Source organism: Marmota monax, unplaced genomic scaffold, assembly GCF_021218885.2.
Source record: "Marmota monax isolate L192 unplaced genomic scaffold, Marmota_monax_Labrador192_F-V1.1 WCK01_AAM20220418_F8-fsc00021, whole genome shotgun sequence".
Classification (NCBI taxonomy): Eukaryota; Metazoa; Chordata; class Mammalia; order Rodentia; family Sciuridae; genus Marmota; species Marmota monax.
In genome coordinates, this window is record NW_026695228.1 from 15,213,197 (window position 1) to 15,268,452 (window position 55,256).

Here is a 55,256-nt window from a genome sequence, read left to right on the forward strand (position 1 = left end):
GATGAAGCCCTGGCATATAGCCCCATGGTAAAACTCTCAAGGTTGAGCCAGAAGCAGTGGCGCACACCTGTAATCTCAGTGATTCAGGAAGTTGAGGCAGGAGGATCACAAGTTCAAGTCTAGCCTCAGCAACTTAGCAAGACTCTCAAAAAAAATAAAAGGGCTGGGGATGTAGCTCAGTGGTAGAGCACTCCTGGGGTCAATCCTCGTCCAAAAACAACAACAACAACAACAACAAAATGCTCAAGGTTGCCTATAGAACTTGAAGATTGTATAAACTAGATTTTATATCCATAGGTGACCTAAGTAAGGACTGAACTATGTGCAGACTGACACGGAAGGATGCCAACTCATCAGTTTATCTACAAATGTGTAAACAAGATCACTGTGTCTGGCTAGTAGTAGCTTTTCTCCCCACTCTTTTATTATAAATCCTATTTTTATTGTAGTGGAATGAAATCAATCTATAGATACATGTATGTTCCTTGTATCACAGTAAACAGCAAGGCAATAATTAGCCTTTTGGGGTATTCTTTGACACCTATTAACAGCCCTTAAGGGAGGTTTTTAATTATTGTCCCCATTTTATAGATGACATGGAGTCTCAGGGAGGTTGCATGATTTGCCCAAGGCCACACAGCTGGCAAGTGGAGAGAGAGATTCACAGCCTTTGATGGGATGCTCCTTTCTCTCTCAGCCCAGCCCCAATCCAAGAAGGACAGCAGAGGTGGGTGTGGATCACAACTTGCCTGCTCTTCTCCAATGTGATCCTAAGGGAGGATGGTTGGTTCTATGCCTCCTTCTGTCCCAGGGACTCGCTGAGGACTGGAGCCTGGGTCCCCACATGCTCAGATCACCCTCAGGAGGCTCCCCACGGCCTGAAGAAAGTGCCAGTTACTTGACCTGGTGTCCACACTCTGCATTTGGCCCACTCCTCACTGTCCTTCACTGTCCCCTCCCAGCACAGGCCCTCTTGCTCTTCTCTGGCTCTCCGCTTGGCCATTGCCCTTCACAAGGAACCAGGAAGAAAGTCTGCCTTCCCAGAAGCCCTTAGAGCCCATCAGAATTGCCACTTCATTCCAATGGGCTCTGTGCCACCTTACTGTGGGAGCTCTAGACTGTGCTGCCCTTGGAAGGCAGAGGCTCCCTCAGGGGGGTGAGGGCAGTGGGGCCAGCTCTGATCCCCTCCATTCCCATCTCTGAGGGATGGCCTGAGCAGATATAGTCTCAGGACCTCCAGGTGGAGGAAGGAGACGAATTGTCATAGTATGTGTTCCTGCATTTGTGTCACTGTACAAGCTACACACATAACTGTGTCTCACGTGGGGACTGTCTGCATCCACATACACATGTGCTCACTTGTGCTTGCATGCGTGTCTACCTGTGTGTACACAGCTACATGCTCCTGCACCTAGGTGTCTGTGTGTGTCTGCCTCTGTGTGTGCCTATGCACCTGTGTGGCCAGTGGTGTGTGTAGCTATAGGCTACTCACCCTCCCTGGAGCCAGCCTTCCCTGTGGCTGTAATTACAGCCAAGAGGATGATGCTGTGACAGTCACACAGAAGATGGGGGCTCCCAGGGTCACCTCCCCAGCAGCCTTCCCAGCTCACCATGGGGAGGGAGGTGCACCACACCCATGTCTTCACACACTTCCTCAAAACCCTTCTGCCCAAAGCTCCAGCCCAGCCCCACTTCTGCTCTCTGCCACCAGCGCCCACCCGCACAGCCTTTTGGGAGCAGCAGGAGGTGCCCTCTGGAGCAACCAGTGAGGTGCAGAGCTGTTCAGAAGTGAGAGGGGCATCCCTGCCCTGGGGAGCTGCTCAACTGGGGACTCTTCAGTCCTGCGAGCCCCATTTTCCCCATCTGTGAAATAGGGCGGCAATCCCCTGTATTATTAGAGGACGGGTGGGGTCAGGTTTCTATGGGAGATGACTACTCACTGGGAGATGCGGCAATTATGAAAATAACAATTATTATTACAAGTCCAAGCTTGGCATTTGAGCAGCAGCCTGACAAAGAGGCCGGGAGCGTGCTGCCCTACTCTGTGGATGGGGAGGGCCACAGATGGAGCCAGGGCAGGGCAGGGGGATGCCTAGTGAGGAGGGCCAGGTAGGTGGGGGAGGCTGTTCAATGTGCCCAACCCAGGGCACCAGGGGTTCTGCTGTGCGTATGGAGCCTGTGGGCATGCAGGGGTTCCCCAGGCAGGCTCTAAGACAGGGGCCATGAGCACCTGCGTGGGGGACTGCATCTGTCCATTCACAGCTGGCTGGTCCCAGAGCTCTGGCTGAGGCTGGTGGGCTGCTGGGCCTCCTCCCGTCACAGCCACATCTGCCCAGTGTTCCTGCATGGTTCTGCCATGGCTTCTCCTCTGGCTTGAAGTGTGGGCTGTGGTCACTCTGAAGGAGCTGCTTTCGAGGGCAGAGCTGAGCTGGGGCCCGGATGGCTTCCTGAGTCGGACGCAGTCCTCAGACAGCCTCATCCTCTCAAGGCCTGAGCTGCCCCACTGGCCTGGCTGACACAGGGCTGCATCCTAGTGCCTGTCTGCTTTCTGCTGCCGCAGGGCCTGCAGGAAGACCCCTTTCACCTGGCTAAGGGTCTCATGGTACAGGCGGAAGTCCTCCTCTTTTCCCCGCAGGGCATTGCCCAGGGCGGCTTTCAGCACTTTGTTCTCCTCCACCTGGATGGCCAGCCTGGACCACAGGGAGACAGGGTTGAGTGTGGCCTGAGTAGCACATGGGTGGTGGTGTCCAGGGGGCCCTGGATTGCAGCTCCAGCATGACTGCTGTTCAGCTCAGGGCTTTCTCTGACCCACCCCCTCCCCTGCCCTACCCCTCCCCAGGAGGAATACCATGCTGGAGTCCTCCCTGGGCCCGCCCACAGCTTTGGGTCTGGTGCCCAGTAGCCCCAGCATTATCAGCCATCCCAAGCAGGAGCCTCATTTGTAGAGGTGCTTTCTCCCCTTTCCCTTTGCATTGTCTTATAAGGCCCAACTGAGGGAGAAAGTGGGTCCAGCAAACCCCGCTTAATGAAACTTCTCTTGGGACTCTAGGGTCATCAGGGAGTGCCTGGGCCCCTTGGCCACTGCAGGGAGATCTCTGAATTGGAAGCCTAGAATCTAGGACCCAGCAGAACCAGCCCTCTGGGCAAACAGAAGTCAAAAGTGCGAACAGGGAGGGACAGTCCCTCTGCCCTTCGTAGCACCTCTACCTAGACTACTACCCTTTTAGGAAGAGGGGGCAGGAAGCACCTGGTGGTCAGCTCCTCCATCTGCAATTCCACAGGTACACTGGAGAGTTGGGCAGAGGATGGGTCCTTTTTCTCACTTCCTGTTGGGTTGGGCCTGGTGTTAGAGGCTGGCAGACCTGCAGGGCAGTCTTCTGGCTCTGCCATCCTGACCCCTAGCTCACCCCAGCCCACACCATGCTGACGTGGCTGGTCTGGGACTACCCTTGAGAAGCAGCGTTACAGCGATTGGCCTTTCACTTAAAGACAACTTCCCCCAGCTTCAGCACAAGCCTGGAGTGTGTTCTTCTGTCTAGGGTCTGGGTGTGACCACAGCATAAGTGACGCAGGCCACCTTACAAGGTGAGAGGCAGGTCGTCCCCTTCCTTCCTCCCCTTCCTGCTGCTGGCAGGGAAGCTCCAGTGGCCACCTTGGACCAGGAGTTGGAGCTGTGCGTTGAGGATGGTGGAGCCACAAGACAGAAGAGCTTGGGTCTCCCAGCCTGTGGAGAGGCCACGAGAGCCCTCATACACCTATGTGGAGGCAAAAAGGGTCTCCTCTGCTGTTTCAGCCACTACTACTTTTGGCTGGCCCAGCAGAGCAACTGTGAACAAGGTTCACTGGGGACAGAAGGTAGAGGGCTGCTGGGGAGGCAGGAGGTAGTGGCTGAGGACATTCAGCAGAGGTACTGCCCCCTCATGCTAAGGGCTAACACGAGGCTGGGCCAGGTCCAAGTGGGCCCGTGGGTCACTGGGGCTCCTGCTTCTGGCTGGGAGCTGGGAGAGGCTGCACAGTAACAGAGGCAGGCAGAGCTCTGCCCTCATACAAACTCCACTTCCCACACTCCCTGATGAAGGCCAAAGAGCAGAGTTAACTGCTTCCTCCCTCAGCAGCGAGGCTGCCCCTACTCCCCACATCAGGACCCTTCCTTGGTCCCTACCTGGTTTATTTTTGGGGGCTGCTTTCTGTGAGGCGGATGCCTTGCCAGGCTCCAAGCGCATCTTCTCCAGATGTTGCTCCAGCACCACAGTGTGGTGCCGCTCCCCCTGCAGCCTCCTTTCCGCCTCCAGGAGCTTGCTGTTGCTCTCCTCCAACCTGGTCATTATAGAGGGGCTGCACACGCCCTGGCAGGCAGGGGCAGCCCCTGGCCCACCTACTGAGGCTCCGAGAGAGGTGGGCATATCTTACACTGGGTGGTGGAAATTGTTCTGGATTTTCATTGCAGTAACACAGAAATGTGCACTGAAAAACCACATAGTTCTCTTCAAGGCTTAAAATGAAAAAAATTGGCAGCCCATCCCTACGCCCTTCACTCCGGATTCTTGTTTCCCAGAAGCAACCACTTTTAGCATTTTAAGCTGCTTCTTTGAGTGTTTACTGCCACATTTCTACAGATGCTTGTGCTGCTTTTTTTTAAAAGGTTTAAATATAATCTTTTGACTTCCTGTCATGCAGAATCAGAATTTGGTTTTATTTTAGCACTCTCCCCCTACCCAACAGAACCTACTTTCCTCTTTTTGACTGAATTGATATTAGGTGGTGTGTTAGTTTTCTGTTGCTACTATAACAAATTACCACAAAATAGGCAGCTTGAAATCACACAAACGCATTGTCTCACAGTTCTGTATATCAGAGAAAGGGAGCCGGTTCTTTTGGGTTCTCTGCTCCAGGTATCACAAGCCAAAAACAAGGTGTCAGCTAACCTGGGCTGTTATCTGGAGGTTCTAGGGGAGAATCTGTTTCTAAATCCATTCAGGGTGTTGGAAGAATCCAGTTGTAGGTAGCTGAAGGACTGTTATGGATTTCAGTAACAGTTTCCTTTTGTTTAACTTTGTATCCCATCTGCGGTTGGCTAGGGGTCATTTTTAGCTTCTAAAGGGCACTTTGCCCCCTCTGCTTCATAATCAGCTCTGAATCTTTCATGTGTGATGCCTTCTGCAGCATAACTCTTGAATGACCCTAGATGGAAAAATGTCTCTGCTTTTATGGGCTCAAGTGATTAGATTTGGCCCACCTGATAATCCAGGATAATCTTCCTATCGTAGAGGCCATCATGATCATTACATCCACAAAACCCTTCACAGGCATAACAGCAAAGGACACAGGCATCAAAATCCTGTCTACCACAGGGGATATATTGGACAATTATGCAGAGCTGACATGTAGTTCACTAATGATTACATTTCCTGGAGTTAATGTTTGTCTTATGTTTATTATTTTGTTTTCTATATGCCTGTCATAAATCCATGGGCCTTGAAGACCTTGTTGTATGGTTATTTCACCTGTGAAAATTTTGTTTAATCTTTTTTTAATATTGTTTTTAGTTGTAGTTGGACACAATACCTTCATTTTATTTATTTTTATGTGGCGCTGAGGATCGAACCCAGCACCTCACACATGCTAGGCGAGTGCTCCATCGCCAAGCTCCAGCCCCAGCCCCAAGATTTGTTTAATCTTTAAGTCCCACTAACAGGGAAAAGATAAATGGTGACATATTCATACTATGAAACATGATAGAATATGACAGAACCATTATACTATTCAACACAGTGGCCTTTCATCCACATGAAGCTGTTAAAATTAAAGTTATGATAATTAAATAAAATTTAAAATTCAGTTCTTCAGTCATACTAGGCACATTTCAAGTTCTTAAAAACCACGTGTGGCTAATGGCTACTGCATTGGTCAGTGCAGATCTAGAACAAATCCATCATCTCAGAAACTTCTATCGGACAGCACTGGTCTAGCAACGACAAAGAACAAGGTAGAGCTATACATACAAACGTGGCTAATCTCCAAGTCATAGAAAAAGAGCAATTGCCACAAGAATACATATTATACCATTTATATAAAAAAGCTCACTAAATAATGACATGTGCAAGCCTACATATTCAGGTCTGTAACTTCAAGAACAAGGGTCAGGAGATAACAGGGTGGAGTGGGATGACATAAGGAGCAAGACTTGGAAGTGACATACACATGAACCTGACCTGTTGTCTACAGTGGTAACAAGGAGACTCTGGGACTGAGGTGCTTTCCCCTGTGAGTGGTCAACTGGAGACCCACCAGTGGCAAGAGGTGGGTCTGCTTCTCCCACCTGCCTGGGCTTCTTGAAGAAAAATGCTGCAGTCATTGAAGGTGACTGAGCAAGTGATGGCCCTTGGGTCTGATATCCTGGGCTGCAGAGGTCAGCCTGAAATCAAGGTGTCAGAAGGGCTGCTACGCTAGCTCATCTTGGGGTCTTCTTCTAAGCTCATTCCATTTGTTAGCATAATTGAGTTCTCTTGTGGCTGTAGAACCTCATTTTCTTGCTGGATATTGACTAGGGGTGGTTGCTAGCTCCTAGAGTGCACCCACCATTCCTGCCACGTGATCTCCACAGCAGGGCAGTCTGCAGGAGAATGTCTTCAAGGTCAGCAGGAGACTAACTCTGCTGCTTCAACTCTCTGGCTTCCTCTGTCTCTGAACTCTAGACTCATGCAATGAAGTCTGCCCTCTCTCTCACTTTGATCAACTCAGTCACCTGACTAGTAAACTTAATTATGTCTGCAAACTCCCCTTTGCCATGTAAGTTAACATAATCATGGCAACAATATCCCACCATATTCATGGGTTCTGACCACACTGATGGGGATGGAAGTATAAAAGGCCTGTATACAAGGGGGCAGGAATTTGGGGGATAATATTAGATAATGTTCTGCCTTCCACAGTGAAAACACAAATTTTCTTTTTTAAGAAAGAAACTAAAGCCTAGTGGTATTGTTAGAGAATAATACAACATTGTTCCAGGCACACTAGAGTCAACATCAGAATTAGGGTTAAAGGAGAAAAATCACATGGTCCTTCAACAGATGCTGAAGATGCTCAAATTCCTTATTTCTGATTTTAAAAACTCAAAGTGACTGGAAATATAGCCAAGTGGTAGCCTGCTTGTCTAGCATGTATAAGGCCATGGGTTTGATTCCCAGCACTGCAAAAACAAACCAAATCAAACAAAATGCTTCAAGTAAAAAAGGAGAACAGAAGGAAACATCTTAACACAATAAAATATTTTAAATTTAGAAACCAATAACTCGTGAATAGAGGAATGGTAAATCAATCAGTGGATTTACATGATAAAATACTCTGTAACCATAAAAAGAATATGTACTGACATGAAGAGAAGTTCTGCAATATGTTACTAAATGAAATAAGTAGCTGAAGATTATGCATAATATATGATCCAATTTAAACATTTATAACAAATTAAAAATTTAAAAACAAATAAATATAAGGCTAATATAATTCAGTGGATGAACTGAAAACAAAGAGGAACAAGAAGAAGCTACTGAAGCACTGTCTGTGGGGTGGGGCTTTCATTTTTCTGTTATGGATTTCAGTAACAGTTTCCTTTTGTTTAACTTTGTATTCCATTCATACTAGGCAAAACAAACAGCAGCAAGTGCCATATTAAAATGGTAAAAGCATGTTATCAGTTTCCTCAAAAACTTAGGAGCAATCAAACTCTGGATTTCTTCCCCAAATTGTGTCTTCACCATCTTGATACACATCACCATCACTCATGTAATTGCTCAGCCCCCAAAGCTGAGAGTCATGCTTGCTTTCTTCCTCACCTTCGGCTTCCACTCTTTCAATAAGTGCTACAGCTTTCACACAAAGACACACCAGAGCCAGCTCCCTCGCACTCCTCCACGTGTGGCCTGGTCTGAGGCTGCTCCTCAGGCCTGGATCCATAGTCTTTGCTCTCAAGATTCTCAGATCCTTCGGATCTCCTATTATTCTCTTTGGGCCAGTCTTTGTCCTCACCACTGTTCTCTTCCTCACTTGTTAACTGGTCTAAGTCAGTCAGATCCTCATTTGTCAATGGCTTGGAGTATGATTCTAACAGTCCTCTGACATCAGGTGTGTCAACCTCATGAGATTCCAAATATTTTGAAAGACTTGTCTTGTTATTTCAAAATCGATTCTCATTGTATTTCAAGAGTCTGACCAGATTGGCCCAATGCCAGTGTAAAATGAAGAATATTAAGTGGTCAAATTATTAGTAAATATTTTGACATTAAAATTTTTGCTTTCGGGGCTAAGGTTGTGGCTCAGTGGTAGAGCATTTGCCTAGCATGTGTGAGGTGCTGGATTCGATTCTCAGCATTATATATATATATATATAATAAAGTCTATTAACAACTAAAAAATATTTAAAAAATTTTACTTTCATGTGTGCTGTAATTGTGAGGATTTGATAAACAATATTCAGGAGATTCCCCAACCCAACAATTAATTTAACATAAATAATACAAGATCTTTATGAAGGTAAACATGCATAACATTATATACATAATATTTATATGTGTAATATGTAAATTGATCTTCTATAAATTAAGAAAAAATATAAACAATTTCAAAAAATGTGCAATGGCACAAATAAGTAGTTAACAGAAAAGAACACATACTGGGTTGTGTGAAAAACATGCTCATCTTCAATGTTTTTGTTTTTTTAAGTTTTTTTTTTTGTGGTACTGAGGATTGAACCCAGGGATGCTTAATCACTGAGCCACGTCCTCAGCCCTTTCTGTTTGAGAAAGAATCCCACTGTTGCTTAGGGACTCACTAAGTTGCTAAGGGTGGCTTTGAACTTGCAATCCTACTGCCTCAGCCTCCTGAGCTACTGGGATTACAGGCGTGCACCACTGTACCCAGTTCCTCATTTTTGGTCACAGCAAAACAGATGAAGATAATAATGAGATATTAGTGTTCCTTTATGAGTTTGAAAAAAATGTTAATGACTGATAAAACTTACTATAGGAGAGGCTATGGGGAAAGGATCAAGAGTTCACATGATTGGTAGGAATGCGAATTTGACTCATTTTAAAGGGCAATTTGCCATTATTTGTAGATATGTTTAGTGTGAAGCTAGTTTTTGATAATATACGTAATACATGTGTTGTCCATATGGCTAAATACACACATATACATATACACATGTATGTACATATGCATGTATATATTATTGGGTGTGGAAAGAAAAAAATTAGTAGTTTTAATTGTTCTTATTTATGAAGAATGTGGAATTGGGTGTTGGAGAAACAGAGACTTTTTGCAATAAGTAAATATACATTTCTAGTAGAAAACCTAGCAAAACTTCCAATAGTGTAAGGCAGGGGTTTTAATGCCAACATGAGGGCAGCTGATATAAACTTGTACATCTATAAGGCAGCAAGTTACTTACAAGTGAGTTAATATAATTCTAGACACTTCAACAGAATACCTTGGTTGTGATAATCAGAGTTAAGATAATCTCCATCAACAAGTGCAGGGAAGTGGTGAGGAAGCTGTAGTCCACTGGGGCCTGGGGCAGGGCAGGGTGGAGGCTCATCAGTCGTGAGAAACTGAACACAGGCAGCACTCCTGTGTTCCGGAAACCCTAAGCCAATAAATTAGCATAAAGCACTGATCAGAAACCACTGAAACCCCAAGGGCTCCATAGAAACAACCATAGACCCACTCTCTAGGAGCGCTTTCATAGCCTAAGAACTGCCACAAGAAAATCCCCACTGAAGAGGAGCTCACACCACCAGAAATACAAGCCACATGGGGAGAACATTCATCCCAAGTGAAGAGTCAATCAACAGACGCTATTTACATCCCTAGGTAATAAAGGTGATATAACTATTTGAAAGGACTAAGTTAAGTTTAAAATTATTGAAAAGAGAAAGAAAATAAATCTTTGTTTGTTTGGTTGGTTATCATGCTGGGGATCAAACACAGGGCCTTGCACATGATAGTCAAGCTTTCTGCCACTAAGCTACACCCCTACTCTGGAAAGGCAAGAAATCTTAATGAAAGGACAAATGCTGTAAGCAAGAGAACAGGAGGTTTTACACACAACAGTTATTAAAATAGGTTTCAGGGTAGACGAAGTGCAACTCAAGAGATTTAGTGAACTGGAAGATAGATTTGGAGAAATCACTTGGAATTCAGCCTAAAATATTAAGTAGAGTTAAAAATTATGTAAGAAAGCAAGGAATTCTAATGTATGTGGCTGAACATTTTAGTAAAAAGAACAGGGAGAATCAAGAAGCAACAAATAAAGAAAAGTCCTTGGCAAAACATAGATTGAAGTCCTTGAATTAAAAAAGTACACTAATTCCTGAACATAAAAATAGAATAATAATAATAATAATAATATAGGAAAATAATATATATAGGAAAAATGTAGAGAAAATACATACAGGAAAATATCATAGAAAAATATATATATAGGAAAATATATATGTATCTATAATTGGGAAAATAAATTTGTCAGAAAATATATATAGGAATATATGTGTATATATATGTGTGTGTATGTGTGTGTATGTGTGTGTATGCATCATATATTTAGAGACATCACAGTGAAACCTTACAATATCAAAGACAAAGAGAATAAATGAAAAAGTATCCAGAGAGAAAGGATATCTACACAGAGATGACAAACTGCTAGCAGATTCCTTTTTAGTAACAGTGGATGCTAAAAGATGAAATAATGGCCACAAAGTACTGAGAAAAAATACCCATCTACTCAGAATTCTATGCCAAAGTTTCTCCTAAATTCTCATTTAAGAGAATGGCACAATAGAAACACTTAAAAATAAATTATTCATGGAGTTGACCATTTTTATGGCCCCAATGAACTAACACATGTACCTCAGTAGGGAAACTGAACCCAGAAGGAAGACTGAGGTACAAGAAGCACCAAGAGGAAAGACATCTGTAAGCATGCTGCCAAAGAGAAAGGAATACCAATCAGCCGCAGTGGTGCGCCCTCTTATCCCAGCAATCTGGGAGGCTGAGGTAGGAGGACCTCAGGTTTGAGACTAGCCTGGGCAACATAGTGAAACTCTGTCTCAAAAATTTAAAAACATGAAAAAAGGTCTGGGGATATTGGTGAGTGGTAGAAAGCTGTCGGGTTTAACCCCAAGTATCACAACAAAGGAAAGAAATACAATTTACTTAATATTTTCATGGTGTTTAAAGAAAGAATGTGGACAAGACTGTTAAAAAACAGTCACATGGGGGCTGGGGTTGTGGCTCAGTGGTACAGCGCTCGCCTAGCATGCGCGAGGCCCTGGTTCAATCCGCAGCACCACATAAAAATAAATAAATAAAATAAAGGTATTGTGTGTAACCAAAAAAAAGAAAAAAAGAAAAAGAAAACAGTTACATGAAAGACACAAGTGGAAAAATTAAAGCATTCACACACACACACACACACACACACACACACTTGGGATTGAACTTAGGGGTGCTTAACTACTGAGCCACATCCCCAGCCCTTTTTAATTTTTTATTTTGAGGCAGGGTCTTGCTAAATTGCTGAGGCAGGCTTTGAACTTGCAATTCTCCTGCCTCAACCTCCTGAGTTCCTGGGATTTATAGGCATGTGCCACTGCACCTAGCTAAAACATTCTTAATTTATTCTATTGCTCACAATGATGTAAAGAAACCTATTGATTTTTAAATCTCCTGAGCTGTGTTTTATGTTAAAAGTTAAGGATCACACTCAAAGAATACAGATAAAATGTATAACTTCCAAACTTGTATAGAAGAAAGGGAAATAAAACCTGGTCAGTCTAGTATCAGGGAAAAGAAAGGAGAAAAAGGAACAAAAATCATTGCAAGTAGAAAATCTTACTTAAGATGATTAAATACTATAAAAATGAAAATAGGTTAGACTCTTCTATTTAAAACACAGAAATTTTCACGTTGAATTTAAAAACAAAGCCAACTGCATGCTTTTTTTTTTTAAAGAGACGTATTTAGTAACTTTTGCTGTGGTAAACTAACCATACCAGCCCTCCTATTGTAGACAATTAGAGAAATGAACGCAATCTAAGAAATAACTTGTTTTCAGACAATAGGTAACAGGACAACAGGCACGGAACTCAATACTTAAGAGAAAGGAAACAATGACTTGAGTTCTACTGTCCTGGATTTTGCCTGAGGTCTTTTCTCAGCATGAGGGAGAGGGAATCCCAGCAGAGCCCAGTAGTCTTACTGGGATAAGGACGGAGACTGGTTAACAGGACAGAGGAGGGGGACTAAGGCCCCTGGAATTTGTAGGGCAGAGTACAGGAGGGGGAAGCTACATAAAGACCACTCCTGTGTAAGCTTGTGACACACTCTAAGGATCAAGAAAGGAATGAACATTGAGGATCTCTGAGAAAGGAAGTCCAGTGCTTTGGGATCAGAAGTCCAAACAGATTAGGAAGTTTGGAGTGTGGAATGAGCTCCATTTTCTTGCTAAAAGCCCAGGGAGAGGGCAAGGCTCTAGAGTAAGGAAAGTGATGTGTCTTGGTTGATGGGCCTGGGCCAGCCTCACAGAGTTTCCTGGCACCCTCCAATGACACAGGGGAGCAGAATGACTCTGAGGACTCCAGAAGGTGTGAGCTGACAGTGTTGTATGTGCATGACTCTTAGAGTGACAGCCTCCTTATATCTGTGTCATGGGTGCCTTGGTTGTGGATACTCTAATCCCAGCACTGCATGGAGAGGCCCCAGAAGATGAGCTCTCTTAGGGAGAGATTGCATGTAGAAGAACCAAGGTGGCCCTGCTGGGCTTCCAGCTGAACGAGGCCATCTAAGTGACCCAGCAAATTCCCAGTGAACCCACAGAATCAAGAAAAAGAACCACTAAATTGTTTTATGCCACTAAATTGTGGGCAGCTTGTTAAGCAGCAACAGATGACTGAGTCACCTCCCAATTGCAGGTGTAACTTAAGGGAAGTGGGAAAGAAAGCTGGTGTTGAGTATGTGTCTGCACCTGGAGGTGCTTTAGTCATCATGCCCCCTCATGAGGGGCAGACATGGGGGCTGTTCAGGCCAGCTAGACCTTGTTCCCCAGAAACCACTGGCACAAGAATTAAAAGTCATTCCCATGCCCCAGAAAAGACTGCCCAAAGATTCTTGCTACCAAGATCCCTGTATCTTCTTGGGCTCCCTGCTCTTCATCTTGGAGTTTTCCAGTACCTTCCAAAAATTTAATTCAGCCAGAATTGGTTTCTATTGTCTGTCATCAAAGAAACTTGACTGATACATGATACAGCCTGTTAGGACAGAAACTCAATGGTGTCTTTTGTATTTTTCAGTGTGGAGGTCACATGGCTGGCCATGTGTTGGCCTGGGCATCTGCAGTTCTTGCCAAAATGGTCACTTGAGCAAGAAGCACTGATTTATTTGAGTGGAAATCTGTCAACAACCCTTTGGAGGCCACTGTACCTCCTGGTCCACTGCCTCCCCAGAGAAGTCTCAGCCCCTCATCTCTCTTGCTCTTGGTAATTCTAGACATCAGCCCAGCCTGCGTCTTTCTCCCCTCCAACCTCCAACACCACCAGGTACAATGCTGGTCCTGCCACAGATTTTAATTTATTGCTGGATTGATTTGACCCTGAGTGTCCCTCTCCTGAGAATCCCACCTCCAGTCCACATGCCATGATGCGGTCCTACTGGGTGCACATAGGATAGGGTTGTGGGAAAACCACAGCGTGATGGCAGGGCCCCAAAGTCATGGGGCATTTGGGTGGGCACATGAGTGGCATAGCCTGGACCGACACCACAGGAGCCAAGCTCTCACATGAGGTAGATCCAGTTCCTACCACATGTGGGTCTAAGGGAGAATCCCTGGGTGACAAGTATTACCGTTTCTGCAGGACAGTAACAAACTCAGTGAGCCGGTCTCGCTCCACCTCGGTGGCCTGCCAGAGGGCCTTGATCTCTGTCACTTGTGCTTGCCAGCCTTTTTGTTCTGGGGAGTCCAAGCACCTGGGATTAGGGAGGAGGGCAGAGGGCAGAGGTCATCTGAAGCCTGAAGACACACACTTACCCCTGTGATGGTGGGAGGGAGTGGAAGGACAGTCAGAGGTTCTCAGAGACAGCCAGAGAAGGAACCCAACCCAACCCCTCCTGGTCCATCATTCCTAGCCTTATTTAGCTGCTAGAGTTATACTGGTACCTCTGTCCATCCCATTACTGTGGGGGGCTGAGATTAGTTGGGCTGCTATGAAAGCTGCCCAGGGTACCCATACCTGTGTGGTCTCTGGGGTTTGGCTGCTGTGCCCAATGTCAGGAGGCCCTAATCTGTGGTCCTGCCAGCTTGTCCCAGACTTTCTGCATCTCCTGGTTTGGCCCTGAATCCAGTCCACTCTCCTGGAGCCTGGACATTGGGCTTTGTGTCTTGGCCAATGTTCTCCAGTCCATCACTGCTTTGCTCCTTACCATTGGTCCTGCCTACTGGTTCCTTACCTGTTGGCTGGGGCCAGGTCAGAAGGTGGACTCTATGCTCCAAACCCCCAGAGCCCACGAGTAAGTTCCCTGTTGTTCTCTTGTGCCCTCACACTTCCTAGTGTGACATTGGATGACCCTGGACTCGCCCTTCAGCAATGTTGGATATAGGGAGGTTACAGAAATGGGCAGCATCTTGAAGCTGGTCTGGCATGTGAGCCTGAGGGCCAACTCTCTCTGGGGTGTTGGGAAGGCCTCTTACCCTCTCTTGGCCCCAGTTTTCCTCTGAATATTGAGGGGGTTGGTTGAGATGGGTTCTGAGGACTGCAGACCCCTCTGTGTTCTGAGTCCTAAAATGCTTTAGGGCATTGCTACTCAAATCAATAGCTAAAACTACTCTGCATCAGTGACTTTAGCATGGCCTAGAAGCTTGTTAGAAATGTAGAACCCTAGTCTCCATCCCAGACCTGCAGCCTCAGAACCTATATTCAACCTAGTAGATCCCTAGTGACCTATGTGCATGGCACAGCTTGGAAGGCCCTATCTGGACACCTCCATGATTCTCGAATGGAGCAGAGGAGATGCAAGAAGATGGGGCTGACCCCCAGCTCTGTCCTATTCCCAGGCATCCCATTAGATTCGCCTGAAGAGAGTGGGTCAAACCATGGCAGCTCTTTCAGATATACTCTCTGCCCCATGAACTCCTATCCCATCACTGATGGGAAGGAACTGTAAGCTCCATGAAGGCAAAGCCTATCTGTGTATTATAGAAGAAACAGGCTTGAGAACCAGCAGTCTGGGCAGCCAATCCTGTGTCCCTGTGGAGTTCAGAGGTCATAGCCACATAAGTTTGGAATGGTCATTTTGCTCATATCCCTGCTTTCAGAACTGTGATTGAAACCTCACAGAAAGAGTCTGCCCATCCTCCTTTTGCTGTGATGAGGCCTCCCCACCCTCAGTAGTGGCATGTGCCCTGTGGCTCTGTGTCAGTCTACTTGCCTCTAAGTGCTCTTGTGACCACAACCTGATGGGTGGGACAACTGCAGGTCTGACCTTGGTCCAGACATCAGGCCAGAAGTGTCTCAGGTACTTTAGGGGAGATGATAGACCAGAGAGAGGTCCAACTTGCCGAGAGCCACACAGTGAGTCAGAAGTAGGACGGAGCCCACTTGGGGACCTCGCCTGGAACCTGAGCTGACCTGCCTGAGGGGCGGGGGTGTACTGACAAGCAGGAGCATGGCTCCAGTGGACAGTGGGCAGGGCTCGGGACAGGACTTAGAGGTAGGACAAAACCATCCTTTGTCTATGAGCTGGCAGTAAGAACAAAAGGCCCATTTAAGCCCTTAGGCTTGATTCTATCAACAAAGAGAGGCCAGAGAGCTGAGGGGATATCAGTGACTTAAAGTGGGAACCCATATGAGGTGAAATTCTCCCTCTAGAGACTGATTTTCCATGAGGAAGAGAAGGCCAGTGAAGGTACTGGGAGCCAGGCCCAGGAAGATAAGGAACACAGTCTGGCATCAAGAGGCCAAGGTTCCAGTTCTCTACCAACTGGGACCTCAAATTCCTTGACCCTCCACATCCTTACTTAATTGAGGAAGAGTGCCTAGCTTTTGCCTGGCCTCACTTTCCCCTCCTTTGAATGGGCTCATACCTGGGTGAGGTCCTGTGGGGGCTGGACAGGGAAGGCCTGGTGAGAGCAGATTCCACCAGCGTGTGACCCAGGCTGCTCACAGAGCTGTGCAAAGGCAGAAGGGACCCATCAGCAGGGAAAGGCAGACTGGGCATGGCTGGGCCTCACCTCTGTGTGTGAGGTAGAATGGGAGCCAGCAGGGCTCCAGGAAGCCTGTGGAGGTGACCAGTGTGGGCCTTACAGCCCCCTGGGCTGGGTGGCCCTGTAGATTTGCTGCTCTTCTTTGCAGAATTCTTGTTTGCTCAAAATGAAACAGAACCTGGTGATATCAGAACTTTGAGCAACCATCCCAAGTTTGTTTGGGGGTCCTAGAAGCAGATGCATTCTGAGGCCAGCTCAGAGAGGCCATTATAGGGAGCTGCAACCAGTAATAAACCTGGACTTAATTGGTTCGTTCCTGCAGATGCAGAGCAAAAATACTGGGAGAGGCCCACGTATTGGAAGAACAACAGCCCGGTCATATTAAACTTGTTCCTATGGTTTCCCATCAGGGGCAGCAGGAAGCAACTTTTCTTCTGAATAATTAATAATTCGCTCTCCAACCCCTCTCTTACATTTTTTTTTCTTACCGAGAAGATCCCAGCCTGCCGATGTGGTTGCTTGCTGAGGCTGGAGGCTTGGCCAGACCCTGGTCCTCCAGGAGTCTGGTGTGGGCTGGGTGGACCTCAGGCCCGCTGGACTCCTCACCCACTACTTTATTCTGAAGATACTGTAGGGGACAGATGTGGGTTCAATTCTCAGAGCTTTGGCACAGTGGCCTGGAAAAGGCAGGAGGGGGCCTTGGCTCCCTTTCGGGGTTTTCAGGGGAAGTGAAAGAGTCTTCTTTTCAGAAGTGAAAAGCCAGGCCTGTGTGGTGAAGGCACTACTTGCATGATAATGACATCTAATAATGCCTCTCTTCAGAAAGGGAGCTACATGGTATGAGCTTGGTAGCTGGGCCAGGAAGTTGTCCCAAAGGGAGGTGTGCAGCCTTATAATTGGGGCAGATTGGAGATTGATAGCTGTAAGCAGGCCCCCTTCTCAGGGCAGCTGCACATAAATGCCAGGTATGACTGAGGCCAGCCCCCTTTGGCAGTTGGAATACCTAGACCTTTCATATATACCTGGAGCCAGAGAGTTTGGCAGGGTCTCGGCAAGGACTAGAAGCCTTGGGTGAAGGCTGGGCTTCCAGGTCCCCTCCCCTCCCACCACCCCTTCCTCTCCTGGATACTTGGAGGGGCCAAGCTGAAGAAAGAACATTAGAGGACTCTCCACAGGAGGTCAGGCTGTCATTAAGGAGTGGACAGTTGGTGTGAGTTCCTAACAACTGGCAAGACCCCACTCCCAGCCATTCTGAGAAATCTTGCAATAGGTGCCATCTTGTCTATGGGTAATGCTTGGCCCCCTACTGGCTGGTGACATCTGATACAGGATCTGTCCTCTCTTGTATGCCTGGAGCAAGGACAGTGATGTGAAGATTCTGGAATGTTCCTACGTGCCCTTTCAGAAGTCCCTCCCTAGTGAGCTGGGGATGGAAAGCGGGGTGAGGGCTACAAAGCAATGTCACACCGATTCTGTTCCAGCTTTCCTCCTGCTCCAGGCTTTCCCTCAGCCCTAAGGGCTTCAGCATTCTTTACCACAGCCAGTCCTATGGTCCCAGGCTATTGTGGCCCTGGAGATGGACTGCTATGTAGGACAAATCAGGCTGGTCACCTGGCAGCAGCCTAAGGCTGGACCAAGCTCTCACACCTCTGACTGGACCATGAATCCCTAGAAATAAAGGCAGGGCTGCTCTGTGACACACCTGTGGCTTTGCCAGTCAACCTCTCAGTGGACCAGAAGCTATAAGTCTTCTTTGTCATTGGGGGACCTTCATGCCTGTCACAGAATCTTTGTCCCCAGAGGCCAGTGATTCCTCTCCCCACACCTCAAGCTGGAGGTGCCTGACTCCTAGCAGCCTCAGCTGTGCCCTAGGCACCTGCCATGGAGCATCCATCGTGTGCTCGATTCAGGGGCAGGCACCAAGGCATGATGGGCTATGCCCCCTTGAAAAGGTTTAGCTTAGGGCTGCAGAGGGAGTTGGAAAGTGCCTGGGAGGGCCACACAACACATTCTGGGGGTCTGGCACTTCCTGGAGGTGTTCAGGACTAAGTAAGACCTAACAGCTGGGGGGTAGCTGGCCAGACAGAGGCAGCTAGGGAGGAAGTAGAGGTGCGCTTCAGGCTTGGAACAGCCCTGGAGTGAGGAGAAAGCAGAGTCATGTGAGGAGCGAAGTGGCATCTGTGTGCCATAATGTAGGAGGAAGGGGAAAGCTGATGAGAAGATGCAGAAGGAATGGCAGCAAGAACAGGTCACTCAGCATCCTGGAATCTGGATGAAGTGGTGTGGTCTTCTGGGGTTGGGGTTGTAGCTCAGTGGTGGAGCACTTGCCTAGCTTGTGTGGGGTACTAGGTTTAATCCTCAGCACCATGTAATAATAAATAAATAAAACAAAGGTATCATATCCATCTACAACTAAAAAAAATATTTAAAAAAAGAAGTGTGCCTTTCTTTCTGCTGTCCTGCTGACTGCAACATGAACATAATGGCTGGAGCTAGAGTCGCCATATTGGATTAGGAGAATGAGAGCCAGAGCTGGGAATGGGCGACCTGGATCCTTGAGGACTGAATAAAGCTGAGGTGAAGGGAAGCCATGGGCAGATTTTAAATAGAGCGGGTACACAACCAGATTTCTTTAGAAAGGAAAGGTGTGTGTGGAATGAGACAGGGAGCCAGATGGAAGCAGGTGGCTGAAGTAGAGCCAGGAAGGATGTGGTGTGGCTTGGCTAAGGCAAGTGGAAAGAAATGGAAGGAGCTGAGATTTCTCTGGATGTGGGATGGATTTACCAGGGCTTGGAAATGGATGTTGGGGCAGTGCCAGCACGCTACTCACCTGCACACCAAGTTGCCCGATCTCTAATTCCAGCTGCCGCACCTTGGCCTCACGCTTGGCCACCATGGCCTGCAGCTGGGCCACAAGGCTGCTGCTCTGTTGGGCCTGGCTGTTGAGATTCTGGTCCATTTGATGCTGGGATGTGCGCATCTTTTCCTCCTGTAGATTCAAGCTGCCCAGAATGTCCTGTAGCTGTTTCAGTTGGTCCTGGTGGGTGGGCAAGCAGGAGGACAGATGGGGTCAGTGGAGGGCTGCTCTGGGCAGGGAAGGATAAGAGGAGACTGCTTCCCCACCTGGAGCAACCCACCCCTCCCCCTAGTCACTGGGAACCTAGTGGTGGGATACTAACTGTTTTACTGAGAAGGAAGAACATATTCTTTGCCTGCCCTGGGTGGGGCTAAAAACAGACAAGTGGGAAATGTACCCTTCTTCTGTCCTTAAATTCCTTCTTCCTAAGATGAGGACTGAGAAAGATATCAAAAGAGCTCTTGAGGACTAGAGAAAGTTGCTCAGAAGGTGGCTCCTCAGCTGGTAGGACAAATATTTGGGTAAAAGAAAGCCTGATCCCACTGGGTTGGGAAAGTACCTTTGGAGGCAAGACCTAGACTCTCCCAGAGATTCTTTAGCATCTGGCTGAGGCCCCCATACCTGAAAAGGGAGACTGGGGTGGAAGCAGGAGCCTCCTGCCTGGGGGCCAACAGGAAGGACAATGTCAGTGATTGGGAACAGGTTGGGGGCTGTCGTCCTCACCTCCTAGTGAAGGAAACTGAGGCTCAGAGAACCCAAGGACACATTTCTGGTGAGTGGATGGAACTGATTTATAGCTCTTATTATGCCATCTTCAGTGACAAAGGATGGTGGCATGCATGGACTTCAGGGGACATCCGCTCTGTATCTTATTTTAAAAACGGTTGCTGAGACTCAGAAAGGAGAGCACTGGGCCCCAGGACATCCAGCAAGGTACCAATGGAGGCAGGCCTATCTTACTGTTCTACAGCAAGCCAGGCATAACATGCCTGGGGTGTGTGGGCACAACTTAGAATTGAGACATCAAACTCTGGGGATACTTCAGGTCCCACAGAGAAAAGCCCAGGCTGTAGGAAAGCAGTATGGCCTTGCTCATCGAGGACAGTTTTGTAGTCAGGAAAACCTGGTTTGAGCTGAGCTGTGTATTTTGGATGAGTTATATGACCTTTTGGAATTTTGGTTTCCCCGTCTGTGGAAAGGGATTACACTACGTGGCTCTAGGATCAACCATTATCAAGTGCTCATGACATCACACAGGCAAGGGTCTGCGCCGGCCCCTCAGTTGTCCCTTCATTCCTTGTTGAAAAATAACCCATGGTGTGATCTGTCTCTTCCTTCTTCCCCCCATCCTTTTCTTTATCCTTTGAGGTCCATACAGCCAAGGCCTGAGCTGGGTACTGCTGTCCCAGCCCTCTTCATGCCTCAGGCAACCCCTCTAAGCTGCTTCCTGTCCCAGGGGTAAGGCCCTGGTGGTGCGGCCCATCTGAAGTCAACGCCATCTGGGTTAAGCAGGTGGCCTTTTGTGGGAGTGAGGGCTCACTCGGGCTGCTGGGGCTGGGTCTCAGGGGTCTGGGAGGCTGGTGGCCCATCCTTTGGGAATCAGGCCCTGGCTCTTGCCCTGCCCGAGTGGCTGGGCCATACCATGAGGGCATCAATGAGCTCGTCATCATGTCTGCCCTTCTCCACCAGGGTCCCCATCTGGCTCCTGAGGGTCTTCACTTCGTTCGATAGCACCTTGTTTCGAGACTTCACTCCCTCAGACTTCTTTCTCAGCTCTTCTAGCTCTTTTTGGAGGGTATCCCGCTCCCCAGCAAGTTTCTGTAATTAGAAATTGAGAACAGGGCAGTAGGGCTGGGTGGGGCCTTGGCACATCTGGTCCCTGGCTCCCACTCACTGGGAAGGCAGGGGCTGAGGCTAGGGGCACTGTTGAAGGCTGTAGAGCAAATCAGTGGAGCCGGCTCTGACTCCCACCCTCACTCCTCAGGAGTGTCAGGCGGGACTGTGCCTCCCAGCTTGCCCTAGCACTTGACAGACAGCACTCATGGATGACAGTGCTCCTGCCCTCAGCCTGAGAACTCCACCTTCCAGGCACATGGGAGAAAACCCACAGGCAAATCTTGGTGTGACCTCCAGAAAGCTGTCCCACCTCTCAACCCCCTTTCCAGCTAGAGAAAAGAGAAAAACCACACTTTAGGGAAGAGCACTAAGTCTAGGGTTCAAATGGAAGTTCTTAGCCCCTCAGAGCTTGAATGAGAAGTTGCCCTGCCTCCCCATCCTCTCACTTCCTCCACCAGCACCCAGCACAGCACCCCAGACTGTGCCTTGCTTGGTCAGTGATAAACTGGAGACTCGCATGCTACACACATCTCTGAGGCTCTCATTCCTTCATTCTCAAGTGTTTCCTGAGGACCCACTATATGCTTGGCATTGCAATAGGTGCTGACAAATGCCAACTGAAGAGTGAGGGAAAGGGGTGGGAAGATGGAATATGGTTAAGCAAGGGCTTCCTCGAAAGGTTATAGCTGCAGAGAGACTGAAGACCAAAGCAAAGATCTGGGGTGGAGCATGTGTGGGTGGAGCACCATGAGTGAGGGGGCAGCTCAGGGGCAAGGGCAGAGGGGCAGAGGCCAGAGGAAGTATTACCTCCCGGCCTTTCGAAGTTAGCTCTGAGACACTGAGGGAGATTTTGGGATAGTGGGTGACATAATCTGACCTGGTGCTGAGGCTCACTTAATGCTGGAAACATGTCTTCAGATCCTCAATGGGGTAAATTATGGAAACGCAAAACGAGTAAAACAATATAAACCCACAGGACCATGAGCCCTGTGTGGGGAGGCAGTCATTGTTTACTTGTGCTCTGATGTCACGCTCTGGGCTCTATGGGACAGCTGGCCATTTCCTCCCACTAGTATTGTAGCTTATTGCTGGTCAGCCATTCAAGATGCTCTCTGGATTGTGAATGTGCAAGCCCAAGCTGTGTGCATTTCAAATCTAACATTTCCAATCCTCACCTCCCCTTTGCCCCTTGAACCTACTTCTATTTCCCCTAACCACATGTGACACTCTCTGAAAGTCCTTTATGATTCTACCTACTCCTTTTCCTTCCATGTTCAGTCACTCACAGAGTCCTGGAGTCCACTGTTAATGTCCAGATATCCAGCCCTTCCACTACAGTCCTATTATCTTGTTGTAGGTCATGTCTTGAGCAGATTATGCTCTGCTTCCAATATCTCCTCCACCTCCCAACTATGTGACATTTTCAAAAAGCACAGTTAGCCATGTTCATTCACAGCTTGAAACCCTTTGGAGATGCTCCACCATCTTCAGGATAAAAGCCCTCCCTCCTGGCTGCCATTCAAGGTCCAGCAGGTCCTGGCCCTACCTACATCTCCAATCTCACTGTTCCCCTCATCAAAACTGATGGTCTAGAATGCTGGGAGGAATATGTGATGATGGTCACCAGGTTCCCAGCACAGGGTCCAGCCTGGAGTTGACACAAATGGAAGCCTCCCAGTGAAAAGTTTAAGGCTTCACTATTAGGAAGGACATTGTCTCAGGGTCACTGAAGTGGGCCAATTGTTTGGCCTTCTAGCACCTCCTCCTGCTTCCTCAGCTACTTTCTTTGAAGTAGACCCTACTTGCTACTCTCAGTCCAAATCTGGGGAAACTGACTCAATACCCAAACTTGGTGAGAGAGAGAGAGAGAGAGAGAGAGAGAGAGAGAGAGAGAGAGAGAGAGAGAGAGAGAATTTTATTATTTATTTCTTAGTTTTCGGTGGACACAGCATCTTTATTTGTATGTGGTGCTGAGGATCGAACCTGGACCACACGCATGCCAGGCAAGCACCCTACCACTTGAGCCACATCTCCAGCCCCCAACCCCTTGCATTCTTGGCCACAAGGATTGGCTCAGGGATGGGCACCTGACCCAAGCTAGGCCAAACTTTGTTGGAACTACTGGGATAGGCCCTTTGTCTGTGGGGGCTGGGTTAGAATAGAGAACTCAGGACTGCCAGGGATTCCCATGGGAGCAAGTGAAGTCAATCCAGGAGAGAGTGTACTAAGACAAGATCTAAAAGTCCCTGGATCCATCCATACCTGAAGCTAGGGCACTTCTAGACTAGTCATTTACACGGGCTAACAATTTCTCTTTGTTGTTTAAACCTGGTAGAGTTAAGATTTTCAACACCCTCAAGCTGCAGACTCTGCTGCTGATTCCAACTTGCCCATCTCTTTTATTAGCCTGGAACTCTCTATCCTCCTTTAAGACCCATCTAATCTTATTCCACTTTTGGAGCTATGACTCTCCTCCTTGCTCCCTTTCACAATCAGGGTTACTCAAAATTCATTGAATGGTCCCAGAGTGAAGCCCCATCAGGCAGCTAGAGCTGGGTTGATACAAAGCAAGGAACATGCACAGAGGTGACCCAAGGCCCCAGGCATCTCCTGCCTGTGGGGAAAGCCTCAGACCCTCATGGGAACTCTGATGATCTTCCCCTTGTCCACCTCACCTCCTTACTGGGCATGCATTACCTCCCAGCCTTCCTGTTTTTCCCTTTCCAGGCTGCGGATCCTCAGTAGGTTTTTCTCCTGTGCCGACAGCTTCTTTGGGTCTGGGTAGATAGGGAGCTCATCATTGGCTGTTCCTGCAGACCTACTCCGGGTCTGTCCCAGCTGCTTCTCAAGCTCTCGAACCTGAGGGTGGGAAAACTTGTTCTACCATGTGTCTGCAGTCAGACCAGCACTCTGAGGTGCCATGGATCCTGAAGACAGAACCACTGTTCCAGATGGCTGTGGGAGCCCCAGACAAGGGGGCCTGGAGTGAAAGATCTGAGTTGGTATTTTGAGCAAAGCAGGAAGACACTCAAGAGGTTTAGCTTAGAAAAGACACACTTCAAAGTGAGAAAATCACCCCACTTCTGAGGGGCTGTTTGAGGGCAAGAAGCAGATGTATGGCCCCAGCAACCTGGAGGGATAGGAAGGCAAGCCTCAGTACCAGGAAGAACTCTAACAGACAGTGTGGAGGGGGAACGTTCTTGGGAGATGGTGGGCCATAGGCAGGAGAAACAGCAGAAGGAGGGTGGGGTTTGGAAGTGAAGAACCTGGCTCAAATCCTCACTGGCTGTGTGATTTATGCACACCTTAACTTCTCTACATCAGATCTCCAGGGCAAGGGTATGGGAATCTGCATCTTAAACCAAGGCTATGGGTGACTTTTAAGATTAGGCAATGTAGAGAAACCCCAAGATGGCCCCGGTGAAGCACTCAGCACAGAGCTCAGCACACATGGGCTCTCACAGTTTGCAGGTAGATGTCATCCCACAGAACAACACCTTTATCACACTGGAATTTAATCAGAGAACTCCCAGGGTCCTTCTTATACTGGTTTCCATGTCAACGCAACCAAATGATGGAAGGAAGTTGGTGAACTCGAGCCAGGAGAGGAGGCAAGATTCACTAGGATCACTGGTAAAGGGCAGGAGCATTGCTTTGAAAGCACAAATTAGTGCCCTCCTGTGGCACTGTATGGTAGCTCCAGTTAAACCTTAAAGAGCACAGTGTTAGCTGAAATTATTTAATATATTACTTGAGTGCTGACTGTGGCAGGCACTACACCCAGTGCTTTACAAATATCATTTTTATTATCATTATTGGTACTGAGAATTGAACCCAGGGGTGCTTAACCACTGAGCCACATTCCCAGCCCTTTTAAAATATTTTATTTAGAGACAGGGTCTGGCTGAGTTGCTAAGTGCCTTGATAAATTACTAAGACTGGCTTTGAACTCATGATCCTCCTGCCTCAGCCTCCTGAGCTGCTGGGATTATAGGCATGCAATACCACGCCCAGCCAAATATTATTTCATTTAACCATATGACACCCTACAAGGGCAGTATTATGATCTCTACTTTGCAAATGGGAAAATAAGACCCAGAAAAGAAGAGATTTGCCTGAGGTTACAGACTAATAGAACAGTGAGAGGCTGGATTCAAACTCAGATCTCTTGGATCCCAAGGCCTTGCACTGATCAGCAACTAGAGGTTTTGTTTTTTTCTTTTCTTTCTTTCTTGTTTTTTTTTTTTTCACCTTCATGTTGGCTTCAAGTAGACCCTGAGAATAAAAGCCACTAGTCATGACCCTGATGTTGCTGGGAATGAAAGTGATGTGCTCATGTGTTTTTCAGTTTAAGGGTAAAAAGAAAAAAATCACTGCTGCTAATCTTTGTCCAGGCCTTTCTCTGGGCCAGGGACTATGCCTAGCACTCTGTACACATTGACTCATTCATTCCTCCTGGCAACCCTGGGGGTAGGTGCAGTTATCCCCATTACACAGATGAGGAACTGAGGCACACAAAGGAAGGAATTTGCTTGAGGTCATCCAGCCAGTGAGTGGAGAATCAGGGCTGGAATCCAAGCAGCTGGACTCCGGAGCCCTTGTTTTCAGCCTCCTTTGGTCTGCTCCAAAATATTTAGAAAACAAAGAGGGAGACAAGACAAAGTTTTTATTGGGTAATGAAAACTTTCAAAAGACAACAAGCATCTGGATGAAACTGGAAAAAGCCTACAATTACAACAGTCACGCAATCTTACGTGAACCAGGAAAAAATATGCCTGGAGAAAAAGAAGTCAAACCAAAGGCATTGGCATTCATTAAGTGCCAGTGCCTGGCATGTGGTGTTATGTAAGTGCTTGTTCATTAAATAACAAATTAAAATCGGGCTAGGTGGAGAACATAAACACCGGCCTGAGAGTACGCTCTGCAGGACGTAGGCCTTTGGAGCTCTGAGTGCTCACGTCTCTAGCACAGGTCTCTGGGCCTTTTAAACCCTCTGTTCTGGGCCAGGAGCAGAGTGATGACACACTCACCTTGCTCTGAAGAACGAGAATTTGTTGAGCCCTTCCCCTCCAGGTCCCCGGAGAGGATAGGAGCTGCTGGATGTTCACATCTTCCCCAACCTCACTGGACAAAACCTGCAATGAGGCAGCGTGTTCAGAGTAGCAGGAGACAGGGCTCCAGCAGACCCTGACACAGCTGTGTCTTCAGAAGTGGTGCTGGTGTGTGGGACTCCTGGGGGCAGCCTGCACCACAGGCCGCCCCCCACCTCAGGGCGTAGCCCTAAAGGCTGGTTTGCCACTTTCCTGGCTCAGCTCTCCAGGGAAAGTAGCAGATCCATCATTGCCAGAGTTTCTTCATGATGCTTAGAGGAGCCATTGCCAGGAACTGCTAGCAATGGCCAGGTAGGTCCCCTTGCTCATGGCACATTGTGTAATGAGTGGACCACAGAGCTGACCAACACCTGCTTCCTTAACCCATTCACTTATCAACTAGACCTGAGAGAAGTCTGGATGAATACAGGAAGTACACGGCCTCAGGGTCTTGACCTTTGCGAAAAGCCACAGACCAGTGGCCATCTGAGTGTAGCAAGGAGGAGTGCTGGAGTGGCGCTTGAGGATGCTGTGCTTCAAGAAGGGCACAACTCTGTGGCTACTGAAGTGCCGTGTTCAGCTCCACCTCAGGGTCTGAGGCGGAAGCAGGACACTCCAGCTTGTGACCTGAGCTCTCTGAAGCCCAATAGGAAATCCCTTTCAGTGCACCAAGTTACCAAGTCCTTGGTGCTTGTTTCCACAATAGAATGTTGTTTTGGAAATCTTGGCTGGTCTGAGAGGTTCCAGCAGGGAAGACAAATGCCAGAGAATTCACTACATAAATAAAAATAAACAACGAACCAGCTGGGCCTCCAGGGCCTGTGCCCCACGTCTGAGTGCTTTCCTTTGAAAGGGCCCTTTAATGCACAAACCTCCTGTTCATTTTCTGACACTACAGATAGCAGAGGGCAGGGGGAAGATCTTGGCAGAATTTTGAGTCAATGGTGGCTTATTAAGTGGAGACCCAGGATCTATTAGGGCACAGGGAATGTAGGGAAGGCTTAAAGGAATCCCCCTGGGTGGAAGGGGTATCCTCCCTTAGTCCAGAGCTAGGCAGGCACCACAAAGGAATAACCCTAAGGCAGCTGGTGACCTTGCCCATCAGATGGGACTATACCAAGGAGCCCTGAAAGGAAGTTACTGGATGTGGAACCTGACCCAGAGCAAGCAGGATGCTCACTGGCAGGGCACTCCCTGCTCTTGGACGATGGAAGCTGTGTGCCAGCTGTGCTCTTCCCAAGGCCAGCCCCAGCCCTCAACAAGTCCCAAGCTGAACCCAGGTTCTGAAAGACCTTCTGGGTCATCCGGAGCTCCTGCTTCACGGACTGAACCTGGTTGCGCAGATCACTCATCTTCAGGTTCATGGTTGCCAGCCTGTCCTTCAGGGCCTTCACCTCTGGGGTCTCCGGCTGGTTGGCAAGAACAGGGAGAAAGCAGTCACTTGTTGCCTGAATTGTAATAGCAATCAGCCCCTATTTATCCAAGTCTGCACGGGGCACTGTGCTGGGTGCTAGGTGCTTGGTGCTTCCTAGCATGGACTCTCTCTGCTGTGCTCAGAGATGCACTCTCAGCTGTGCATCACAGCTAGTTTATCTGCCCTTAGAAGAGGGAGGGAACTTGTTCATTCACAGAAGGCCACTCCAACTTTGCAGGAGGGCCATGACCTTCCTAATTCAGGGTCTCCCTCTCCCAGAATCACACTGATCAACCTGGGCCTTGTCTCTGACAGATGAGGGGCTTTGGGCTCCCTTGAGGGCAGTGTGCTCACTGAACAGAGAAAAGGACCAGTTTCCCCCCTAAACACTCCATCTCTGAGACTTAAAAAGCTGCAGCAACCATGGAAACTAAACTGACTGTTGGACCTCTTAATGATGTCTTTTTCCTTTTTTAAAAAAATAATGCTTGGGGCTGGGGTTATTGCTCAGTGGTAGAGCACTCGCCTAGCACATGCAAGGCCCTGGGTTCGATTCTCAGCACCACATAAAAATAAATAAATAAAATAAAGGTATTTTGTCCAACTATAACTAAAAAATCAAATATTAAAAAAATAATACTTGATGCAATGTTGCAATGTTTGGCTACAGCTTTTTCTCCAATGAGCTGACTACCTCTGTGTCTTCTATATACACTGAGGAAGCCTCCAAGATCAGCCCATTCAAACTCCTTCCATCAATGATGAAAATAAAATCCAGAGAAGGGAAGTAACTTGCCCTCGGGCACACAGCTGGTTGGGGGTGACATAAGTAGGAATAGAACCCTGGAATGGACCCTGTCCTGGTTGATCTTCCCAATTTACGCAGTTGCTGCTGTCGCTGTTGCTGGCAGCAGTAATGTTTGTTGGTGGACTGAGCATCACCAAGCAATGATGCTGGGTCCCTCTGCTCCTGCTCCAACAGACTCAGAGTGCTGGACTTCTGGGAAGCAGGGTGAGGGTACAGCGACGTTCTAAATCTTCTTCAGTAGGCACAAACAAAATCTCCTGTGGGTGCCATTATGAAAGACAGTATGGGAAGTTCCATGGACCCCAGAGGCTCTGAATAGTTCAACTGAAAACCAGCAGTCAAAGAAATTATTTGGACACATGGTCTAGAAACCCTGATGGTATTTTTTCCTCATCTATGGAATGGGTGTCCTGCTTCCTCCCAGCACCATCATGGGGCTAAAACGAATAACCAGTGTGGACAGAATTTATGAACTGGAAACTTATGTGAAATACAAGTATATCCTTTTGTAAAAAAGACATTTTTTCCATGTCCTCCTGCATGTCTGGCTGCCTGCCATCCCCTCATTGCTATTGGGTGCCTATCTTCTTGCCTGTTAAATGTGTGGCTTTGAATCTGTCCTGAGCTGGAAAGCAACACCTACTTCTCCCTGTCAGATCTTCATGCCATGAGTCCCAGTGGTCCTGGCAGCCCTGATGCTGAGAGCTGAGGGAGTACATGGGCTTCTCCTGGGGCTGCTATGACCCTGCAGCATCTCTCTAGTCAGAGCATGAAACTAGCATCCAGGTTGAATCTGGCTCTAGATCCTGGTTAATGGTGCCCTCTCAGCCTCCTGTCCTCACCTGTAAAGTAGGGGTATGTGATATTCATTTCTGTGTACCTGCAACGGTTGATGGGATAACTCTAGTAAAGGGCACTATCTAGGCCAGGTTCTGACAGAGGGAAATTCCAGGGGCCTTTTGTCAGCTCTGGCAGCCAGTTGGCAAAGTGGACTGAGGCCAAATGATACTCTGGAAAGGGCTGGGCCAGGGCCTAGTCCTTTTGGGCAGCTGGGTCCGGCCTACCTTGCAGCCATTTTGGACCTCTTTCTACCCAGAGTGAAATTCTATAGGCTTTAGGGGGGACCTGGTATAGGCACATCTGCAGCCATCCTGGGCTGTTTCCTTTGAGGGAATAACTGGAATGCAGTCCAGGAGAGCAATGCCAACAGTGCTCATGCCTCAGCCTCACGCAGCCCCATGCAGAGCACCGGGCCTCAGCTCCACTCTGGAATGTACTTTAGAGGCGAGGCCAGAATGTGGCAGCCTGGGCCACCCCACAGAGTGATGAGGGGAGCATTGCTCTTATTCTCACTCCGATCATAAGATGCCAGGGAAACCATGTGGTATGGATGAACTGAAGCTTGCAGCCCCACACATGCTCTTCTGTCAGAAGCTCCCCAGGCTGCCCAAGGCCACAGAACTGAGTAGAAACTCCTGCTCCACTACTTTCTGAGGACCCCCTCCATGGGTGACCCCGCCCCAGCTCTTTTTGGCTCACATTCCTTTTCCCTGCTGTGGGCTCTGGGCTGTAGCCCAAAGGCTATCCAGCTGGCATCCAGGTAAGCAAATTGAATGGGAAGGCTGAGTGCTTCCTAGCCTTGGCCCTGGCTTGCACTGTGCTCCTGGAAGGCCCTTCCTGTTCACCAGAAAAGCCAAGTTCAAGGATGCCCCCATCTCTCTTCTAGCTGATTTTCCTGAAGGGTATACTCCCTTTGTGAACATAGTGCCCTGGGGCTTTCTCTGAAGGCCCTGTCTGCGTCCTTCTTTCACATGGCTATTTCTGTCCCTCTTGGATGCCTCTGGGGACAGAGGTCCTGTTTTGATTCCTATGTTACAGGGCTCAGAAAATCCCAAGAGGCTCAACAGGTGACTGAACAAACAGTTTCTCTTTTAGGGCTGCTCTCCGGGGAACATGGAGGTGCTTGATGTTCTGGATAAACCAGGGGCAAATTAGCAGCATCCCTCAGAGCCAGGAAAGGCCTAGAAGAACACTCAGTCCAGTCCCTGCCAAGGGCAGAGTCTCACTTCCGCCTCCCCAGCAATGAGACAAGTTTACACAAGGCTAGACTTAAGGGGACACACACACTCCACACTGGGAGACTGAGTCCTCAAGACAGGACTGAGGTGGACTAATCCTGCAACACGGCACACGGGGCAGGAAAGGGAGCACCAAACTAGGAGTTCTGGGCTCAGCTCCCTGTCACCAATTGACCTGGTTTCCCAAGAAAACCCTGGTGAGTCCTCCCAGGATATTATGTTTTTGTTTTTGGCACAGAGGATTGAACCCATGGGTGTTTTACCACTAAGCTACATCCCCAGTTCTTTATATTTTATATTTGAGGTAGGGTCTTGCTAAGTGGCTGAGGGTCTCACTAAGTTGCAGAGGCTAGCCTTGAACTTACGTTCTTTTCTGCCTCAGCCTTCCAAGTAGCAGGGATTACAGGCATGCACCACAAATCCAGCTCCTCCTGGGATGTTCTTGAGACTGATGCTGTTTCTAGTCTGGCTTGGGCTACCTGCCTCTGGCAACCCACTGGATTGCCTTCCTTTCATAAAGTTACAATTCCTACACCTCCTGGCTTTCATGGACTGTGTGCTGGTTTAGTAAAAATAGGATCTGGGGAACAAGCCCCTATTCCCCAAATTTACTCTTATTCTGTAGATTTGGAGCTCTGCAAAAAGCAAGACTCTTCATAGTATGATTGCCCATAAAGAACAGGAACCCATTGGGCAGGGGTGAATTCCCTGTCCCTGGGGCAAGGTAGAGTTGGATCTCCCTAGTGAGGAGCTATAAAGGTGATGATTGGACGTAGCAGAGGCCAGTTGGTCCAGGCCTACCCTTCTGGTGCTGAGGTTCTAGGATTCCAGGGGCCTGAGGTCCCTCCCACCTGCCCTCTCTGGAGAATGAATCAGAGCTAGATCCACCCTGGGGTGTAGCCAGGGCATCCTGGCCTCAGGCCATAGGCTGCCTAACCTTCCTGATAGCAGCTCTGAGGAGGCTGCAGTGGTAGACAATGAGCCCCTGTCTCAGCAACAGGTGTGTGTGGGTGGGCCCTGGCAGAGGCACCTAGGCCCTGGCTCTGGTGGAGGAGGGGAGGCCCTGGCTGATAGCACTACCTCATGCACTCCCCTGTACAGAAGAGAATCCATACCAAGGCTTTGTCTCCCAGCTGGGCCCTCTGTGGCTTGGCTCCTGCATCGGTGGACCCCTTGGCTGGCAGCCTGGACAGGGCTGTCTGCAGCTGAAAAAGCAAAGCATGCACTTAATGTTTAATTCTGCTCCACAATTGCACAGCTCAGCTGAAGTGCTCTGAGTGTGTGGTTACCTGTCTTAGAGGTTTGTCCTTTTAGTTCACTTTAGGATCATTAATGGAAGAATTCTCCTTTACTAACTGCTCTGTGATGGGAGAGGGTTTAATTGATTGCCTCCCCCACTCCTCAATTGAATGGTAAGAAAAGTTTAAGGCTAATAACTTAATAAATAATAATGCTATAGTCATAATCTGTCTCCAGGAATTCTATCCAGAGCCAAGGAGTGGAGAATAAAGGAATTATGGACTTCAGGTTACAGATGAGACAACAGAAGTAGAGACACAGAGATGCTGCCACATTGGCTCATGGCCTCATGGCAAGACTGCTGCAGACATCCAGACAACTGAACCTTTAATTATTTCTTTATTGTTCTTTGCACAAAGACCATACCCTATCTGACACTGTGAGGCATGACCCACTCTCCAACCTCTCTGACCTCATCTTGTGTCTGCTCTTGACCATATTCAGGCCTTCATTTTGCTCCGGGCCTTTGTGCCTGCTGAGCCCTCTGCCTGGAGGCCATTCCCCACCTACCTCTCTGAGTCTTGTATGTATGTACCTACTCCCTCCATGATCTCTTTAAGCAGCTCCCATCCAGGTCCTCATCATCTCCTTGCCATGGCCATTACTCAACATGTTGCTCTCCTTTACCTCTCTGCCTTGGTTTATTCATAGTCATGCCCAAATCTGTATTGGTCTGTCTTCCAGGAGGCCAGGAATCATCCTTCCCTACAGTCTCCCCCAGGGCCCAACAGAGACCTTACATGGTTCTCAAAAAATACTTCATAGAAAAAAGGAGCTCTTATTCAAGGCCAAGTGTGATGACTGACATGGATTCTGGAAGGGTCTGGAATGGAATATAGCCTAATACTACCACATCTGGTGTGGCCTGAGAAGGCCTCTCAACCTCTGGCAGCTTCAGCTTCCCATATTACACTGGGAGAAGCTGTGAGGTGTCCCTCTAGCCTCTGGATCCATTCTAAATCCTAAGGGACCCTGAGCCATTTGGGCTGTGCCTTTGATCGACCATCTGTGGGATCATCTGTGGGAGGGCAGGAGGCTGCAAAAAGGAAGAGGGACATCAGGGAGATCTACTGATGGAAGGTCTCTGGCTCTGGCTTCTGATGAATAAGGATCTCTGTGAATTTATTTAGCAAATGTTTATCTAGTGCTTACTAGGTGCCAGGCAGTGTTCTAAGCACTTTATAATGTTAAATCATTTAATCCTCATAAAGCCTTAGAGTGGGTACAATTATTGCTACCATGTGACAGATGGAGGATGCTGAGACACTGAGAGCTTATGACTTGCTCACAGTCACAGATCTATCAGTGCTGGAGTTGAGAGCCACACCCTGGTAGTCCGGCTCCAGTTTTGTACCCTTAGCCACTCTGCCAGGCTGCTTCTCAATGGCCTGTGTCCCCTTGCTTTCCCTCTCTGGATGTGACAAACACTGAGGAACTCACTGCAATTTCAAGCCCTTCAGAAGAACCCAAAGCATCTAATGGCTCTCTCTCTGGACCAGGGCGCTAGGAGTGTTACCCCCCCCCCCCAAGGAAAAATGACTTAGGCCCCTCACTTCCCGCTCCAGCTCCTGGATCCGATTGGTCAGCTGCTTCATTTTCATTTTCCCACCCTCTGACTCTGCCATCAATGCCCGATTCTTTTTGGAGAGTTCCACAATTTTGGTTGCGACTACATCTCCAGCCATACCAGCACTCCCTAAAATGAAAGAAATGGTGAGGTCAATTAAAAACACAGGTCTGCACATCAGACTCATGCCACACCTCCAACAGCACCAGGGTTTAAAAGCCAAAGTACTGGGAATGAATGGTCACAAAGGGTAGAGGTCCCGGAGAGTCACCACATGCCAAGGAACCCTAGGAAATGCAGCCACTTAGATTCAGTCTTTCCTCAGCTGTTCTAGGAAAATTGTAAGATCAGAAAGCAGACTTTTACTACACTGAGATTCCATCTCACTCCAGTCAGAATGGCAATCATCAAGAATACAAGCAACAATAAATTTTGGCAAGGATGTGGGGAAAAAGGCACACTCATACATTGCTGGTGGGACTACAAATTGGTGGGACCACTCTAGAAAGCAGTATGGAGATTCTTCCAAAAACTTGGAATGGAAACACCATTTGACCTAGTTATACCACTCCTAGGTTTATACCCAAAGGATTTAAAATCAGCATTCTACAATGACATAGCCACATCAATGTTTACAGCAGCTCAATTCACAATAGCTAATCTATGAAACCAACCTAGGTGCCTTTCAACAGATGAATGGTCAAAGATTTTGTGAGATATATATATATATATATATATATACACACACACACACACACACATACACACACACACACACACAGAGACCAATGGAATATTACTCAGTCTTAGATAAAAATGAAATTATGGCATTTGCCAGTAAATAAATGGAACTGAAGAATATTATTCTAAGTGAAATTAACCAATCTTAAAGAACCAAAGGCCAAATGTTTTCTCTGATATGTGGATGCTAATTCACAATAAGACGGGGGGAATAGTGGTACTTTGGATTAGACAGAGGGGAGTGAAGGGAAGGGAGGGGTATAGGAGTCGAAATAATAGTAGAATGAACAGACATTATTACCCCATGTGCATATATGATTACAAGACTTGTGTAACTCTACTTCATGTACAACCAGAAGAATGAGAAGTTACACTCCATTTATGTATGATGTGTCAAATGCATTCTACTGTCATGTATAACTAATTAGAACAAACTTTTAAAAACATTTTAAAAAGCAGAGTTTTAGTTCTGTGGGAGACAGGCTTATTGCTCTTCACATAATCTCAGTGATGGGATTGTAATTCACACCCTATGATCTGTGATTTTCCTGTGTCCTCAAACGATCAGGGTGCGTGTCCTCAACCCTCCTGTATCTGCCTGGCTCTGGGCTTTGGCTGATGAGATGCCAACAGCTGAGGTGTGGGCAGAGGCTTGGAGAGCATGCGTGTAGTTAAGCTTGCTCTGCTCACATATGCCATCTCCACAAGAACAAATCCATGCCAGCTAGTTGATCCCAGGAGGAAGAGGGGCACATGAAACAAAGCTGAACCATTACAGCCAAGCCTGGCCTAGTTCAACCAATCTCCAATTAACCCCTAGATGTTTGAGCTAAATAAATTATTATTACCAAATGCTGCTGAGATTATGCAGTTGTTTCTTACACAGAATTTTGTGGTAACATCTAACCAATATACATTCATACATTCACTCAGCAAATGTTTTACTAGTTTCTACCAAGTACTTGACCCTTTTAGAGATTCAGGGGTAAATAAAAAAGATGGATGGGATTTACATTGTAATTAATTATCTGTAGGGAAGACAGATAATAAAACATCAAACAAATAAGTATTAGAAGATCTGGAAGGAATAAGTGATATGAAATAAAAAGAGAGGCTGAGCAAAGTATGTTAATGATGGGGTGATGCTACTTTACCTGGAGCAGCCAGGATAAGGTAATATGTGAAAAGACCTGAATGGATAAAGTAAGGAATCAAGTAAAATAAGGAATCAAGCCAAGAGAAAGCAAGTTCTCAACTAGGAAGAGTGTCCTAAGTAGAGGATACAGCAAGTGCACAGGCTTGGAGATGGGGGCATGCACAGGGAATCTGAGGAACATAAAGTAGGCCACAGTAGCTGGAGGGCTACTTGCAGTGGGCAAGGGAAGTGGTTGGTGAGATGTGAATGGGAGGAGTTGCATGTTGTGAGGGCTGTGCAGAAGGCAAGCAGTGAGAGCTAGCCCAGATTGGCCACTGACTGCCTGGGTAGCCTTGGTAGTCACTTGTCTTCTTTGGAGTACAGTTCCTCTACCTGTACAATAACAGCTCCCTGAATGCTTTTGACACTCCAGAAGTGTGTGACTGGCAGGTGTTTTCTCAGTTCTACTTTTTAAAAAGACCATGATATGCTGCAGAACAAGACAGAAGGTGACAACCAATGGAAAGCAAATGGTAGCCCTTGGTGGTTTTCGAATCACTGCAGTCCAGGCCTGCTATGGGTAGTTAGGAACAGCAGCCCTCAGAACCTCACATCTACTGGAAAGGCCAAGCACACATCAGGAGAAAGAGCTCAGAACAGACCTGGAGCCCTGGAGTATCTGGAGGGAGACAGGAACTGCTGAGCATCAAGAGAGCACACTGGCTCCCTAGCTCCTTTAACAAGTTATGGGCAGGGAGGGGATATCAAGGGTCACTGGGAAAATCATCAACACTAGCAGTTTAAGAAACACCGTTGTAACACCAATTCTGGTTCTGATTGAGACAGAGTCAGCACACTCTTTCTTTCTCATTGAATACAACTAAAACCCTGGGACAGTATGTGTGAAGCAGCTACCTGAGGGCTCTGGAAGTAAAAGGCAGCAAAGCATACGGGGGTAGGATACCAGACCTAGAAGCACAAATGATCCAGAGGGGAGTTTCTTTCCCAGGACTCAGGCAGCACAAATCCTAGAACTAGCTATCAGAAAGAGGTCAAGGGAAGCCCTCTTTAGTACAAAGTGAAGGAAGAAGAGCCTGAAGTGAAAGAAGAAAATCATCTTTTTTTCCTTTTGTCTCCCAATCCTGTCTCCAGGCCAGTCCCACTTCTGGGGCTGTCCCCTTGTTGATAAATGGGGGCAGTAGGGGTATGGGAAAGCACAGAAATGCTAGTAGCTAGGTAAATAAAATAGACTAATTTCATCTCTGTAAGTTTTTAAGACTTATAATGTTTGTAAGCCAAAGCTTTAACAGTGATGGAATTACCAGTTTTGTAGGTGTAATTCATAAAGGCTGCAATTTATAAGTGGGGAGGGTGAGGGACCTATGTGGTGACAATACTTCTACGTTCCACTTGACGTGGTAAAACACTAATCCTAAATAGACTCTAAAAAGGTGAGTATGTATTTTGTAATCACTAAAGCAATCACTGAAAATCCAAAGAAAAATAGTCCATCAGCTGTCAGTAGCCTGTCACTTGTGGCTTGGTTTAAAAACATGAACTGAACCAGTCAGACCTCTCTCTGGATTTAAGCAGTCCCTGTTATCCTGATGAGGCCATCAAGGAGTCTGAAAGTTGGCCAAAGCAGCTTGTGGCAAAGAACAATGGACAAACCCAGGAGGAGGGAGCAGCCCAGGTTCTCCCTCCAGGCTCTGCTGGGATAAAGATGGGTCTCCTGCTCCCCCTGGTGCCCATCAGCTTCTCGACAGCCTTGCGAAAGTATAAGCAAGCTGCCCCTGGAGCAGCTGAGTCTGAAGCCAGGTTGTGTCTATCCTCACAACACAAAACTTATCTACAGGGTTTTTGTTTTAGATAGAAAAGGCCAAAGAATGGGATATGCACCAGGGATTTTAGGACACCAAATTCTTCTTGTTTTTCAATTCAGCATTGACTGATCAGATCTTAGTTCTGAGCATTTATTTTCAAAAGCAGGGAGTGATGTTGGCAGGCGCTGGGTCAGCTCTGTTGCTCTCTATGATTGGTAATACCTACTTTCTGGTATTTTGGCCTCTTGGGAAATTTTCAGTGGGTGTACACATGACAGAGCAAAATCGGGGCCAGAACTCCACCAAATCTGCAGGGCTAAGGTCAAATTTATAACCGCAGGGCCAATGTCCTGCTCACACCCACAGGGTCAAGTTCATCCCCAGCCCAACAAAACCAAGGACCACAGGGCCAAGGTCTCCACCAACTGAGCCAAGGTCCAGCATAGACTCTGCTGAGAGAAGCTGGGTCCCAAGAACTTCTCCCAGAATGACCAATGTCCTTCCTGGAAGCAAGGCAGATGCTGTAGAGTTAAAGTCTGCTTCTATTGGGCCTTCTTAAACATCCTTGATGTGATGTTTGAGCCAGAGCACCAAGGAGAAATAGATCCTAAACAGGTTTGTGAACATGATGGAGACCCTGGCTGGGTCATCCACATTGCCTTGATGATTGCCTACTGCTTTTGCTGCCCCTACTGTTCCTTGGCATGCAGGCCTCCCTGGCTGCTCTCTTCTTCTACCCTCTGCCTCACTTCCAGAATTCATCTGGACAAACGTCACCACAACTGACCCTTGGCCCTATCTCTTGGGCACCTGCCTTCTGGAACCATGCTAACTCCCCTGGACTTCAGGGCAGGACTGTTGCAACAGTGGTGGAGCTACCTGTGAAGGCAAGTCTGTCCTCTTCTATTTTCTTTTTGAGGTGCTTGATTTCAAAGTCCCTTTCCTTCAGCAACTTATACAATCGCCCGTTCTCATCCACCGTTTCTCTGAGCTCCTCCCGAAGTTGTTGGATCTCATCTTCAAGCACCCTGTGAGGCAAAAGAGGAATTACTGCTCCTCCCTAGGGGCAGGTGGGCAGGGGTAGGGCCTCTCCTGCCCAGGCTTGTGGTACTTGGGTACTAGGTGGTGATAAGAATTTGTTTGTACAAAATAGGAAAGAGAAACTAATGAAAGACTTGAGCAGATTTTAACACACTGTTCTCGGATCTGAGTGATTAAGCAGGTATTCCCCACATGAGTGAAAGGAGAATGAAGGTTTGAAAAACATTGTTTATTAGTTGGCTTCAAGACACTGATATAAAACCTGACTCAGGAAATTGACACAACTTTCAAGCATCCAAGGGACATGCATAAAAATGAATTGTAGGCTGCAAGGCAATCTGAGCAAATTCCAAATAAAGATATCAGAGAGTTAATTTCCCCTAATGGCAATTGACTAAATTAGAAATCAATATTTAAAAAATTAGCAAACACCATCATATATTTGGGACTTAAAAAACCTGATTTATATATTGTATTATGAAGCATTTAGAACAGACCACACAAGCTATATCAAAACTTGTCAAAGGCAGCTATAATTAAGGCTATGATTTTCTTTCCATTTCTTTAGCTGCCTTGCAAAAGTCTGGATATTGTTTTAAACACACACACACACACACACACACACACACCCCAAATAGGAATTTTCTAAGTCTTAGGTTGAGGCTAGTTTTCCAGGTTTTAGGTAAATTTGACAGAAAATTAGAACAGGAGGTTAATTCTGTATATTCCAGATTGTACTGGAAGGGTCCTTCAGAACTCTAAACCACTAAGAAACCTGTGATCATGTCTGTTAGGCAGAGAACAGACTCCCTAGAGACAGTTGCTAGCAAAGTAAATATTTTGTAGGTTACAGTAATTATTAGGTAACAGTTCTTGTTATTATTGCTGCTATTATTATTATTATTATTATTATTATTATCATTATTATTTTATAAATGGTTCTAGTCTCCACTAATTTAAGTTTCTCTGGTTTGGGATAGATCATTTGGAAATAGGTCTGAGGTTAATTTGAGCTTATATATAGAAGTTTTATGTTTTTTTCCCAATTGTTGACAATTATTTTTTTCCAACTGACATTTTTAAGTAGGTCATTTAAAAAATGAGAAATCATAAAAAAGTAAAATTTGAAGATGGAGAAAAGAGACTCTGGGAAAAATCAGAAGCAGAGACAGCTCAACAATGCTTGCACTTTTTATGGCAAAATGATTAGCAGAAGATTTTGTATCAATGCAGTCTCCTGCTTCCAATAGCCTTATAGATCCATGTGCATCTGTGTAATACTGTTGAATATAAAACACACTAAGAAGATTCTGGATACCTTTCAACTTTTCCACCAGCTGTAAAAAAGCCAGGAATCTACCAAGAGCTTCTTTAGGACAGGGTGTGTTTATGCGTTGCTACATGTGAGGAAAGGAAAACTGGAAGAGCAGAATAAACTGGACGAGCAGAATGGTCCTAGATGGGATTTGGAGCAATGATCATATAAAACCATTAGTCAGCCAACCGGTTCTTAGAGACGCACACAGTTTACACCAAGGACTGTGAAGGAAAATCCAACGTATAAACCACACCTTTAATGAGTTTAAACATGTTCCCTTTGACTGTAAACTGATTTTAAAATACATTTCATATCTATTTACGTTCGCAGGAGCACAGCTTTATCAGATGCAACAGTCTTTAATAAAAACCTCTGTATCAAAACCACTTTCAATTTAAGAGGCTACATTGGGTCAAGCTGAGCTGCTGGATGCCTGCACCTGTTTCTCCCCCACCACCCCTACCTTATGTAATGTTCCTGGAGAGGTCAAACTTGCATTTACCTCTGCTCAAAGATGTTTTTCAAGTTTTGCTCCTCTGTGTGGAGAAGGTTGAGGCCATCAGAGATCTCCATGGATTCTTTTTGGTCATCATCTCTGCTTTCCTGTTCCTTTTCCTTTTCCCTCTTTTTCTCCATCTGCTGCTGTAACCTTCTGTGCTGCAGTTCCTGCATCGCCTTGAACTGGAGCCTCAAAGTGTCCTGTGAGCCTTCGTCGGCTGCCATCTTGCCTAGGAGTCAGCAAAGAAGCCTAAATCAAACTCCACACTGAGTACTCAGGTACACGGTCAGCCTTGTCTGCAGCCTGGAGTTTGTTGTTGAGCTTTGCCTGTGTGTCCATGTGTGTCCATGCAAATACTCAGGAGCCCCATTGCCACTTTGGATCATCTGAAACCCAAAGCTGAGCTGAGCCTCCTCCCCCAGCCCTGGACTTGCCACCAGACTGCACATGGCATCAGGATGCTCCCCATTATGCAGATATGATATTTGCCTGTCTCTTAAGTCACTGGCTCTCAACTCTAGCTGAACATCAGAATCTCCTGAGAGGTCCTAAAATAGAAGAATGCTTGGACCCTTCCCCAGATCAATTAGATCCCAATGTCTAGGAATGGGGCTATGCATCATGACTTCCTTTTCTCTTAAAATTGAGGTATAATTCACATACAGTAAAGTGCATAAAGCCTGAGTACACAGCCCAGTGAATCCCCCAGGTGTGTGCTTCTGTGGTGACCCACTGCTGGGGCTTAGAAAATGAAACCTCCAACTCTGGTGTTTTGGACCTGCTGAGTTTAAAATATTTAAGAATCAAGATCTTTCAGGCCTATTCCATCCCCCACTCCCATCTCTTGGTCTTATTTCTACTCCATAGGCACAGGAAAGGGCTTTTGCTGAATATAGTATGTCACCCTGAAACTCATGTTGAAATTTAATCTTTGTTGTGAGGTACTAGGAGGGTAGAAACTTAGAATCTGACTGTGGTGGTGTTTAAAGGTGATACCTTTGAGAGTTGATTTAGATTAGATGAGGTCATTAGGGTAGAGTTCCCATGACTGAATTCTAGTAGCTGTATAAGAGGAGGGAGAGAGACCAAAGAGACGCATGTATACACATGCTCCCTATTTTTTGCCATGTGATGCCCACACCCCCTCAGACTCTGACAGCGAGAAGGTCATTACCACAGCCAAGCACAGTGGTGCATACCTGTAATCCCAACCACTCCAACTACTCAGGAGGCTGAGGTGGGAAGATTGTTGAGTTTGAGACAGCTTAGGCAACAGAGCAAGAGGCCATTACCAAATATAGCCTCTCAACCTTAGATTTCCAGCATTGTGAGTCAAAGTCAACTTCTTTTCTTTATAATTCACCCAGTCTGCAATATGGTGTTACTGGCAACAGAAAATGGACAAAAATACATGCATCATCCAATAGTCATATATCCTAATTCTCCATAAAAGTCATCCAATCTGTCCCCATATCTCCCCACAACACACACACCCAGTTCTCATTAGCATGCTTATAACCACCTCAGCCACTCCCTCTCCCTGGAATGATCCTCTCTCAGACATCCACCTCACTACTTCCTCTCAGATGTCATCTTGTCAGAGGCCCATCTCACATTCTATTGGAGAAAGCATCCCTGTCCTCACTCTGCATACCCCTTACTGTTTTTATCTTTCTCCATAGCACTCAGCTTCACTTGACTAATTTTGTATTTATCTGTTTATTTGTTGACTACCTGTCTCCCTCCCCACCAGCTTCATCATGGTGGGCCCTGTGCATTGCTCACTGCCCTATCCTCAGTGCCTCTATCAGGGCCTAGGATATGGCAGACTAAATTGGTTCCTACGTCCTCGCTGCCCACTCCTCCTGGCCCCACTTGTAGTCCATCATGCACTGGTTGAGGGACTGGTTTCTCTAAAGTACAGCTTTGAACTTGACATGCCTCTTTGCAAAAAACAAAAAAATAAAACAAACAAAAAAATGAGATGCTCATTAGCCACAGAACTAAGTCCAAAAGCATTAAAAAAAAAACTTTGGGGTATTTGGCCTCAGTCTCTCCTTCTAGCTTGTTTTCCTTTCATAATGCTAAGTTCTAATTAGTTGTGTCCACTTGCTCCTTTGTCCTATATAAGCCCCCTGCCGTAGGATTAAATCTTGCTGGTCCTCCTGGCCCAGCACTAATACCACGTCCTTTCCTGATCCTCCAGGAACAGTACTTTCTGCTTTAGCCATACCTTCCTGATACACCTATCTCTATTTTATGGTCCCACAACCTCTACCCAGTGGTTCTTAAACTTACTTCCATTATGAATCTGCAAGGATACAATCTAAAAATACTGATTCCCAGGTCATATCCCTAGAGAATCCAACTTTGTTATAACAGTCTGGAGTGGAGACCAGGCATGGAGCTTTGTAAGAGCTGCCCAGGAAGCTCTAACATGCTGTCTGTGGACTGAGCCCAGGGTTGGAGAAAGGTCTGGCCAAAGCAGGAGCTGGGACTATGTTGAAATTCCTCAGCAGATAGATTTGCCCAGTAAGAGAAACTGCACAGGAAACAATTAACTTGCAGGTCTGGTTTGTCTGCACTTTGCGTGTTCCAAAGAAAGGTTTTGCCCTTGACTTGCTGCTAGGAAATAACCTCTAAGCCCTTGGAATATCCTGCCTGGTTAAGAGTATCTTTCTTCAATTGAGGTCCTTGGAACACTGCAGATAGTCTGTGCTAAAAATGTGGGTGAGCACATGGTATCTGCTTGACCTCTGGAGGGGCTGGAGATTGAGTGACTAAAGTCAGCTATGCCAGTGGTCAGCCATTCCTTGGTGACCAGCTCCCAATAAAAACCCTGACCACCAACGTTCAGGTGAGCATCCCTAGCTGGCCATACTTGATGCATGTTGTCACATGTTGGTTTTAGGAGGAATAAACATTGTCTGCATGACTCTGCTAGAAGAGGACAACTGGAAGGTTGTGCCAGGTGTCTCCTGGACTCTGGCTTTCTTCTCTTGCTCATTTTTATCTGTAATCTTTCACTATAGTAAAGCATAACAGAGTATAATATGATGGCTTTTCTAAGTTCTATGAGTTCTAGAAAAAACACTGAAACCCGTGAACTTCAGGAATCCTGGAACATTTCTATTAAAAGTGTTATAGTCACAGCCACCTCAGTGGGTTCAAAAAGACGGGGATACCCAAGGATATAATGTAAACATAACAACTAGACTCAATGTTTTACATTTCAGGCAAATTGTACTCCATGTTTTAAATTTAGGCAGGGATCAGCAAACTTTTTCTGTTAAGGGCCAAACTTAAAAATAGTTTAAGCTTTGTAGGCTACATGTTTTTTGTCACAATTACTAACACTCTGCCATTGTAACAGAAAGGAGCCAGAGACAATGGGTAAACAATGGTTATGGCTGTATTTCAAAAAAACTTTACTACAAAAAGAGGCACTGAGCTGGATTTGAACCATAAGCCCTTAGTTTACCAACTTGATGTAGAGGAATTTCACCTGAAAAAAATTTCCAGGGATTGAAGCAAACCCTATTTCAGTCTTTTATTTGAAAATTTAACTAAAACAGTTTAAAAATAAATTTATCTTTTGATTCCCCTTCTTTTTGTAGATTACAAGGGAGAGACAATCATATCCTTCAGTTTCCAAACTGCGTTACCTTGGAAAGACAAGGGATGCGCTATTATTAATAATCACTCTTCATCAAAGCAGGCCAGGAAAACAAATTAGAGTGTGAAATAGTGGTTCTCATTCCTGCTGCATACTGGGATAACTAGGGATTCTGAAGGTGCTGAGGTCTGGGTGCCATGCCAGGGATTCTGAAGTCATTGATAAGGGTAGGGCCTGGGCATTTGGATGCTGCTGGTTTGGGAGGCCATATTAGTAGGCTGGACTGAGCTGACAGCACCTGGAGTTCAAGGTAGACTTGGCTCTCAACCAGATATGTGCGAGTTTTCTAGAACCCTCCAGGACTTAATCCCTTCTTCAGTTAAGCAGGAGATGATGGTACTGAGGTTACAGATGTGCAGTGAAGGGCAAATGCAAAGGACAGTGTGAAAACATTTTGTCAACTATGGACTGATAGAAACAGTATCTCTCCCTTTCTGTTGGTTTCTTTGGAGGACTCCCTTCCTCCTCTACTTTATCCAACATCCAGATTCTTATGGTGACACTAGTGACCCGCTAGCAGAAAGTCTTCCCTGGCTGCTTGGCCTAGTGACTAAATCCTAAAACACCACTGCTTCCAGCCTCTGTCCACATAGCCTCACATCACAGGGTCACCTCCCTTGACCTCATCCTCCCAGGACTTTCCTGTCTCTCTAGATACCTGATCCCTCCTCCCTAGCAACTTGGGTCTTGCACATTTATCCCATTAATCCATTCTGTACATAACCATCTGGGACCTTTCTAAAACAAGATCTAAGTGGCTCCTGCCTCTGCAAGACCCTGCCAGGATTCACGGGAGGAAACTCTGGCTAGCCTGAAGGCTGTACGTATCCCACAGGCATTTTTGTTCAACTCTTACAGAGCACTATGTTATGATTTGATTTTTTTGCCAACATTTAAATATCTATAGATTTTAATTAAATCCATATTTGCAGATTCTTTTATAAGTTAATAGGTATGGCAGTACTGGGCCTATAGTCCACATGGTCAGCAGGCACTAGGCAGAAGGAATTCCCTCTGGACAGGGGGAATTCTTCCCACTCAATCACTGTCCTGGCCACTTTTGGAAGCAGCAGCTGGCACATCAGCTGCCCACTATCATTGCACATAAAGGTTCTTTATCTTACACCTTCTGGATTCACCCACTTTCATTTCCTACTGGTGCCTGAAGATGCCTGGGTTAGTGGCTCTTGCTAAGGATCAGGCTCAGGGGCATCTCAGGCTTTCTTCAGCAACTTCCCTGCCTAGGATGCCTCTCTCCTATTACCTGAGTTGGCTCTTTACCTTTCCACTAACTCCCACTTAGTCTTTAGGGTTCCCCTAGGGGCATTCTGTGGACTCTCAGAATCTTTTGGACATCCCCTGGTCACTATACCTCCAATATTATAACTACCTATAATTTTATTTATATTCCCTTTACAAAGAGGTCTCTTAAAGGCAGGGCCTTATGTCTTATTCATTTATTAATTCTCAGCATCTTGCCCAGAATAGGCCCTTAATTAGTGTTCACAGAGCTATCACTGAATGAATGTAGCCAGTGCTCAAGAATGAGAGAAAATAAAGTTTGAAGAAGTAAATGAGTGAATGAACAACACAGTAAATTGTAAAGTTTTTTTTTCCTTTTCCATTCCCAATTTGCTCTTGAAGACACTGGAGAACCAATACTTCTTTGATGTTCACTGTGCTATGGGAAAATTACTTAATCTCTTTGCCTCAGTTTCCTCATCTGTAAAATGGTATGGTAATCACTGTGAACTTTCTGAAGAGGTTTATAAGGATTGAGAGAGCACATGGAAACTACTATCTTTATCACCTTATGAAATGGTGCCCTTGGCCCAATCCAATCTCTGGAAGATGGACAGTCATGCTTGCACTCACAGGACACCTGTGGATCAGACCAGCCCTCAGGGCACTGGCATCTGCTCTGTGCTACATAGGAAGTCATTAGAGATTTGGATTTATGTGGTGTTGGCTGTGGCCAGGGCATCTGTCTGTTTTTAAAGCTCCCCAGGTGAGTCTAATATTCAGGAGAGTGAGAATGACGGTGGAAAGTGCACTGAGAGGCTGGTTGGGCAGGGATGCTACAGGAGAGGCAGGCACCTGTCAGCTAGTCCAGCCTGGCAGGGAGGGAGGAGGAAGAGTACCTGAGTGGGAGCAGGGGGGTTTTCTGCTGGGAAAAGAGCACTGGCAGGCAGAATGTGGTGTGTGGGGAACTGAGAGAGATTCAGGATGGCAGGAGGTAGGGTGGAGATTTGAGGAGCTCTGGACTTCCTCCTGAGGTGCTGGGGATATTCAGAGGGTGCATACAAGATCACACTTGCCTTTCATGAAGCTGGAGGTCTAGCTGGGAGGGGGTTTCTGGAAAGGACTGTGGGCCGAAATCAGAGCTGTGGCAGTGCAGATGAAGAAAAGGGAGCAGGAACTGCCACCAAAGGACCAGAGGTGGTATGCAAAGGGGAAGGGGAAGTCTAGAGGGCTGAGGCCTGGGTTTGAATGCCTGGGGAGATGGTGGGCTCTGGCAGAGAAGCAATTTCCAGGCCGCAGGCAAGGTAGGTGGTAGACTGTTGGGCTTGAGACCGTGGGCCTTCCACATGGAGAGGGCGTGTATGCAGCTGCTTGGGTGGGTTTGAGCTCAGGAGAGAGCCTCAGGTAGCTGAGACCAAGGGTTTGGAGAGAGTGTAGAGTGAGAAGGGTGTGGCAAAGAAGGAAGGGGAAAATAGAGGAAGAAGAGACATCTGGGAGCAGACATCTGGGAGAGGTGAGTAGATGTCACTGGGTAGAGATGGGGACAGATGTGTGAGTCTGATTAGGGCAGACACCATGGAGACAGGAAGCTGTGGTTAGGAGCAGTGGGAGGGTGGAGGCCAAGGTCTCCTCAGAGATGGACCCCAAACCATATTCTTCCCTTTCTTCCTAAGCATCTTAATTGTAAGTCAAGGACAAAAGGATCTCAGTGGGGGCTGCAGACTTCCAGGTCAGAAAGGAAAATGTCTGCTTTTTCAAAGCACATAATAACACTGAAGGTAAATTTTTCAAAGTGCACCTTGACCCTATGCGATTCCTGATAAATCCATGACAATGTAGTACACATCAAAAACAGGTTCAAAGATGTGCCTGTCATTTGGGGGAATTCAGATAAGTGAATGGAAGGCTTTTGGTCACGTTCTACCTGCCCTGAAGGTAGACAGTATTGTGTTCATCTTTGAATCTCATCTCCACAGTACAAGCCAGCACATGCACACGTTGGGTACTAAATTAGCATTTATGTCATGATGAATAAACAATCCACAGCAGCAATTTTGACACTAAAGCACTAAAAGCACTCAACTTGAATCCATTAGCTCATGTAGAATGTGGGTCAAAGAATCAATGTGCAAATATTTATTGGTGCAACAGAGTTATAGACAGAGCTCTGTTCTTATGGAGCTTATGGTTTGGCAGGGGAGCAGACACTGATCAATTGACTATGCAGGTAAGTATACAGAGCTGTGATGCTCTGAAGGAAAGGTATGTGGTGCTGAGACTCTTTATCAGGGGTCTGGGGACCAGGAGGACCTCCCGAAATGAGAAGAGACCTGATGCACATGCAGGAGCTAACTAGAAGAACATTTGGGGACAGAGAGGCAGCAAGTGAAAAGTCCTGTGGCAAAACTGAACAATGGCACTGACCAATTTTTTGCACATCCAAACCATCAGCAAATTCTCTTGGTTCTTTCTTCAAAACATATCTAGATGCTGAACACTTCTCCACCTCAACCACCCTAGACCAAGAAGCATTGTCTACTTGGACCATTACCATAGCTTCCTAAAGCAGACTCTGTATTTACTCTTGCCCCCACCCCATACTCCAGTCTCAGCACCTTAGCCAGGGTGACCCTGCTACCTCTGGCTGAGACCATGCTTACCTCAGTACAAAACTAGAGCCTAGTGTAACCTGGCTCCCCTTCCAGCGCCCACTGCATTATCAGGGATGCTTGAAGCTCACAGCCTTCTGCACGGACTGCTCCCTCTACACTCTTCTCCAGTCATTCACATGGTTCCTTCCTTGACCTTGGATAGGTCTCCACTCATGGGGTATCTTCTCAGGATCACCTTCCCTGATCATCCTAGTTAATGCTGCATCCCCTCCCCTCCAGTCTTTCTCCCATGGGTTTAGTTCCCTTCATTGTATTTTTCACCATTTGACCTACAGCACAGCTGACCCATTCACTGTTTTTTTTCCCACAAGTATGTAAGCTACCTGAGGACACATATTTTTATCTATTTTATTCATGGCTGTATTCAGCACCTGTGACAGTAACTGGCACATAATAGGTGTTCAATAAATATTTTCAGAACAAATTAATGAATTTGGTTTTCTTTAGATCACCATCCTTAGTAGTCAACTAAGGCTATCAGTAAGTAATTGTGACTATAAAGAGGCTATCTTTAAGTAATTGTCATAAATGCTTACATAAGTATAATCCCTTAAAACCACTCTTAATAATATTTGTGCCTTCCACTTGTGGTACTCTGGGGCAGGGCCAGATCTTGTTACTTGCTCTAGACTTAAGTAGTAGAAGCTGAGATGCAGAGAAGTTCAAAACTTAAGGCTAACTAGAATTTCTGGTCTCTGATGTGACATGTAAAAACCTTAGAAGCTGCGGCTCCTGTCCTCAAAACAAGAAGAAAGCTGAAAAAATGGAAAATTGATAGTACTTGGATCTATCAGAGAACTGTGATATATGGCAAACTGAGCTGACAACTGGAAAGACAGGTGCATGCAGAGAATCACAGCCTACAGGGAATAGAAGCTCACAGCTAGAGTCAGTATCAATAGGGACACTTTAAACTGTACCTGATGACTTGCTGGAGGCTCAGTGTAGATAGCTTAGGAGATTAAAACTTGAAGGGGTCCAGCTTAGGAGGCCTTCATACTTTCATACGTTTTACCTCTAAGGACCCTACCAGGTTCTCACTATGAGGTCACAGGGAAGCCCTGACATACTCTTGGCAGGGAGAAGGGTAAAGTAACCATTCTGAAATATGCCTAGAGCTCTCTACTAGGCTCCTTAATGTGGACTGCCTTCAAGGGACACTATTTTATCAGAGTTTAGTTGATTGGAGTTTACTAAAACCTAATAATAGATTCAGGAAGGGGAAACACCCAACTCAGGCTCACTAGGATAGAGCTCTCTTTGTACGACTATAGAATGCTCCCCCTTCCTCCATACTTAGCACCACATCAATAGGATTCCTGTGTAACAGAGGGTTCCAGTTAAAGAACCATAAGCCTTGGACCCTATTTACAGAGTTTTTAGGAAAACCCATACAGGAGGGGAGACAGAAACAAGGACAGCAGAGGAAATTTTAGTCTCTTGACACCACAGCTACAGCAAATAACAAATATAGCCCAACTCCTAGCCAGATAAACATAAAACCTCACACTAAAGCCCTGTCTACCTCAGTTTAATTTACCTAATAGATCATGTCTGTATCTCAGTAAAAAATTTATCATGCATGGTAAAAGGCAAAACAAACAAATACAACAGTCTGAAAAGACAAAGAGAGCATCAGAACCAGAATCAAATATGAAGGCAATTATGGGAATTATCAGACCAAAAATTTGAAATAACTATGATCAATAGGCTAAAGGCTCTGATGGAAGAGGTGAACAACATGCAAAAACAGATGGTTAATATAAAAAGAGCGATAAAAACTAAGAGAGATTACATGGGAAATTCTAGAAATCAAATATACATTAATGGAAATGAAAAGTGTCTTTGATGAACTTATCACTAGATTGGCCACAGTGAAGAAGAATCAGTGAGCTTGAAGATGGGTCAAAAGAAACTCCCTGAACTAAAATGCAATGAGAAAAAGAATGAAAAATAAAGATAAACAAAACCCAGAAGAGAATATCCAAGAATGGTGGAACAATATCAAAAGTGTAACATGCAGCTGGCAGAAAGAAGTAAAGATACACTTGAATAAAAGAACACCATCAAACAACTGAAAGCAATGGACATTTATAAAATACTTCATTCAATGACAGCAGAACACACATTCTTCTCAAGCTCACATGGAACATTCACCAAGACAGACCATATTCTGTGACATAAAACGAATCTTAACAAATAAAGATATCATACGAAGTAAGCTCATAGGCTAGAATGAAATTAATTAGAAATTAATAACAGAAAAAAGTCTGGAAGTTCCAAAATATGTGGAGATTAAATAACATACTTCTAAATAACACATAAGTCAAAGAAGATGTGTCAAGAGTAGTTTTAAAAAATTCTGAACTAAATGAAAATAATGACCTTATTAAAATTTGTGTAATGCCACAAAAACAGTGCTTAGAAAGAAATTTATAGCATTGAATGCATATATTAGAAAGGGTGAAAGGTCTAAATTGGTCATTTAAGATTCTACCATAGAAAACCAGGAAAAGAAGAGCAAATGAAATCCAAAGTAAGTAGAAGAAAAGAAACCATAAAAATCAGAGCCAAAAATCAATGAAATAGGAAACAGGAAAACAATAAAGTAAAAAAACCCCAAAATTGGTTCTTTCAAAGCATCAGTAAAGTTGATAAACCCTTAGCCAAGCTACTCTCTCCAAACCTTTCAAAAACAAAACAAAACCCAACCCAGAAAAACAGCGCAAATTACTATCAGAAATGGAAGATGGACCATCACTACTGATTCCATGAACATTAAAATAATAGTGGAAGAACAACTTGATGCCTACAAATCTGATAACCTAGATGAAATGGATACAATCTACCAAAACTTACACAAGAAAACAGATTATCTAAATAGATTTATATCAATGAAGCAAATAGAATTAATAAAAACCTTCCAAAACAGAAAATATCAGGCCTGGATGTTTCACAAGTGAATTCTACCACGATTTCAGGAAAATGATACCAATTTTCTACAATCTGTTCCAGAAATAGAAACAGAATATTTTCTAACTCACTCTAACTTAATATCAAAATAAAGATATAAGAAAATAATTACAGACCAATAGCTCTCATGAACATAGATGCAAAAGTCCTTGAAAATTTTTAACAAATTGAATCCAGGAAGATAAAAAAAGAACTATACACCACAACCAACTAGGGGTTATTCTAGGTGTTCAGAGGTGGTATAAATTGGAAAATCACTTTATGTAATCCATCGCTTCAACAGGCTAAGAAGAAAAAATCACATGATCATATTAATAGATGCAGAAATGCATTTGACAAAATCCAGTACCATTCATGACAAAAACTCTAAGCAAAATATGAATAAAGGGGAGTTTCCTCAACTTGATAACGAACATTTGCAGCTGGGTCCAGTGGCATACACCTGTATTCCCAGTAACTTGGGAGACTGAGGCAGGAGGGTCACAAGCTCAGCACCTTAGCAAGATTCTGTCTCAAAATTAAAAGAAAAAAAATTTAAAAGGGCTGGGGATGGAGTTCAGTAGTAAACTGCACCAGAGTTCAATCCTCAGTACAAAACAAACAAACAAACAAAAAAACAAAACAAAACAAAACAAAAAAAAACAACCCAAACAAAACCCTATAGCTACTATTATACTATTGTACTCAATGATGAGAAACTAGATACCTCCTCTTAGACTGAAAACAGGCAAAGATGTTCCTTCTCTTCACTCTTATTCAACATAATATTGGAAGTTCTAGCTAATGGAATAAGACAAGAAAAGGAAATAAAAGATATATAAGTTGAGAAAGAAGAAATAATACTTATCCACAAATGATATGATTATCTACGTAGAAAATTCTAAAGAATCAATAAGCACAAATTCATAAATTTCAGTGAAAATAGCAAGGTTTCAGATATACAAAAGTCAAATGCCTTTCTATGTACCAGCAATAAGCAATTAGAAATTGAAATGAAAAACAACTATTTACATTAGTACAAAAAAGATTTAAATATGTATAAATCAAACAAAATACCTACAAGATCTATACGAAGAAAACTATGAAAATCTAGAAAAGAAATCAAAGAACTAAATATATATGTATCTCATAGTCATAGGAAGAATCAAGATTGTTCAGATGTCATTTCTTCCCAACTTGATATACAGATTCAATGTAATTATAATCAAAATCCCAGACAGTTACTTTCTGGATGGCAAAAAGTTGATATTAAAGTATATATGGAAAAGCAAAAGACCCAGAATAGCGAAAATAATATTGAAGAAGAGCATTAATCAAGACAGTGTACTATCAGTGAGAGAACAGACAAATAAATCTATGGAACCAAATAGAGCCCAGAAGTAGACCCACATAAATAGTCAACAGCTCTTTGACAAAGAAGTAAAGGCAGTCCAACTGATAAAAGACAGACTTTTCAACAAATGGTACTGGAACAAATGGACATCCACATGCAAAAAAGAAAATGCATCTAGACACAGACATGTCTCAAAAATTAACTCAAGCTAGGAACACAACTGAAATCCTAGTGTCTTAGAAGGGTGAGGCAGGAGGATCTCAAATTTGAGGCCAGCTTCAGCAACTAAGAGAGGCCCTAAGCAACCTAGTGAGACCCCCATCTCAAAATAAAAAATAAAAAGGGCTGAGGATGTAGCTCAGTGTGAAGTATCCCTGGGTTCAACAGCCATTACCAACCACCCCTTCCAAAATGAACTCAAAATAGATCATATATCTAAATGTAAAGTGCAAAAACTATAAAACTTCTAGAAGATAATATAGAAGCAAATCTAGGTGACCTTGTGTTTGGCAATGCATACAGAAAATCGAAAGCATGATCTATGAAAAAAATTGATAAGTTGGACTTCATTAATGTTAAAAAACTTATCTGCAAAAGACACTGTTAAGAAAATGAAACAGAAAAGCCACAGAGTGTAAGAAAATCTGCAAAACACATATCTAATAAAGGAATGTATCCAAAATATACAAAAAGTTTAATAAGAAAATATCTTGTTAAAAAGTTGGCAAAAGTTCTGAACAAACACCTCAAAGAAGATATGTTAATGACAAATGAGCACATGAAAAGATGCAAAAGATCATAGTTTATTAGGAAATGCAAATTAAAACAACAAGATACTGCTATGTATCTTTTGGACTCATCAAAATCTAGAACATTCATTTATTGCTGGTGGGAAGGCCAAATGGTAATGCCATTTTGGAAGATAGTTTTGACAGTTGTTTTCACATAGCTAGAGATTTACCATATGACCATATTTACCCAAATGAATTGAATATTACTCCATATAAAAACCTTCACATGAGGTTTTTATAGTAGTTTTATTTTTCATCATTAACCCAAATCAGAAACTACCAAGAAGTACTCTCATAGGTGAATGGATAAACTGGTACATTCACACAAACCATTGTTCAATGGTGAAAACTGAGCTATCAGGTCATGAAAAGACACAAAGGGAACTTAATTAGAATATACTGTGTGATTGCAGCTATATGACACTTGGAAAAGGCAAAATTATGTAAAAATAAAAGATCAGTGGTTGCCAGTGGTTGGAATTGGGGTGAAGGAATGAAAGTGGAGCCAAGGAGGACTTCAGGGCAGTGAAACTCTTCTGTGTGATACTGTAATGATAGATACATGGCATTAGACATTGATCATAACCCAGAGAACTGTACAACATAAAAAAGAATGCTAATATAAATTATAGATTTTAGTTAATGTTTTTCAATATAAGTTTATCAATGGTCAACAAATGTACCACACCCATGGAAGAGGTTGTTTAGAAGCAAGGAAATGGGGGTGGAGAATATATATGCAAACTATTTTCTATTCAATGATTTTGTAAATCTAAAATTGCTTTAAGAAATGGTTAATTTCGTTCTTTCTTTCTTTTCTTTCTTTTTTTTTTTTTTTAAGTTAAAGCTGCATGGAAAGAACTCTCGGCTCAGGAAGGACTTAGAGCCATGGGGCAGGGAGAGTGATATTTACTTAGGAGTCCTGTGGAGAAGCAAGGTCTTGAGACTGTTGAGTGCATAGGGGACAGGGACCAATGAAAGACTGAGTCCCTTGTAGTCACCCGCTTCCCTTGCCCCACCAGCCTGCCACTTTCTTTCCTCTTTCTCCCTCCCTCTCCTGCTTTTAAAAACTATGTTCTCTTTGATATTCCCAGGGGTGACAGGGTGATGTCTCGAGACGCCTCATTTAGGCACTGCTGGACAATGCCTAGAGGAGTTGGGTGGAGAAGTCTAGTTCGCCGGGTTGGAGTCCCGCTGAGTCCCTCTTCCCGTCCTGACAGGGTTAGGGAGGGAGGACTGGGATAAGGGGCTTGGATGCCACCTGGTCGCGCAGTTCCCGCTGCACCCTTGGAGCGATGGAGACTGCTCCTGGCAGTGCGCGGAAGAGAGCGCGGGTCAGGCGGACCAGAGTTCGAGTTCTCTGGGCAGGCGACCCCCCGGCGCCGCACTAACCCTTGTACCGCGCGGAAAATCAGTGTCTGTCGCGGGTGGGGACTGGGCGGAGGTGAAGATTCACGGGAGGAAGGGAAGAGACTCCGCTCGGCGCGGGCGGGTCTGGCCAGCGTGTGCGCTCGGGCTCGGGTCCTGCCCCGGCGGCTGCGAGCTCTACCGGCTCCGCCCGGCCCGGCCCGGGCCCTGCCGCCTTCCCAGGCACTCACAGCGGTCTCTCTCCTTCTCCCTTCTAGGGTCGCCGGGCTTCGTCACCTCTTCCGGACGCGTGCACGCGCTGCCCTGGCAACCGTCACCAGGGAAACCAGCAACGTCGCACTTATGACGTTATCACTGCTCTACGGGGGCTCGAGAGAGCCTTTAAGCTCTGAAAGTGACAGAGGCGCTGCGCAGCGTGTTGAGGTGGTAGCAAGTAGACATGGACATTGGCGCGGTGAACTGGGTGGAAGAGGTCGTGGAGTGCCTGCGACTTTAAATTGTCTGAAGTGTATTTAATTTTTTTTTTTTCTGAACTTGTGATTGAACCCAGGGGACGCTTTCACGACGTCCGCACTTTGAGAAAGGGTCTTGCTAAATTGTCCAGGCTGATCTCCAACTTGCAATCCTCCTGCCACAGCCTCCCAGAGTTGCTGGGATTACATGCCTGCCGCAAAGGGCAGGGCCTGAAGTGTGTTTTTTAGAAAGTTTTTGTGACGTTCTGCACAGAGATGCACATTTTGCTGTCCTGTAAAGAAGTTGGAAAATGGACAATTTCACCATGAAATTTAATGTAGCCATTCAGAATATCTTTGAAAAGTGTAAAACAGGGTGGTGGAAGGTTGAAAGCAAAAGCATTCTACTGTCATGAATAACTAATTAAATTTAAAAAAAAAGAGAGATAATTCACTTATATTTACTTCTTAAAAAAAAAAAAAAGTAAACTAAACGGGGACAGACCTGGATGGATCAGTAATGTTTTATTAAGCACCTGAGGGGCATATTTTCAAGAGAGAAAATGGCAACTGGTTATAATAGGGGTCTGAATTTTATAGGGTTCAGTTAGACTTGAATCAGCAGAATGTGTCAGTTGGGCAGTCAGGTCAGACACTGTTGCTGGGAAATGGTGAAAATCCAGAGCCCATTGTTTCCCTTCTCTTCCTGGGTGGGACCCATGTCCTCCTTTATTCCCTAGGGATTATGGTTCCCCTTTTTTCCCTGGGGGTTGTTGTTTTCCATATTGAGGTGGCACACCTGTAATCCCAGTGGCTTGGGAGGCTGGGGCAGGAGAATCATGAATTCAAAGCCAGCCTCAGCAAAAACAAGGCCCTATGAAAGTCAGTGAGACCCTGTCTCTAAATAAAATACAAAATAGGCCTGGAGCTGTGTTCAATACCTGATACCCACTTCAAAAAGAGGTTATATTATGATGGAAAGTGAAAAGAA

At 45.6% G+C, this 55,256-nt stretch overlaps 1 protein-coding gene across 6 annotated transcripts; it reads right to left on the bottom strand.

Moving 5' to 3' along the window:
• Positions 1-1,947: 1,947 nt before the first annotated feature.
• On the bottom strand, positions 1,948-54,172 carry Ccdc13 (coiled-coil domain containing 13). Of its 6 annotated transcripts, none has more exons than XM_046437214.2 (16): positions 54,044-54,172; positions 39,762-39,987; positions 37,780-37,928; positions 33,188-33,330; positions 31,451-31,540; positions 27,328-27,444; positions 25,976-26,080; positions 23,643-23,804; positions 20,751-20,927; positions 19,083-19,289; positions 16,741-16,880; positions 16,133-16,216; positions 13,897-14,019; positions 4,163-4,317; positions 3,248-3,326; positions 1,948-2,690 (listed from the first exon to the last, which is right to left on the bottom strand). In XM_046437214.2, exons 2-16 carry the CDS (start codon positions 39,980-39,982, stop codon positions 2,531-2,533), a joined length of 2,112 nt encoding a protein of 703 aa, XP_046293170.1. In that variant the 5' UTR covers positions 39,983-39,987; positions 54,044-54,172; the 3' UTR covers positions 1,948-2,530. The 6 variants fall into 6 exon arrangements, with proteins under 6 accessions (XP_046293170.1, XP_046293173.1, XP_046293171.1 ...); XM_046437217.2 differs by having other exon boundaries at positions 3,248-3,362; XM_046437215.1 differs by lacking the exon at positions 54,044-54,172 and adding an exon at positions 53,838-54,037.
• Between the last annotated feature and the right edge of the window lie 1,084 nt (positions 54,173-55,256).

Coding starts and splice junctions, on each gene's coding strand:
- Ccdc13 (XM_046437217.2), bottom strand. CDS start 39,982: ATGGCAGCCGACGAAGGCTCACAGGACACTTTGAGGCTCCAGTTCAAG. Junction 33,331..37,779: donor GGACAGACTTGCCTTCACAG/GTAGCTCCACCA, acceptor CTTTCATTTTAG/GGAGTGCTGGTATGGCTGGA. Junction 3,363..4,162: donor AGCCCCCAAAAATAAACCAG/GTAGGGACCAAG, acceptor ACTGCCCTGCAG/GTCTGCCAGCCTCTAACACC.